The sequence below is a fragment of the Ochlerotatus camptorhynchus genome, unplaced genomic scaffold, assembly GCF_037179485.1.
Source record: "Ochlerotatus camptorhynchus isolate MF236.1 unplaced genomic scaffold, CSIRO-AGI_Acam_v1.1 ptg000491l, whole genome shotgun sequence".
Taxonomy (NCBI): Eukaryota; Metazoa; Arthropoda; class Insecta; order Diptera; family Culicidae; genus Ochlerotatus; species Ochlerotatus camptorhynchus.
Window position 1 is genome coordinate 168,758 of NW_027040976.1, and position 58,226 is coordinate 226,983.

General features: G+C 40.9%; 2 protein-coding genes and 1 long non-coding RNA gene across 4 annotated transcripts; 1 reads left to right on the forward strand and 2 right to left on the reverse strand.

Moving 5' to 3' along the window:
* Nucleotides 1–333: 333 nt before the first annotated feature.
* On the reverse strand, nt 334–27,027 carry LOC135712532 (uncharacterized). The gene is made up of 4 exons (XR_010518655.1): nt 26,973–27,027; nt 20,166–20,266; nt 19,895–20,100; nt 334–4,120 (listed from the first exon to the last, which is right to left on the reverse strand). It is a non-coding gene; the product is annotated as an uncharacterized LOC135712532 (long non-coding RNA).
* A 3,753-nt stretch (nt 27,028–30,780) lies between these two features.
* Nucleotides 30,781–31,593, reverse strand: LOC135712543 (uncharacterized). Its single transcript, XM_065235503.1, has one exon. It carries the CDS (start codon nt 31,591–31,593, stop codon nt 30,781–30,783), a length of 813 nt encoding a protein of 270 aa, XP_065091575.1.
* Nucleotides 31,594–43,735: 12,142 nt separating this feature from the next.
* Nucleotides 43,736–47,476, forward strand: Naglu (N-acetyl-alpha-glucosaminidase). 2 transcript variants are annotated; one of them, XM_065235468.1, is made up of 5 exons: nt 43,736–43,992; nt 44,053–44,234; nt 44,294–45,482; nt 45,541–46,311; nt 46,428–47,476. In XM_065235468.1, the coding sequence occupies exons 1-4, from the start codon at nt 43,765–43,767 to the stop codon at nt 46,264–46,266; spliced, it is 2,325 nt and encodes a 774-aa protein (XP_065091540.1). In that variant the 5' UTR covers nt 43,736–43,764; the 3' UTR covers nt 46,267–46,311; nt 46,428–47,476. The 2 variants fall into 2 exon arrangements, with proteins under 2 accessions (XP_065091540.1, XP_065091539.1); XM_065235467.1 differs by having other exon boundaries at nt 45,541–47,476.
* Nucleotides 47,477–58,226: the final 10,750 nt, after the last annotated feature.

Here is a 58,226-nt window from a genome sequence, read left to right on the forward strand (position 1 = left end):
ATCCCTAAAAAAAAGTCTTAGCTTCTGAGAATTTTTCCTACGGATCCGTATTTCTGCAGAATTCAATCAATTCTATAGATCTTCGGAAAATTTCATAGAACCGACATCACTGACTTCCATCTGTTTTGTTTTTATTCAACACAGCTGACAGCAACTAGTGAAAAAATTGCATGCACGATTGTTCTCCGGTTGTCAAACATTGCTTGGGAATGTGGATGATAGATGGTGCTAGTGCGCATGCAAAATACGCTTGACGATATTTTTTGAAGAATGTTCATCTAAGAGTTATGTCTGTTTGTCTGTGGTTTAACTTTGAACAATTAAAAGAACTTAGCGCAAAAACAAATGTAATGGCCAAGCATGGTCCTACTTCAAGCTTCCGTTCGTGCCCCTAGGCACGGGCTCTTCTACTTTTTTACACGGTACATATCCACCGTGTACAAAAAGAACTGAGTGTATATTTCATCAATAATTGGACGACATCAACATGTTTGTTTAGAACTGCTACACGAAGTGGCGTCCATTCATTTTTATCCTTGATATCTAATGAAGCACCGCTCTTGATCAACGATTCTGCGACTTGTAAATGCCCTCCAGCAGCTGCAATATGAAGTGGTGTTCGAGCATGTTTGTTTTGAATATGGATCGATACTGGTGACCATTTGATCAACATTAAGGCTATATCAGTGTGTCCGTTTACTGTTGCTACGTGGAGAGGTATGTCTCCACTGTTGTTCTTGATATCAACTCTGGCATTAGATTCGATCAGTAGCTTAACGATATCGATATTACCATTTCGAGCTGCCATATGAAGTGACGTCCATTTATCTGCTACCTGTGCGTTAACAGAAGCATTTTTGCCGATCAACAACCATACAATATCAGTTTTATAATTTAGAACAGCCATATGAAGTGGCGTAATTCCGTACTTGGCCTTACCATTAACCTTGGCATTATGGTCGATCAACAGTTGGGTAATGTCAGTGTGGCCGAATTGAGCTGCATAGTGGATTGGTGTTGATTCATTTGGATCCTGGATGTCGACTGAGGCACCTGCATCGATCAAAAACTTGACAATGTCAGCATTACCTATTGTAACTGCCATGTGAAGTGGCGATATTCCTGTTTCCCCTATGATGTTCACCGATGCACCACTTTCGATGAGTAATTTGGCAACATCATCATGACCGTTTTGAGCTGCGCAGCATAGTGGAGTCAATCCTTCTGATTGCTGAATGTCTATAGAAGCACCACTTTCTAACAATAATTTGCAAACATTTACATGACCATTGTAAGCTGCAACGTGAAGTGGTGCCCATTTGTCTTCTTTCTCAACAATGTCGGAACCATCAGCACACAGAGTTGTCGAATTGTATACATTCATTTGATCTACTGCAACGCCTTTGTGGATCAGAAACTTCACCAGTTCGGCATTACCATGCTCGGAGGCCTTATACAGTGGTGATTTACCATTTTCATCCAAAAAGTTTGGCTCAACACCACATTCGGCAATAAGAAACTGACATATTTCAGGGCAGTCATTATTTAGAGCAACATGCATCATTGTTCCCATTTTCTTGTGTGCCATACTGTCCAAGTCGTGATCTTTAAACAAATGCCTCACCAGATTTTTGCAGTTGGCCTCACAAGCGTAAAAAGCAATCGCATTTCTGTGCGTTCCGGTCACTTCATCCTCGTTGTGCAATTCGTTCAATATTTTAAAATGCTTTGATTTTTCCGATTTTTCCACCATTATGAAGAAGAATCTTTTCATTCCAGGATTTTGCTCAAAAATTGTCCTCAATTTGGATGAAAATTCCGAAACACGGTCATACAGCAGTTTGGCTAAGAAGTACTCTGCAAACGACAAATGAGTAAACCGGATCATGTCATCAACCTTTTCGATGAGGAGGGACTTGTCGGAACCTTTATCAATTCGAGTCGTAAATGTTTTGTACGTTTCTTCTAAAGTTTCCGAATATTCCAGCATTTCCGCAATAGCAAGCTGCTTTAGCGCCAACGATTGATGTTCCAACATAAATTTTTCGTAAAAGTAGTCATTTTCGTCGTCACTGAGTTCTTCATCGATTGTGGCTCCGTACTTTTTGTTCATTTTGGCATTGAAGGATTTTCTAACAAATTTCTCAAATAAATCTACAATGTCAATAGGTTTGGAAGGAAACAGCAAGTCTACGTTTTCATCGCAATTACGTTTCAGTATGTTTCGAATATGCTCGGAATATACTTCAACGAACATCCTTATCATGAGCGGTGAACCGGCAGAGTCGCGATTGATGACTGCTTGATTTTTCTTGAAAAAAGATGCTAGTAAAGGGTTGTGTTGGGTTTGTTCAATGGAAGCTAATTTTAGAAAGAGCGATATTTGATCCAATATGCTGAAAGAATCGATATGCATGGACTTGACGGCGAAGCTTTGTTCGAGCAATTGTTTGGCATGTTTCCTACTACTGATAACTATTTTAATACATTTTACTGACATCAGTTGTTGGATGACCTGAATCATCTGCTTTGTGTGATTGGGATGAACCTCGTCAAATCCATCACAAAATATCACTATTTGACTTTGCTTTGTTCCACCATTATTGCTAGCAGCTTTTTTGATAATATTACGATTGCTTTCCGAAATCGCGTCACGAAAAACACTTAGGGCCTTATCAAAATTGACTACCTCTTTGACTTCCTTCAGATGGTTGTGAAGCCTGTTAAGATATACTAGAAATACATGACGTCTATCTTCCTGTTGCACTTGGAACGAAATGTACTGTAGAAGTGTTGTCTTCCCCATGCCTGGCTCAGCGATGAAAATTAAACATGGTTGATTCACGGATTCGGCCGTCATTTGTTGCACCAATTCCCAATCGGTTATTTTCTCCTGGGCTTCTTTCTGATCGGTGTAAACCATTCGGCGGTTTACGTAGCGCTGCTCAAACTTGTCCCAACTTTGACCTGCTGGATTCGTTAATTGTTGTCTCAGTTCGTTTTCAATTGTTTTGAAAAAGCCTTCTCCATCAACGAGTTTCAGAAACTTCTTCTTATCCTGGCTGAAGATTCTGTTAAAATCACAAAACAACTTATTCATGCTCGTTACCGGAAGAGACACCTGTGTTTCAGTCAGTCTACCGAAGCCATCTGGTCGTATCCATGATTTTATCCAAATCCGAATTTCGTTTTCAATAATACTACGAAGATCATCCGGTTGTCCGACAGACAGCACCATATTATGCAAGAACTCCTCCACTTGTGTTCTTCCTACGAACAGAGGAAATTTTATGTTTTCCCTCGATTTTCCTATTAGGAGCTTCCTGTTGTCGCCGCTAATATTGTCTCGCTCTTTGCCGATAATCTGCTTCACCTGTAGTGAGTCGTACAAGCATTTGATGTTGGGATCAGGGTCATTTGATGAGAAACTTGGATGGAACTTCAGAACATGTTTTTCTACAACGATCACATTTGCTAGGTGAGTTTTGTATTTGCTCAACACAGCATCTACTTTTCCACTGTTGAAAAGTTCCACTATTGCTCCTACCAGAGATTCAAAGTCCTGATTGATATATTTGAGCAGTTTATTCACTACGTCGTCAGTTGGTTTGACCTGTACGTGTTGGAATGCTTCATCATTTTTTGCAACACGTAACAGTTTATGAGCCTCGCATGTTTGAAAATTGTGTAGGATTGTTTTGACCAATGGTTTATTGGTGAAAATATAAAACTTTTTACAACCATCAATCTGGTTTTGAACTTCCACATACGATTTACAATACTTGATTAGCGAAAAATCTGACCGGTCTTGCTCCTTTTTGTTCTCCGGAAGTAACGAATTCCAGTCGATGGGTTTTGGTGGCCCTTTTACCGTATCAGCATGTTTCGTTTGAATCAGCAACCATTCTTTTTTGTTTTCGTCAAAAAATGCAACATCGTCAAACTTTCCAGCAGCAGACATTTCGTAGCCCATCTTGAAGTCACTCTTTGCTAGGGTTGCCCGCACAAGCATCAGAAGGGCAACATCCCTTTGGTATTCTTCACCGTGAGAGCCGGATCCTATTTCGCTCGTATAGTCATCCGGAATGTTTACTGTTGAGCTTTGTGGGTCTTTTTCCATCTGAAATTATATAGAAAAGCAAGTGTTTATTGTTAGGCTCAGATCAACTAACACCTAATACTATACATATCCAAGCCCACCTCACATGCTTGAGGCACATACTTTATTATCTCTTCTTGTAATTTGCAACACGCAGATAAATGGACCCTGTTTAAAATAACAAAATATTAATTTGATGATCGTACTATCACTTATGCGGAAGGAAGCCGACGTGAGGAAGCAGCTTCATCAACAGAAGCAACTTGTGGAAGCAATCCACTCTCAAACGGATGCTAACCACCGCATTGCTGCTTAATGACGTTTATATAAGGTCCGCGCCAACAGTATTAGAAGCAAAAATATTGTAAACATTGCTGAGCACTCAAGAGACGACGTCACTCTACCACAACATTCCATACTGCGAACAGTAAGATTGACGTCACTGCCAACAGCTGTTTCGTGTAAAACGATAAACATTGCAATGAAATACGAACACCACTAAATATTTGCACATTTCACTAACACCATTAAGCAAGGGTAATTTGCTCAGAACAGTGTGTCGAATATGTTTTACAAACAACGGAACATCAATTTTTTTCCAATATCCAACCGCAGGCAAGTATGATCGCTTTCTGAATAATTCCGTCCCTGAAACGATTATCACTTCTAGTCAAACTTCAACAATGAACTCCTTCGTGATTGACCCAAGTTGGACACCGGGACGCACGCCTGCCCCTAATTCATCCATCATAGTCGAGTTATTCCTGCCAGCGACCTCCAGCCATCCCTGTTCTGTGTTTGGATTTGAAGAAGGCGTCTTCCAAAACCCTATCTCAGGCAAGTACGACATTATTTCGAACAATCCACTTCCTGAAATGTATTATGCCTACAGCCGAACACAACCTGCTTTATTTATTCAACTCGACACTCGGACGCACACTTGCAACTAACCTTAAGGAGGCCCCTGATCCTATCATCGCAATCGAGCCTTCAACAGTCGTCCCAGGCCTGCGTTTGAGTTAGGAGAGGGGGTCTTCCAAACCCCAACAGTACAATCAGCAAGCAACAACTGCTCTGTCTTAAAAAAAAATCTCCTCGACAATTGTGGTCTAAAGATGACATTAACAGTATACCAGAAGCCGAGACGCTCCACAGAAAATTCACTGGAAGAAGTCCTGCCGAAGATTGACGACGTACTCCATTATGATGAATCAACTTCTGTTTGTTTACTGGGACGCACTGCCGTTGGCCTCATGGAAGCCCCCGAGCCCCCCGCCACAATCGAGCCATTCCCGCCAGTGACCTGCAGCCTTCCCGGCCCTGTGTGCGGGCCTGATGAAGGGGTCTTCCAACCACTTGTTTACGGTAAGTATGAACTCGTCCATGTGAATTCAACTGTTGATCCGCTGCTTAGTTTTAGTTCATCTTCGCTTAGAACACCAGGGGGCTCATGACTAAATTGGACAATGTTTATCTGGCTGCGCTTGACGGGGAATATGACGTTTATGTATTCACAGAAACTTGGCTCGATGGGAGGATCAATTCAGTGCAACTGTTTGGTGACTCTTTTACTGTCTACAGACTAGACCGTAATTCATCCAACAGCATTCGTACTCGCGGTGGTGGTGTCCTCATCGCTGTTTCCAACGCATTCGCCTCCTGCGTAATCGGCAAGTGCACAAAGTCACGTGGGTTTCCCTTGATGGACATACCGAAAATCAGATCGACCACATCTGCATCCGCCGAAAATGGAGACGGAGCCTTCTTGATGTCCGGAATAAACGCAACGCCGACATCGCGTCTGACCATCACCTTCTAATCGGTGAAATCCGCCTAAGCATGGCGCGGATCCAGCGACGGGAGGAGAGACTCGGGCGGCGGTTCAACACACGCCGACTTGAAGATCCAGCGGTAAAAAGGTCTTTTGTAGAAGAACAATGGACGGCCATCAAGAATGCCTTTATAGAAACAAGCAAGAACAACTTGGGTGAGCTGCGCACCCAGAGGAAAAAGTAGATCACAGATTAAACCTGGCGGAAGATTGAGGAGCGTAGAGAAGCAAAAGCCGCGATAGAGCGGGTGAGAACCAGAGGAGCCAAGAACGAAGCCCGTCAACGGTACTCGGCTCTAGAGAAGGAAGTCAAGCGCTCTTGCAGACGGGACAAGCGAGCGTGGGTGAACTCCCTGGCCGACGAAGGGGAGAAAGCCGCAAACACCGGCGATATACGCCTCCTCTACGCTGGTTTGAGCACTTCGAACAACTTCTTCAAGTTTCGACGGCCAACCAGCCATCAACATCTCGGCATGATCCGCCTAGGGTGCGGCGCATCACTAGCGTCAATTCCGAGACCCCATCACTGCAGGAGATTGAAGCAGCTATCCGAAGCATGAAATCCAACAAGGCTCCAGGGGACGATCGCATATCAGCAGAGATGCTCAAAGCTGACCCCATGCTATCCGCAGAAATGTTGCATCAACTATTCTGTAATATCTGGGACACCGCGACTTTTCCAGCTGACTGGATGCAGGGCATCTTAGTGAAGGTCCCAAAGAAGGGGGATCTGACTGTGTGCGACAATTGGCGAGGCATCATTATCAAAGTTCTGTGCAAAGTTATCCTGAATCGGATACAGGAGAAGATCGACGCGACTCTCCGACGGCAGCATGTAGGATTCCGTGCCGGAAGATCTTGTGTGGACTATATTGTCACGCTCCGCATCATCCTGGAGCAGGTCAATGAATTCTAAGAGTCCCTTTATTTGGTATTAATTGACTACGAAAAAGCTTTCGACCGTCTCAATCACGAGAATCTGTGGGGCGCCCTGAGACGCAAGGAAGTCCCGGATAAAATCGTCAACCTCATCGAAGTGCAGTATGAGGCTTTCACGTGCAGAGTTCTGCATAACGGAGCCTTGTCCGACCCTATCCGGGTAGTCGCTGGTGTGAGACAAGGATGTATACTATCACCGCTACTGTTTCTCATCGTAATTGGCGAGATCATGGTAGGTGCAATTGCCCGTGTACCGAACCGTGGGCTGCTTTGGCAGCCTATCACCATGGAGCATCTCAAAGACTTCGATTTGGCTGATGATGTTGCTCTACTAGCACAACGGCGCTCTGATATGCAGAGTAAGCTCAATGACCTAGCCGAACGCTCATCTGCGGTGGGTCTCAGCATCAACGTTAACAAGACCAAATCGTTGGATATCAACACAGGAAACGCTCCCAACTTTACGGTAGCGGGGCAAGCAGTGGAGAAGGTCGAAGGTTTCCAATATCTTGGCAGCCAAATAGCGTCGGACGGCGGGACCAAGAGCGACATAGGTGCACGAATCAAGAAGGCTAGGGCTGCCTTTGCGAGTTTACGAAACGTATGGAGATCCAACCAGATAAGTCAACGCACCAAAATCCGAATTTTCAACTCGAACGTGAAATCTGTGTTGTTATACGCCAGCGAGACGTGGTGTGTATCAGCGGAGAACACTCAAAAGCTGCAGGTCTTCATCAACCGATGCCTGCGGTATATAATTCGTGCCTGGTGGCCTCACAACTGGATCTCGAATGCCGAGCTCCATCGTCGATGTCATCAGAAGCCGATAGCAACAGAAATTCGAGAGCGAAAGTGGAGGTGGGTCGACCACACACTTCGACGGGGCGGAAACGAAATTTGCAAGCTAGCGCTGGATAGGAATCCGGCAGGAAATCGCAGCAGAGGCAGACCCAGGGGCTCATGGCGGCGGAGCCTCAATAAGGAAATTAAGCAAGTCGATAGGAATCTGACCTGGGCCCAGGTCAAGGCAAAAGTGAGCAGCCGCCCAGGATGGAAGTCTTTCACGTTGGCACTTTGCACCGCTGGTGGTGCACAGGACCCTTAAGTAAGTAATCGCCGACGAACTATTTACTACAATTGAAGCGGTTTGGGTTAAGGACAGCCTCACTTCGCGGAACATCCTCATTGGAGCGGTGTTTATCCCCCCTGAACGTCGACATGACTGCAGCACAATGCAGCTTCATCTGGATGCTACAGAATTTGCATCGTCCATGGCTAATATAACGGATGTGCTTCTTCTGCTTGGTGATTTTAATCAGCCTGGGCTTATCTGGTCGCCCTCAGGCCAGGGTTATGCGTTTCCAGATCCGATTGCATCTTCAACTACTCCTGCCAGCCGCATGCTTGTTGACGGCACGGCTTTTCATGGACTGAGCCAGATAAACCTTGTTCCCAATTTCCAGTCTCGTTTTCTTGACTTGGTTTTTGTTAGCGGAAGTGCACTTCTGGACTGTGTCGACGCTGAAGCGCCTGACGTCATCATTCCTCTTGACAATTTCCACCCTGCTTTGGATATATCTATCGCGAGCGGATCTCAAATTCGTTTTGATGAAGCCATGACTGCCACTCGGCTCAATTTCCGGAAGATCGATTTCCGTTTGTTGAGGCGTTCCTTGTCCCGGATCAACTGGAACGTGTTGAATGACCTTGATATCGATACAGCAGCCGCTCGCTATAATAGCCTTTTGCGCGACTGTGTTTGTGCTTCACAGTACCATAGGACCAAAACCATTCTGTTGAGTTTCTGCTTGTTCTCTTAAAATAGAGATCAAGAAATGGAAAAAAAAAATGAAAGTGGAGACCAATTGGAACACCACCTCTATTGCTAGGCAATCGAAACGGTTCATAATTCCGAACATTTCAAATTCTTGAATTATTAAAGAAAGATCTCAGTGTCTATACTGGTTTGATAACAGGACATTTTCCATGTAAATATCACTTGAAGTTAATAGGAAAACTTCAAGAGGATATGTGTCGATTTTGACTATGGCATGACCAAACACTCCCGGGTAACTAGCTCAGTAGCATGAGACCCCTGAACTATGTCGCAGGGCCGGCATGTTACTGGGTATTCGGAGGGGCTACGCACGCAAAGTATGAAAACAGGAATATTCACATTTTCTGTAACATTTATTGCCCTATTCTGTGGCGTGTGGGTGTGGGTTTTCACAAATATGCGGCGTGTATGCAAGGGTTTAGAAAATTTAGTACTGTACTCACTGCTGCAGCGGGATCTCCTACGGCGTCGCGACTCTGGCGTTAAACCACACGGCTGTTCCTGCACTACCGTGTGGCCGGAAACTTGCGACGCGGGCTGCAGACAGTGTTGTTGCAGCTTTGGGAGCAGGTGTTGCTGGCTCATTTGGCTGTCAGGCGTCTTCCGTCGTTGATGGCATCGGCTGACCGTGGCATGACCACCTTGGTCGAGTCGAGACGTTAGCCTCCTTGGCAATTAAGGGCACTGGCCTGAGGGAATCGTCCCTGACAAACGATCGGGGATCAATTGCGATTAGGCTCGGAAGCCATCTTGACTTCCGAGCCTAGCTGTGTGAGACCGTTTTATTTACAGTACGAGGTCCTGAACGGAGGCAGTCCAACATCCCAGAAACCCCCCTGATTACTTCTGATCATTAGAAGGTTTTTGTTTTAGAAGATGGCCACTCGCATTCCTTTTGCCGGTGATTATCCATTTTTAGCTTAAGGCTACACTGAGATTATTAATCAAACGAATTTCATAGAAATATCGTATGATTTTTTGCGACAAGATTTTATGTTGAATTTCATACGACCGAACTATGAAGAACTGGCAGTTTTTTTTCAATCAGCCATCGTATGATTTTTCATGCATATAACTATGAATCTCAATACAAACGAACGATAGCTATCATTGGATATTACGAACAATTTCATTTGTCATTTCGTATGAAACTCATAACGTATATGAATGAATAATATAGTTTGAGTTGATAAATTACTATATTAGTGATGGTGACGATTAGTACTTGAGTGATTTGCTTAGTTTAACGGCTTTCTAAGTCTTAATCTCTCTCTAACGACAACGATTTAAACTGCCCGACGTTTCGGCCATGGACCATGAACCAAAACCTAATCGCAGATTAAATCGTAGCCTTTAGAGTGAGATTAAGACTGAGAAAGCCGTTAAACCAAGCAATTATTTATTATATTTATTATATTGAGTGAATATAAGTGAGTGAAGTGACAATAGTTATCGCGTGGTGGCGTGATACTCCACGAGGTGACTAGGATCACTTCACTAGTTACCTCACCTTACTAGTGAGTAGAATAGGCTGCTGTACAAAAAAATGTGATTTTGGATTTTTAAGTATAGTGTTTATTCACCTAATTACATAGGGTAAACGACGGTTTTGACAATACCTTTACCTATTATCGTCCCCTCTGTAAATGAAGTCCTTGAGCACCCATTTTTTGCATAATGATACATCATATCTCACAGCATCGACTGGTCAAATTTGAGCACTCAACGACTTTGTTTACCCCCCTCACGATAGTATGTAAAGGTAGTGCCGAAGCTGTCATTTACCCTAATTATTACATTTATTTTATTTTATCTCCTTGACAAATATTTTTAACTCTACTTGACAAACGTATACTTATTCCTAAATACAAATTGGTTATTGACATCATGTAAACTGAATGGTGGACCATCTAAGTCTTCTATGCTAACTAATAACATTGTCTTCTCTCTTTCTATTGCTTCGTATACCACATAGTGTTCTACGTAACCTTTTATTTTCCATTTTCGGCAAACTATATAAACAGTATTCTCATCATTCACACACTCTTCTATCTCAAATAGTTTTAAACTGTGCCCATCTGTTTGCGTCACAAATTGACTTCCACAAAATAGCGTTCCCTTGAATTTACAAGAATAACTGGAGCTGCGGCTGGTGTCAAAATTGATTCCGTAATTGAAGGTGATTCCGATTTCTGTAAACGAAAATAGTAAAAATAACGAATCAGCTGGGATCTTTATACTTACGATTTTTCGGGTCCTCTTGTTTGCTGATACAATCATAGAGACCGCTTCCTATTTAAATATTTTTACTGATGCATTAAATTATTAAAACAAAAATTGAATCTGACACTTACCCGATCAGGTTGTAACTTTCGGCGTGTTGATGAAGCGGATATTGGTAACGCAGAAGCAGCAGCAGCTAGTTTAGGTGTCTGCAAATGTAAATAAAAGAGTAGACTTCAATTGAACAATAAGATTTAAATGTTACTTACGGGTTTGCGCATTCTTGCGCCACGTCGTGAAACTGGATCCGCCATCTTGTGTTTTGTTGATGTTTTGATTTGCACTGTCATAATAGTGTTCATAAGATGATCGTATGATTTTTTGCCATAAGCTGCGCCAAAATAATTCATACGATGGGTTTATGAAATTTGAATGTTTTCCGTACGCTTTTTATTGTATCGAATTATGAATACCATAAATGGAGTATGAAAACATAAGATACTTATGAAATTGGTTCAGGCTTATATTTCCATGCGTTCATACGATGGGGTTTATGAAATTTGTAGAGATAATTTCCTCAGTGTATGATTTTCCTCCTTTTAGAATCGTTCGAGTGTTTTTACAGCGGTACTAACCCTCTCGCTGCTCTTTGTTGCCTTCTGTATTTGATATTAAAATACGTGAATTTTCCAAACAACAACAACTCATACAGACGAAAATCCACGGATTGTAACCCACTGGTTACACGATTGTGTGGTATAGAAAAGAAAGACTTTGAACACCTGCCATGCTCTTGTGCAGCAATCTTCTATAAAAGGTGTATTTTTCTGGACCCTTTGATATTTGGAATGCAGGTCCCAGTCAAGTAGTACATTTCATTCGAAATGTAATACCTGGCTGCATTGGCGTAACTAATGGGGGTGCCAGGGGGGCCAGGCCCCCTCCAGAATTTTTGGTGTTTGTTTTTGATTCACCGGTATTTTGTGAATCGGAGACGAACCAGCCCAGGGCTGAAAGTCTCCTTAATAAAGATATAAAAAAAAATTGTGAAGCTTGTTAAGTTCAATGCTACTATTTGACAGTGATAAAATTGGACCACCAACAAAGATTTTTTAAAGTCCTTTATGTTGATTACTTTTGTTATGTTCTGGACTAGAAGAAACAATTTTGATATATTATATTTTATCAAATCGATGGCAATAAGACGTCTATCCATGAGCCCAGGATTTTTTCTTTAAGTTGTGGAAACTTCGTAAAACTTCAAATAGAAGTTCAGGGAAGATCGTAGAAATTAAGTAAACTTGGTAGAAATTTTGGGAAATTCATAGACCTTCAGAAAAATTCGTAAAAAAAAGGAACTTGGAAAAGTACTGAAAACTGCGTAGAAGTAGAGAATTCATTTAAATTTGAGGAGCTTCGTAGAAGTTAAAGAAACATTATTTTATTTTAGGGAAGCTCATTATTGTTCGGGAACCTCTACATAATATCATTTTTTCCAGCCTCATGGACTTGGAATAGTTGTGGAGATTCAACAACAAACTTTGTAGAAGATTTTCGAATTTCGTAGCATTTTGAGGAGCTGCGTAAAACTTCATATAAGTGTAAGGAATTTTGAAAAAGTTCAGGTAATTTTTTAAAAGATCTAAAAATAGTTCAATAAACTTCTAAGAACTTCAGGAATCTTCGCTTCAGTTTAGGGAACTTCGTTGCAGTTCTTCAGAGATCTTACTCCAAAAAAGCTCCATGAACTTCTTGGAGGTTTTGGGAACTTCGCTAAATTCAAGGAACTTTCTAGGTGTTCAAGAATATTTGTAGATGTCGTAGGTGGCTTTCCAGAAGTGCAAAAATGTTCAGAGATCTTTATAGAATTTAAAGAAATGGAAAAAAATATGGAAATTGCAATAAATTCAGGGAACTTTATAGAAGTTGAGGAAATTTTGTAAAACCTAAGTTTTGTAGATGTTCAGTAAACGTTGCATAAGTTACAGGATATTCTTTCAAACATGCTTCCTTGACATCAGGAAATATTCGAAAGATTTCCATATAGTCCAAGATATTAGTAAAGTTCACTGGATATTTGGTAGGTTGTAGGTTGATCAGAAAGTATTCAAAAGTTTTCCAGCTAATAGAATCAGATGGAATCTTGAATGATGAATCTTGATTTTATGGCCATATTTGTACATTCTCTATAGGGAAGACCCGTGCCTTGGTGTTTTAACTATATTGTCACAAATTTGCACTCCAGCAGCTTAATTCCGGGCAGAAATTTCAAATTCTGCATATAGGGGAAATGACGGCTTCGGCATGACAGACTATTTTCGGCAACCCAAATTGAAACACTATTTTCACTGGATTTTCTTACGAAAACACTTCGCTGAATGCATGCAAACGATTCTTTTTGCTTTCAGCTTCAATTTGACTATATTTTTACCACTGAGAAAAAGCAATCTAGAAGGGTTTTCTTGAAATGAAACACACGCACTACAAATTGTAGCTGATTTCGAGTTGCCGATAATAGAACAGCAGATTTACATGCAGTTCAAATGGAACGGTTGCCGAAGAAAAACTGGTTGCCGACAATACTCGCTCTTACTAGAGAAGATTGGAGCTTTGTAAAAGCGTTTCAAAACAGTTTTTGACAATTCTTTCGACTGAAATTGTTAGAGCAGCTGGCAGCAAAAGATTGTAAACAAACCAATACTGCATATGTGTGCGTTCCTTAGAGAAAAAGGCTATAGAAAGAAGGTTGCTGCTTAGGTTGCCGAGAATACGTAAATTTGAAACTAATGTTCTGCCCGACAACAACTCAGCAGCACGAGACTCCTTGAACTGTGTCTCAGAGTCGGCGCACTACTGGGCAAACTGGAGGGGCTACGCGGATGAAAAGGCACTCAAGCTTTCAATTAAACTAAAACACAACGCGGATCAATTTAAACACTGTATTTCTGCAACTACCGATAGTGTGGATTGTGTGGTGTTGTGTTCGATTTTCTTGGCACATACCCTTGATGACGATGGTGACTACGACGACTGCAGACCAGCGAGCGCTCGCTGTGGTTCCGGAAAGATCCTTAAAGGCCGATCTTGTCGGCAAGATGGCGGTACCACCGCTCGGTGAAATTGCGGTACAATTCCGGCAATGGCGGACGAAGCGAGGCTGACCGAACGTCGGCCGTAGTGTGATGGCGGGTTGGTTTTACCGGGCTGGTATAGTGGTTTGTGGAGATGGTTCCGATGCACAGGCGCTTCCTTCTGACGAAGCCGGTCGACGACGGCAAGGCCGCCCTCTGTCGAACCGGGAAGGGAAATTCTCCTTGGCGTTTAGGGCGTTCAGCCCGAGAACAATGTCCTTTACGGTTGGGTCAAGGTAACTCAATGTCACCTAGACCGTAGCGTGCAATGGCGGTCGTTGACTCGCCAACCAGAAAACCATTTGATTGGTTGAAAAGAAAGGTCCTGAATCAGCTGAATTGGTGATTTCCACTGCACCTTGATTCACTACTCGCACTGTTTTCTGTTAACATGTATTCCACAGACACTTCTGGTCTACACGCTCGCCTGAGATAAAGTGAACGATGGCCGTTCTCTAAGCATCGCAGAACCCTTCAGCTCATCACCCGTGACTCCGTGTCACCATTTTGCCGCGGCCATGCGCGCCTTATTCAGCAGTCGGCCGTTAAGCATGGCCGTGTCGTCTGCCCAGTGGGTTTCACCGCAAGTGTTACACAAGTTTATTTGAATGCTCGATCACATGGTGCATATTTAAAATATTGTATTGAACCTTTGTAACAGAACGGTTACAAATTCCCCTACCTAATATGTATAAATTTCTTTCGTTTCGGTGAATTGTATGCCTGTTCAGCTGCAGGATAGTTTGCGTGGATCAGTACATAAAAAAATACTTGAAAAAGCTCTTTATAATAAATTGATACCAAATGGGTTTAACCACAACTAGGGGAATTTACGTATTCTCGGCAACCTAAGCAGTGACCATCTTTCTATAGCCTTTTTCTCTAAGGAACGCACACATATGCAGTATTGGTTTATTTACAATCTTTTGCTGCCAGCTGCTCTAACAATTTTAGTCGAAAGAATTATCAAAAACTGTTTTGAAACGCTTTTACAATGCTCCAATCTTCTCTAGTGAGAGCGACTATTGTGGGCAACCTCTTTTTATTCGGCAATCTTTCTATTTGAGCTGCGTGTTAAACAACTGTGTTTTCATCGGCAACTCTTAATCAGCAGTATTTTGTAGTGCGTGTATTTAATTTCAAGAAACCCCTGCTAGATTGCTTTTTCTCAGTGGTAAACATATAATCAAATTGAAGCTGAAAGCCTAATGAATAGTTTTAATGCATTCAGCGAAGTGTTTTCGTAAGAAAATCCAGTGAAATTACCGTTTCAATTTGGGTTGCCGAAAATAGTCTGTCATGTCGAAGCCGTCATTTCCCCTAACTAAATTTAAAATATTAAAAAAATCCCAACTTTTGTAAAAAAACAAAGTTAAATTACTATCTAGTTATTAGCAGGAACACAATCATGCAAGTTTCGAGTGTATTCCTTTCGATTAGAAATATAGTTAAATCTTGATTTTGTTAGTTAGTTCTAAAATTTAAAAAAATTGTTCTGGATAAATGCTTTATTACTTTTTTTTTCGCTTCAAATATCAGAATCATGACATTCAAAATCCCGTATCTTAAAAACCTGTCACAATTTTTGCCACATGTCAAGATTTTTCGAAATTTTTTCTTAATTTCTTATCTCGAACAATTTTTCTCTCGAGAAATGCTGTGAGTCTCAGATTCTAGGTAAGTTTCCTAAGATCTTGAATTACGAATTTTGAAGACCAGGAGATTCAAAACTTGTCTAAGCCTATAATATCGAAAAAAATTTAAGTCCATTAAATTTATTTTGAACAAAATTTCGTCCATATTTTTTTAGCAGGCTTATTTATTTATGGATTTTTTTTTAACTCTTGATTAGGGGCTGTTAATAAACTACGTAGACAGTTTTTTTGGGATTCTTGAACCCCTCCCCCTCCCCCTGCGTAGACAATTGTCCATACAAATTTTTTAAAATTTGTATGGTTTGTGGATAATTGTCAACTTCTCCCCCCCTAAACTGTACACGTAGTTTATGAACAGCCCCTTAGGTCAAACATACTATTTGTTTTAAAATTCTTATTTGTTTTTTATATTAATGTACTAGAATTTTGATGAAATGACTGTCCATGAAGGATATTGCAATTTTATCTTAGTCTTATAATTGATCTAAATTCGGTAACTTTTTTAACATTTGTATTCGAAGAATTTATGCTTACAATCTGTATCAGAGATATCCTTTTTTATTAGTTAAAAATCTTGAAAACATATGGGTTTGGGATCACAAAACTATTTCTATTTTAACATTAACAATGTTAAGAATCGTGCATTTGCAGCATATGCATGTACGTAATTAGTGGATTTGTTAGTTATTTCGACGCTTTTTAACAATGCTTGACCTTTCCCATTTTTTAAATAATTTCTTGTTGAAAATCAGCAGCATTGCTATCGATGCGAAGAAATATTTCTGATCGATTGGTGATAAAATTATTGAAATTGGTCTAGGAGCAGCTGAGTTATTAACGTTCAAAATCTTTCATAATTTCGTTACATGTTCCATTTTCAGTTTTCACAAAGTGTACCCCCATAAAGAAATCACTGACGTAGTCCTACGTCCAAAAATTGTACATCATGAACATTTTCCTACGTCCTAAACGTATTAAATTTATTCTGTGTGCACTTTACCTTGAAACCGCCAGAATTTTATAAAATTATAAAATTCAAACTCCTAGAGTTTAATTTTGGTTCCTATAACTGAGATTTGACTGATAGTGATATATTCAAAATCAAAAAAAAAATCTAGGTACAAAATTCAAGAAATTATCTATCCCTGAGAATTTTCTTAAGTTTGAGATGCTTACATTTACAAAAACCGGACTGTGATTTTATTACAAAAAACATGAACAAACGATCATTGCTTGTTCAAAATCAGTAAGCGTTTAAGGCTCTCCCAATCGAGGTCCCAATCGTTGTTATGGAATAAATATAATCAAATTTATTGTTTCACCATTAAAATAATAGTAAGCCATATTATTGGTCACAGAAAAAAAATGTACCAAATATAAGTTGTCTGGGACGCGATTTGAGTGAGTTTTTAATAAACCGTTTTGCAAAATTTAAAAAGTGCAGCAGCCCCCCCTTCGGCACCCTCCAGATAAATTTTCTAGCTACGCCAATGCCTGGCTGGGAAAATGCTTTTGGTCAGTTTGTGTCGGTCGCTTCACAAAATAGTGATACGACATACTGATAAAGCAATATAAAAACCGGGAATATATCACAATAGATCAAAGTAATGGTCGCAGTGATCAAAATACCCAACACGAAAAAAAAAAGAAGTCCAGGGAACATCGTAGAAACTAACGAAACTTAGTAGAAGTTCTGGGAACTTCATAGAGCTTAAGAAAAAGACATAAAAACTCAAAAAGCTTTGGAAAGCTTCAGAAAACTGCGTAGAAGTGGGAACTCTATTTAAGTTTTGGGATCTTCGTAGAAGTAATTTCAGGGAACCCCTTTATTGTTCATATAATTTCAGGATAGCAAGGAATTACGTACAAGTTCAAGAAATTTCATAGTGCAAACTTTGTAGAAGTTTTGGAAGTTTCGTAGCATTTTGAAAAGTTGCATATAACATCAAATAAGTGCAGTATTTTTTTTCATAGGAAAGGATTTAAAATCTCTCAAGCATTGTTTCCTGAACATAACTTACATGAAAAAATAATTTAATAAAAAGTAAAAAAAAATGGCTAACTGTTTATTAGACTGATGCAAAATTTGAAATTCTCGCTCCACAGTGCTTAAACGGTTCCAAATTGGGTCCTGCTTAGCCTCCTAAAATTTGAACTACTTTAGTACGAAACTGACTTGGCACAAACCATTTCAAGTTTATATGGGAATTACTATGAGAAATCATATGTTTTTGTTCGTATCTATCTAACAATTCACCACATCACTATTCTTTTAAAAATGATAACAGTGATTGTAGCAAATTTCCTCAGCTACAACTTTGTTAAAAACCACTTTTCAATCAAATGTAAGAAACTACAGTTATTAATGATTCAAGTCACTGATGTCTTATGATTATGCTCATTCAACTGTTCAGCAGGCAACATTGGTGTTTTCGGAGAGAAGCATAGAGCACAAATATCATGGCTACTATATGACATTGCAGAATACAGTGTTGCCCACAGAACATCTGCTTGATCATGCCATAAGATTATCAATCTCTTAAACAATTAATAACAATTTAATTTGAGATTTGGCTGAAAAACAATATTGCACAAAGTTGTAGCTTGGAAAATTTCCCGTAGGAATAGCTATAGAAATTTTTAAAAAAGCAATATGGAAAATGGGTAGAAGACAATGAACAAAAAGTTTGGTTTTCCCATAGAAATTTCCATACAAACATCGAATAGTTTGTGCCAAGTCAGTTTCTTACCAAATAAGTTTAAATTTTGGGAGGCTAATCAGGACCTGATTTGAAACCGTTTGAGCACTGTGGAGCGAAAATTTCAAATTTTGCATCAGTCTATTGTTTATGTTCTTCGATTTTTGTCAATTTATCAAAAACTTCATTTTGAATGTAAAAGATCCAAAATGGCTGAATTTTAGCAAAAATGAGAATCATTGTCCATAATAAACAATTATGCAAACATTCAAAGTGTTTTTATGTTACTTCATACGCGAAGTTAACGATTTTCAAAGTTGGTTGGAAATGCTAACATGAAGCTTTAGTGTGATAATTTATTAGCTAGAGAATGATCTTTAGAAGAGGATAGGTGGATAGTTCCGTTAGAGTACGGCAGTATGAAAATTGAATAGAAGTTGAAAATGAGCGAAGGGCCATTATGCGACAGTTTTTAAGGATAGACGCACATCTTTTGCCTAACCCGTACGATGTACGCGGAGACTTGAAGTATGTCTCCAAGTCTACAGGCAAAAAATGTGCGTCCCTCTTTTGCTCATAAACTGACTGCGGCTGTGGAATAGTTCTAGCGACGTTTTCATCACTACCTAAAGCCCCACGTTGCGAGAGCATTTCCAGTCGATGGTGTGTTATAATGCAATTCTTCTTTACCCAACTAAATGCTCTCGCAACGTGGGGCTTTAGGTAGTGATGAAAACGTCGCTAGAACTATTCCACAGCCGCAGTCAGTTTATGAGCAAAAGAGGGACGCACATTTTTTGCCTGTAGACTTGGAGACATACTTCAAGTCTCCGCGTACATCGTACGGGTTAGGCAAAAGATGTGCGTCTATCTTTAAAAACTGTCGCATTAATGGCCCTTCGCTCATTTTCAACTTCTATTCAATTGGGTTCTTTAATGGTATTGTGGTAAATGCATATTCGTAATCTGCATTAAAAATAGAACCCAAACCTAAAATTTCATCAATTTTGGTGCACTGGAACTATTTTAAATAAGTACGATTCCATTTGCAAAAAATCACCTTATTAGCGCCCCTCGGTGTCACTTTGTATGGGAGCGAGCTGTCAGTTTGTTAGTTTAGTGTCAAACAGTGATGTTATTATTTTGCTTTAAATCTTGATTTAAAAATCGAGATAAAAGTGTGTGGTTTCGAAAAAAAATATCACTGTGCTCCGACAACGAAGCTCTTGCAGATGATGTATAAAAAACTATACATTTTTCAAAATTAAAGAACCCAATTTGCATACTGCCGTACTCTAACGAAACTATCCACCTACCCTCTTCTAAAGATCATTCTCTAGCTAATAAATTATCACACTAAAGCTTCATGTTAGCATTTCCAACCAACTCTGAACTATGCAAAGTTTCATGCAAATCGGAGAAGGTAGAGTTTTTCCGATTCGTCATGTGGAGTGGAACTGCTTTATTACGACATAAGTACCTGATTGTAATCGGCTAATCCAGTGAAGTTCGGGGGACTGGGGGGACTGCCATCGCTTCTGTTTGACCAGCTCTCGTTGTCGTCCAACAACATAAACAAATAGTCTTTAGATGAGCGAAGAGCCTCTAGAGTGTCATCGTCAGGAATCCTGTATCCATCATCCTCCAAAACAATGCATGTAAAATTCCTTTCGAAATTCGATTCCCCTATAAAAATATATGGTTTCGTTTATTATCAATATCGTTTAATGTTATTCAGTAACCAAAATAACCTTTGCGCAATACGTTTGCGATGGTGGGTGCACAGATGACGGTTGATTTTTTTCTGGAAACATCGCAAATTCGAAATAATCGCGGTGCTGATGACGCCATGCTGTTATAAATAATCAATATAAATGATAAATGTGCTACATAAGGCGATGAACAGTGGGGATTTTGGCATCAAATTGTATGCCGTTGAAACCACACAAATGACTTGCTCTGGGAAAAATGTAAAGAATTGTATTTTGCATATTTTCAATCGGCGCACGCTGTAATAAGGCGTCTCGAACCATTATAAGAAACTTTCTCGACCCCAAAAACCCCTGCATACGAATTTTCACGCCGATCGGTTCAGTAGTTTCCGAGTCTATCCAGCATTTTACGAGTACTGATGGCCACCACAATCTGGCTGAGTTTTTGGTAGGGAACATATGATTTGACGTTTGGATTGTGTTGTTTGACTTACAAACGTTCAAACTTGATCGTTTACACGTCAAACGACACAACACAAACTTCAAATCTTATGTTCCCTACCAGAAACTAAGCCAGATTGTGGCGGCCATTAGCGATCGTAAAATACTGGATAAGGGTCAGACAGACAGAAATTCATTCACGGCGAATGAGAACGACCCAAATTTGAGTTTAGTTCACTCATAATCGCCAAAAGTGCAGGAACTCAGCGATGAGTAAAATTTGTCCCATGGTTTCCTGTGGAAAACCTAAAAAATCTGTCGGAAAATGAGAAAATTGAAGAAAATTTTATTCAGTCTCGGAGTAGTACCAATAGACTGAGTGAATCCAATCTTTACTTTTCTCAAATTCAGGATTTTTCCCCTGGAAAATCCTGGAAAAACCTGGGAAAACATGAGGCAAATTAACTCATCGCTGACTTCCTGCACTTTTGGCGATTATGAGTGAACTAAACTCAAATTTGGGTCGTTCTCATTCGCCGTGTTTATATATCTATATAAAATCTTAAAAGCGCAAAAAATGGGTCAACTTCAAATTGGTGTATTTCTGTTAAAAATGCATTAAAAAACCTGAAATGCTGCATTTGGAAGTTGAGTGTATATACAATGGTTGCTACGATGAGTTTTCACCGTTTGCTCTCCAGTTTTCAAAATGACGTCCAAGCAAGAGGAGCAGCGTGTCAAAATTTTGCTCGTGCAGCAAGAGAATCCAACGTTCTCACACGCCAAGTTGGCAAAATTGCTGTATGTGGTTAAATCGACCGTGACAAACGTTTTAACAGTGTTTTGGGAGCGTCTGTCGACCGCCAGGAAGCTTAGAAGTGGCGGCAATCGGATGTGGCAGCGACGATGAAGAAGGTGGCGGTGAAATATAAGCGGAATCCTAACCTCTCCATCCGGGACGTCGCTAACAAGCACAATGTCTCCCATACTACTGTGCAGTGGGCCAAGCAACGAGCCGGGTTGTCGACGTTTAAGAAGGTTAAGGTGGCGAACCGAGATTACAAACAAAACACGTCGGCAAAGCAGCGGTCCCGAAAGCTGTATACGAATCTGCTCACAAAGTTCGACTGTGTCGTCATGGACGACGAAACTTATATGAAGGTGGATTTCAACCAGCTTTCGGGACAGGAGTTTTATACCGCATCAGGAAAAGGGAAGGTGGCTGAAATTTTCAAAACCATCACACTATCGAAGTTCTCGAAAAAATATCTCGTCTGGCAGGCCATACGCACGTGTGGTCTAAAAAGCGGCATTTTCATTACTACGGGAACCATCAATCAAGAGACTTACGTCCCGGAGTGCCTGAAAAAGTGGCTGCTACCATTCCTAAAGCAACATAGACCTGTGGTGTTCTGGCCGGACTTGGCGAGCTGTCACTATGGGAAAAAGGCAATCGAGTGGTACGAAGCGAACAACGTGGTTGTGGTATCCAAAGACCACAACCCCAAAAAAAAAGCCCAGAACTCCACCCTATCGAACGGTATTGGGTCTTGGTCAAACGGAATCTCAAAAAACTAATAAATCCATGAAAAACGAGCAGCAGTTTAAATCTAACTGGCGTTTAGCGGTGAATAAGGTCGATGAGACCACTGTGCAAAATTTAATGGAAGGGGTTAAGCGGAAGGCATGGCAATGCAGATTTCGCAAACCAAAAGAATAAACGAACATTTTTTCCTTTAAATATATGAATTGAACTATCAAAAGAAAAATAAGAAGACTTTTGTGATATGAATTTTGACTGAAAGAAACAATTTTTTTGTCGACCAATTTTTGCGCATTCCAGTCTTTATATAAAAATGAATTTCTGTCTGTCTGTCTGACCCTTATTGACTCGGGAACTACTGAGGCTCTGAACCATTTGGTGATTTTTTTTTTAACTTTTGGTTAAAATATGGCAGATGGCAAGTTATCGATTAACCCTGCTATCTGAGCATGGTTATTTCTGACAGCCAAGAAGTTAAATTTTGACAACTGTGGCTCGAAAACCGGTCGACAGCACGGGGATTTTCGACCATAGAAAATAACTTTCGAAATGTCACTTTTAACCATGAGTAAAATATAACTCAGCAAATGGTTCACAGCCTGAACCGATCGGTGTGAAAATTTGTATGCAGGGGATGCGAATCAAGAGATTGACGGATTCCCGAATTTGAACTTTTGGACAACTTTTTGGTATTTGACTCATATGTGCACTGTGCACCCAACCGGGGGATGTAAGATTCGCTTACATTTATGTAATTATGATGAATCCATCATCAGAGGATGTTAGGGGAGACCGCATGAACCAAGGATGCGATATACCCAGCTGCGGTCCGATGCAAGAAAATTGGAGACCGAAAAATGTAGAGTGTATTAGTGAGTGAAATTAGTTATGTCGAAAAAAATAGGAATCAGATTGCCGACTGGACTCAAACCACGCTTATGAATATGGGTAGCCTGAAAGCAAACAAGAAGCGCTCATTTCCTCTCATACTCGACTTCGTATGCTTTTTCTGCTGGAGAGACTCGGGTCAAGTGTGTGCGTTATTCTACACTGTTATAAACAAAAAGCTTACTGGTATAGTCGAAAGCGTATATAGAACACGAAATAAAAGAGACAAAAAACCATTACATCGCCTGCAAGGTCAACTTCTAACATTCGCTGCGATGTTCATGAACAGAGGATAATAGGAAATGGAACTAACATTCATTGTAATAATTTTTTGGTTGCGTGTGTAATTTTTTTTTCCTAATGCGTTAGGAAGGTTAAGAACTGCTGCTGAATAGTGGACAGTAACTTGATTTTTTCCAACTGGTCAGGCAGATGACTTATACCCCGTTCACATTACAGCCTATATCACGTAATATAGGCTGTCTTGCAATGTGTACTTATACATAGGATTTCCAGTGAAAACTAGATGTATGAGTGCTCATTGCAAGACAGCGTATATTACGTGATATACGCTGTAATATGAACGGGGTATTACTCAGAATGTTTACTCCGTGCGAACCATATCTCACTCACGGTGCTCTTGAAATACAGCCCCGACCAGCATTTGTGATCAAAATTTCAACTGTCGATTTAGCACGAATCGGGACGCTCTCACGCAAATCAGCGGGTGTAAGAGAATATACGACAAATCACCGATGACGGGATGAATTTTCGTAGGCAAGCTCCAACTGGTGATAAATATACGAGTTATTTAAATTCTCATGAAGCAGTTGTTCTAAACTGTAAACAAACTTGCAACATTGTATGTCTGACGATATGTGCGGAAGGTACACGCTCGTTCAAACAGATTAAAAAATGAGCTGGGTTGACTCAATTTAGTAAAAGTGGATTTACTTAAAAGTGAGTTAATTTTTTCAGCCAAAAGCCGTAGAGAACCTGAAAAAAACTTCTCGAATATGCAAACAAATTCATGAATGTTTTACTTAGCCTAGCAGTATACTAATAGACTGAGTGAAACCACTATCGATTTCCCTCATATACGAGAAGTTTTTCCTGGAAGGGCCCGGAAAATTTACCTCACTTTTGAGTAAATCCACTTTTGCTGGAATTGAGGCGATCCTCGTAATCCTATATAAACAGGTTCGCGGAAGCACCGAATACATCAAGACAATTATAAGAAATCTCACACATTTATCATCCTTGCTTATTTGTGAAGTTTGGAGTGAAGTGTGCAATAGTTCTGTTTGTTTCCAGCAATAAATATTAATTATTTAGCAAAACACCATTGCGTATGCTTGATGTGGTACTGGAAAATGGATTAAATTTTTCGTAAACCGGAAAAATAACTCACATTGTTACACTTCGTTGTCCTTCCACGACCACGGTTAGGGCATAACTTGGTAAAAATAGTTCACCAGTTCACTGAGAATTCAAACAACGTAAACAAACAAACTCGTAGCGTAGACAACGATGTAGTCACGCACAAAGCTGGAACATTTTACTCCACGCCAATTGTTAGCAGCTTTTGTAAACAAAACAAATCACGGTGCCAAATCGTCTGATAATATTTCCGCGAAATTCTGTACGAGGATTACTAATCGATACGGCTCTATTTTGAGTCGATCTGCACGACCGTGTAAGGCATGGGAAGAAAATTAAAAAGGCAATAAAAGAAACACAACAAAGTAATCATTGTCGGTGGCGGGGGTAAACTTCTCGTTAATCTCACGGTCGAAAAAAAAGATTTTCTAAAAATAGGGTTAACTACCCCATTTCCGGCCTATTAAGCACAACCCGCACTTAGCCTAGCCTAATCTTGCGTAGTTTAGCACCAAACGGAATGTTTTTATTAATGATGGCTTCCAAATTTATTTACCTTTCCGTACGTACCGTAAGATTTGATAAAGAGAAATAAATTGTTGAGATATTGTTAAAAGTCTAACACTGCTTCTTGACGCCAAACTCGGCCTACGGATTCTAAACTCGGCCTAACGCATTGAAACACCATTGTAACGCCAATGACTTCACTTCGGCCTATCGAATGAAGATAAAACATGATTCGGTCGGAGCGCTTCTTTTGTTTTTGGGAATAATGGGTGCAAACATTCATATCACGCGTTCTCATTGACTTCGTTCGGTAGCTTATTAACTAAAGTATCGTACCAAATGCATAATTGACTTGTTAACTCTGAAATCATGGATTTATTTGAAGTTTTCTTCTCGATAGGCCCAAAATGGGCGATTAGGCCGAAGTAGTTCTCTACCCTATTTAAAAATTAAATTAAAAGAAGATTGTATCAAGATTTCTTTAAAATCTGAGGTATACAGTGATTCGTTTAGATTTTTGGCACCATTTATTCAATACAGAGCGCGCCATGCCATGAAAAAAAAAATCGTCCCCTATTGTAAACTTCTCGTGAAGCCACACGGTATGAAAAAAGTACCCAAAAGTAAGTTCTGTTCACTCATGTCGGCACTTAAGTAGGTAAAGCGGGTCAATGTAGTTTTCATTTGCTTGTGTGCAATTCGTATGGAATTTTTCACCCGAACTCTACCCAAAAGTAAGTAAGTTGTACCCAATAGAAGGTATATATGATTATACTCAACGTTGGGTTCCCACACTTTACTAGCCCTGTTGGGTGATTTTGACAACATTAAAAGGAGAAAAAGAGACAAACAAAAGTAAGGTAGGTAAAAGTGAACTAGCCGCTGGGTACTTTTTTTTTACCGTGTAGGCTCTTATCATGGTAGCTTGGACAGTAGAGAGTTGAGCTACGTGCGTCGCATACAGATTATGGCAAAGGGCCCATGCATTAATTATGTCCCGCTAAATCGAGAAAAAATTTACCCTCTCTCCCCCCTACGTTTTTCCTATACCTAATGCATTGCTTGCCACAAAATCTTAGACCCCCTCCCCCCTTAGAGCGTGACATAATATATGTATCAACCCAAAGCATATGCAAAGTATTTTGTTTTGTTTCGTTTAGGATAGCAATCCCTCGAAGACAACGGAGGGTTTCATTTTACCACCGCCATTATTCGGCTATTAACCAACGGACCTGATTTGTTGTATACGTAGCTGGGTTGAAGGTTGCTTCTTATCAGAACAATAAAATATGCTTGGTTGGTCAGAAAATAGCCCACCCACCGCCTGCGGCTTGGTTATACCGTAGTGGCATAACTGATAAGGCTATCTGAGTTTAATGATCTCATTGGTCAATACTGAAATCGAAAAATTGTGAGATCGCGAAATCAATTAGAAATAAAACATTTCGATATTTGTTCCTAAAATCAAAAGGAAAAAAAATGAGCAACATTGTAACATTCCGAAAATAGTAACATTCCATCAGTACTTACTGTTGTTTAGTGGTAGCAAAGCAAGCGGCGTTAAATGAGAATTTTCGTCTTTCACACGATAAATTGTATCACTCGAAAATCACTTGCGTCTATAAGGCTGTCCACGCGACAATTGCGATCAGCTGACTTTTTTGTTTACCAAGAAGTTTTGACAGATCACAGTAGAACTGGCAGTTTATTCTCATATGATTTTCAGCTTTGTTTATGTCTACATTCAGCACCACTAACACCAGATCACTCACTCTAGATTTCTAGCTGTCAGTTCCACTGAGAAACGTCTCTTGGATCACCATATTGGGCAGGACAGCTCCTATTAAATATAACCCCGACAGTGAGACATATAAGACAGATTCCAACTGAAAAGTTCAGCATGCTCTTGAAGTAGGAAACTGAACTTTTTGTCGATGCCAACCTCAACCTGAGCGGGGTTTTACAATCAAACGAGCAAACTGACGTTTGTCAAAAATCAAGCAGACCCAATCTTGATACCCGATCCAGATTGGAACCGAATAATAAACGAATTCGCTATAAATATGATAGGACTTATCTTGACTTACTCAATTGCCAGCGATTCCACTTTGGATCAACCTTATCGAACAACCACCGAGTAGGTATTGATGCAGACTGAGAGCCGCGTATGAATACCAGTAGCACACCACTCTAGAAACCGTATGTCCCAACCGGTATGTATATTCGGCGGTTTTAGCTTGTCTCAATGTAGGGAAAATGGGGGTTGAATGAACAATCAACTCTTTTAGCTGACCATCATTTAGGAATGTCGAAAAATAATCGGGTAGTGCGGTAAATCGATTGGAGTGTAATCGACTAACACTTTGATTACTAATCGCAAGGCAGCACAGTATTTTTTTTTGCCGTTTTCGTGCGCTTTTTGAATAGCATCACAGCAGATCACAACCGTTGATTTTAAGGTTCAATTTACATTGATCCATTTTTTAAAAATTCAAAAGCAGATTTTTTTCGACGCATTATCTTAGATTGCAACAAGCTTGCGTCATTTTGTGTAAAATATCAAAAGGAATCGAATAGTGCAACCTTTTTTACAATCTGAAATAATGCGTCGGAAAAAACTGCTTTTGAAATTTTCCAAAAAGTATCAAAGTAAATTGAACCTTAAAGGTACAGTTTGTTCGGAGAAGATTCTCATACACACTTAGTTTTTTTTCTGCTGAGTTAGGCTGTGCAAATCTCGGCAAAAATAAGTTTCAGAGGGTTTAAGGGCCACTGTATTCCTTTCTTGGCTAATTCCCTGGTGACAACTTCACGGTGTTCATTGTTCTTGAGCAACTTGAGGAAGTCCTGCAACTTATTCCGTGCACCGACAAAGTTGGTGCCATTGTCGGAGAAAATATCGGTACACCGCCCTCGCCTGGCGATAAACCGTCTGAGTGCCTGAAGAAATCTGTCGGTTGACAAATCCGAGACAAGTTCCATGTGCACGGCCTTGGTACACATACAAATGAAAATCGCTACATAGGCTTTGACTGCCGGACGCCTTGGAGCGAGCCTTACGTAGATTGGACCAAAGTAGTCCACACCCGTCTGTGAAAAAGGTCGAGATACCGTGACTCGTGACGATGGTAGATCTCCCATCTGTTGTTGGACTGACGATGGTTTCGAGCGGAAGCACGTCTGACATCTGTGGATTATGTTCCTCACCATACTCCTTCCTCCTAACGGCCAGAAGCGAAGTCTTGCAACACTCAACAGCAGTTGTGGTCCAGCGTGTAGCAGTCGCTCGTGATAGTGTCGTAGCAGCATGTGAATGAATACATGCCGTGCTGGCAGTACAACCGGATGCTTGGTTTCTTCCTTTTCCATGGAATGCTTTAAACGGCCGCCAAGCCGAATTAGTTGATCTGTCGATATGAATGGATTGAACCACCGCAACGTCGATCCTCTCGCAACTGCCTCCCCTTTGGACAACGCCTTCCATTCTGTCTTCCTTCTGTACCAAGCGGACCAGGGTGTTTTCCGCCTCTTTCAACTCTGCCGACGACAGGTACGCTGGGCAATTCCTCTCCATTCGCGGTGTTCGTAGAAACTTCATATAACGCAACCAATATGCTGTACAACGAGCAAGATCTGTGTAGGACGAGAACTTGCTGAAGTACGTTTGGTTGAATTCGGCGAATACAGAAGTTGGTGCAGCAACTATAGTCCGCCGTTTTTCATCATCTCCTTCTCCAGTTGGTGAATTATGTGGCAGGCTTGGCCATTGACATTCTTCTTCCTCTAGCCAGGTCGGTCCTTGCCACCAGAACGAATTGTTCACGATATCTTCCGGTGAAATCCCTCTGGAGATAAGATCTGCGGGATTTTGAATTCCTGGAACGTGTCGCCATTGAGATTCCTGGGTAATGGACTGTATTTTTGAAACTCTGTTTGCAACGAAGGTGGTCCAAGTCATTGGAGGAGCTTCTATCCAACGCAGAACGCAGGTGGAATCTGTCCAGAAAAACGACTTTCCCTTGAACCGAATCGCAACCTTTTCAAAGAGCTCTGACGCAAGGAGCGCCCCGCACAATTCCAGTCGGGGAATTGTTTGACATTTCAACGGCGCTACCCTTGATTTGGAGGTAAGAAGACGAATTTTCACTTCTCCGTTGACATTCTGGCTCCTCATGTACAGACATGCTCCATACGCCTTCTCCGAGGCATCCGAGAAACAGTGGATCTCCGTCGAGACAGCATTCGAAGTGATGACACAACGGTCAATGCGTATTTCATTGAACAGTGGTAGCTGTTCGTGGAATTTTCTCCAGGGCTCACAAACCGTCGATGGTAGCGACTGGTCCCAATCAAGCCTTTAACCTTGTCCGTCACGTAATGCCCATAACTGTTGCATAAATATCTTGGCCGATGTTATGGCAGCTCCCAAGAGCCCCAGAGGGTCAAACAGTGTGGCAATTACTGACAGCACGTATCGTTTAATGAGCGGTGTATCAGGGTTCAGACTAGGAACTGAAAACTGGTACTTGAGAGTATCGGAGACTGGCATCCAAGTTAGCCCCAGTGTTTTGATTGAAGGATCTGGATCCAAAACAATCCCTTCTGACGACCGAATCGCCAGGTTTTCCTTCGGAATTCCTTCCAGCACCGCTGGGCAATTCGTAGCCCATTTTCGCAGCTTGAATCCACCACTCGACATCATTGTGCTCAGCTGTACCCGCAATGTGGTTGCTGTTTCTTCGTCGTCCGCCCCTGTAATGACATCGTCCATGTAGGTGTCATCGAGAACCGCTCTCGCTGCGAGTGGATATTGTGCCTCTACATCTACACTCCGTTGGATGTCTTGCACGACGCGTCGAAAACCACCCTCACCTTGGTAGTGGTACTTGCCTCCTTGATGACTGGATGGTGTGGGAGGAAGCACCGTTTATCCAACTCCGTATCCGTTGAGGTGGTTGACTCACGTATGTGACCGAGCTTGATGTAGTCCTAAACGCATTGTATTGTTCCCGAAGCGATGAATCCTTAGCCAGTCTGCGTTCCGTTCCTTGGAGACGCCGGTATGCGATGTCCCTTGACTCGCCCAACCGTGAGACGGCGTCGTCATTCATCGGTAGTGAGACAGTGTACCGACCGTCCGAACCTCGTTGTACTGTGCTAACAAAGATGTCTTCACACCTTGTTTCCTCCGGCGAGTGAGCCTTGCTTGACTCAACCTCCTCACAGGACCAGAAACGAGAGATCAATGCCACTTCAAGTCATCCAGCGTCGATACATTGCATGTGATTTGGAGAGAGCGAGATGGAACAGAGACACCACCGCTTACTATCCATCCACATACGGACTCATGGAGAGCTGGATTACCTTCTCCCAGGGACATTCTTCGACCAGTTTCGAAGAAATCGAAAAAGTGTTCGATACTGAGAAAGAGATCCACTGCGTTCGGTTCGAAAAATGCGGGATCAGCCTGTTTAATTCCGCTTGGAAGCGACCATCCATTCGTATCCACTCTGATTGTTGGCAGGTTCACCGTCACCTTTGGGAGAACCAGAAAGTCTAGTTCACGTGAGAACTGAGACGCTAGTGAGCGCACCAATGCATGTACCCTTTGTTTGACCTTGATGGTCACTTGTCCGATCCCGAGCACCGATATATCCACTCGGTCGCGAGTTACCTTCATCAACTGACTCAATCGCTCAGTGATAAAATTGCTCTCCGACCCTGAGTCCAGAAGAGCGCGAGCGTGATGGCGACAGCTATTGTCATGCTCAATTATAACGACAGTCGTTGCCAACAGTAGGTACCAGTGATGCATGCTGGTGGACTGTACCAGACACCAATGCATTCGTAGCTGTCATGCTAGCTACTTGGGTGGAATGAGATTTCGATGGATCTTCAGGAGAAAAAGGTTTGAGCAGTGAGGATATTCAGCAGCAGAAGATCCTTATAATCGGCTGGCTGGATAATCTGATCGAGAGTCTGCACTATCCTCTCAAAGCCTTCCACGAGAGTGTGCAGTTCAGTTCCAGATTCTTTGGAGAGCGTCAGCTTAAACAACGACTGTACCTGCCGCTTTTTCAAGTGCTTGCTGTTATTGTACCGGCGCAATAATGATTCCAAGGCCACCTGGTAGTTGGCCTTCGTGATCGGTAGAGAATCGATCAGGTTCCTTGGTTCCCCTTGCAGACACCCTTCAAGGTAGTGGAACTTTTCCACATCTGGTAGATCCACCTTCCAATGGATGAGTGACGTGTATAAATCACGGAAGCTAAGCCGTTCATCGATGTCACCGTTGAAAGTTTGCAGTTTGATCTGTGGCAGACGAACGTGATCAACGGATCCGTGCACCGAAGCATCACTTGTTCTCATGGACTGTTCCAATGCATGTGCTTTCTGGAAATCCTTGGCTTTGTCCATTAAAAACGACTTCGTTTCATAGTAGCGATCGCTAAACTCCGTACGCTCCTTATCTACCGTGGCACTTTCCGGATTGTAGTCATCGTGGGCGAAGATTTCCACTAAGACCTCACTGTAACTTTCCCAAAGCTGATCCAACTTACCCAGGCGTACCTCAACCTCAGTAGCGGTGTTGGTTGCTCTAAACGCTTGGAAAAACCGCAAAATATCGTTGAAGGACAGATTGATTTCCTTCAAACGAGCCGTCAATGCCCTCATCGACGGTGGCTTCTTGGTAGCGGTAGGTAGCATGGTAATATGTCACGATAATCGGGAACCAAAAAGTGAAGCGTTGTGTAGTATGCTGCAAGTTGACCTAGCTTCGCTAGGCATATACTGCATTAATTTACCCGAGAGAACGAATAGTGGTGCTCCAGTTCAAACAAGTCGTATGACGTCACACAATTCGCCGAAATGCAGCAATAACTCAGGCGGCGAAGCAGAGATGCAAGCAAGGAGAGAGAATATGGTGTAGTAACCGAATAAGTTGACTTCGGCCGGGCATATACTGCACGGAGAAAAAATACTGACCCCAAAATTGGAGTTCTTTTTACTTAATATTGAGTTCAACCTCTCACTTGCACTCGTTATTGTTGTCAAAAAAGGAACGAGAGATTCGACCCAACGATATAGTTCAGCGCAATAAGTTACTTCTGAGTAAATTGAATATTCTCAAATTTACGTGAATTAAACTTAATTTTGGGTAGAATATATCACACAAAAAATAATCATTGATAAAATTAAAAGAACCGTTGATAGAATTAAAAGTTTGCATTGGTTGTTTTTGGTAGAAAGTAGCTAACTTTTAAAATGAAAGTCAACCAACTGTCAAAACAAAAGTTTAGCATATTATTAATTTTAAAAGTTTAAACTTTCAAATCAAATTGTAGAACTGTCAAACTAAAAACCAAATACTTTTAAATTGATGTTGGAAAAGTGTTGCTTCAAAAGAAGGCTATTTCACCGCAATTAATATAAGTTTTCACCTCAAATACGAATTATTTTTAATTTAATTGATTTTATGTAAAAGGGAAATAACCAATATTTACATTTATTTATTTAGTATTTTGTAAATATTCATATTTCTATTTTTCATTCACATCAGGATGTTGATATCAGGGATGTTGTCTTTGGCGAATGGCTTTAGTGAAGGTTTTCTCCCAGACGCGGGGCTCCAACATGCAGCGGACTTGCTCGAATGAAAGTGCATCTTTTTTTTCACAGCTGGCCGGTGATAAGCAGGAAAACCTGGTGCGACAAATCTTACCAGTGTCCTATAGAAAAGAACGGAATCTGTAATCCCTCCAGCGATACATTGTAAACGCTATTGATAGCCACCGAAAGCATCTTTGCAGTGTGCTCTAACGTCCCAATATGCTGGCGATCTGGAAAATAATCATCTTGTTTTCAAAACCACCCTCGAAATATCTAGACAGTAGTTGCAAACTTACCTTCTGCGAAAACTTTACTCTTTCTCATTGCCTCCGCTACCGGAATCGGTTCCCGGAACTGCACGATGCACGATTGATTTTCTGCGGTTTGATTCTAGTGTCTCATACTATATGCCCTATTGGATTTTTGGACCATGACAATGAGCTTTTCAAGAGGTGATTTTGACAGTTGTACAATTTTTATTTTAAAAGTATGAACTTTTAAATTTACATGTCGATAATGAAAGAAAAACTTTCAAACAAAAGAAAAACAATTCATTTTGAAAATATTCATAGTTGAAACTACCAAATTCGAGAAACTTGTAATATGAAATGTTAAAATTTTTAAAGATACAATTTTTGTTTTTTGTGTGTACTTAAGAGTAGGTAATTTTTTTGCTGATGTTAAATGGAAACTACTATATGCGATTTACTCAAATTTGGGTTATTGGGCTGAACCCCGGAATTGAGGAAAAAGTACTAAATTTTGGGAAGTTTTTCATCTCCGTTTGAGGCAACTTACTCGTATAACCAACAGCAGTACAATCCCGGTTAAATCCGAATATCCAAAACCTAAACGTAAATGATTCGCAAATAGATCGTTCAACGATCTTTCAGGGCTCAGCAAGTGGATGGAAAAGCGAAGAGGATAGGTTCCATTCAAAATTGTGTATTTATCTATTTCTAGCTTCGGTAGTACACTAAAAAAGTTCACTCACCCGAGAAAACTTAAGATGATACCACCTGTTCATTCCTAAATGCCGACACTGTTGAGTTGCCATACGAGTCCTATCGTGATGGCTTGATGAATGGATGCAACCCCACTGACAGTGACTACTGGTGAAACTTGTCGTTCCAGGTAATCGGCAGACGAAGAACCAGTACTTCGTAGGCTCCGATGTGTGGTTCGGAGGACGGCTTTCCTTGCCGTCGGTTGATGATCGCAGGTCCAGAAAACACGTCGAAAATTGTGTTAGTATGTAGTAGGGTCCGATTCGACTGGACATATATACTGCACTATCTTAGCTTACCTGAGCAAGAAGACGTTGCGCCAGTCCAGCGATCCAAAAAAACAATTTCCAATTCCAGGTATTCGTCAGCACAGACCGTCCGTGCTTTGGCTATCATGCAGTGGCCTATCAATTTCGTTGCATGCAAAACTCGTTTCCAGTAATTCAAATTCCAAATGGCTGTCCCAAGCCAAATCGAGCCTAAGAAACCGCGATGGCACTCCAGTCCATGCGACGCTAAATCCCAAGCGGTCAGGCTTTGTGCAAAGTGCGATGGCTCCCATGCAATTGTTGCAGAGTGCGGTGACCTCTGATGGTGTAGTTCGTGGTGATGCAATGGCGTTCGAAAGCGATGGCCGAAACCAGCGTCGACCCAGTGCCGAAGGAGTATTCCAGAACACGCAGATGGTCCACCATCCGGTTCGAAGGACCAAAATGTCTGGTTCCTGCCTGCTTACCGGTCCAAATTATCCTTCAATAGCGGCGTTGAGCGAGGCAGCCAAACCAACATCGAGTAGTAGAGGTGACTTCCGACGAACAAGGGGAAGTAGGTATGCAGCATGCAGCAATTGTCCACATTCAATCGTGGTAGCAGAACTTCAATGCCATCGAATTTCTTCACCGAACGGCCACTCTTTAAAATGCGAAGCAAAGGGCACTTATAAAAAAAGTCTACACTTTATTACACGCAAACAACGACATTTAATACTACGGACACAACATGGGTTTATTCTTAACGTAAATGAACTTATACTAAACACATTAAAATTCGGTTTCCTACGTGCGGGTCGAGCACCCGTTCTTCACCGTGACCTAGGCGATACTGATACGACCTACATCCAGGCAGTTCATCCGAAGGCCTTCAGCAGCCGACAATCCTGCGATGTTTTCCTCTCCCATGCGAGAATATCCCACGATCAGATTTCCTTCTTAGGGATCGTCCATTAATTATGTCACACTTTTAGGGGGGAGGGGGGTTTTTGGAAACTGTGACGAGCCTTACAAAAAACAATTAAGGCCCATATAAAAAATGTGACAAAGGGGGGAGGGGGGTTGAAAATGGGCCAAATTTGCGTGACATAATTAATGGACCTTCCCTTATCACGCCACAACGGTTGATAAGAGCGATCGTGATATCGTACCTAATGTCTTCTCTTTCGTTCCAGTCCTTGTTTCGGTGATGGTGTGATGATCATGGGTGGATGAGAGCGAGAGTGGTCCAGCTCAGGGTTGACGCTTCGGGGGGGCCGTACTCTTCAACAGGGGTCTTATTTTATTATTTTTCACATATTTTAACGTATTTACAGCTCAAAGTTACGTGAAAAATCACATAGAGTATCTCTTTTTATTTTGCCGTCAATTTTACATCATCCAAGTAGAATCTATATGACACCACTTACATATGAAGGGAAATTCCATTCGAAACCGCTACATTTTTTAATGAAGTTTACGTGATTTGCCCAAATACACATTCAATGTGCGTTTCACGTAAACCCTTAGTTATTTTCACGTCTGAAAAAAATGAGTGACACTCATAGTTGTAAACAATATGGCGCTAGTTCAGTGCACGGCGAATGAGAACGACCCAAATTTGAGTTTAGTTCACTCATAATCACCAAAAGTGCAGGAACTCAGCGATGAGTAAAATTTGTCTCATGGTTTCCTGTGGAAAACCTAAAAAATCTTCCGGAAAATGAGGAAACTGACGAAAATTTTATTCAGTCTCAGAGTAGTACCAATAGACTGAGTGAATCCAATCTTTACTTTTCTCAAATTCGGGAATTTTTCCCTGGAAAATCCTGGAAAAACCTGGGAAAACATGAGGCAAATTTACTCATCGCTGAGTTCCTGCACTTTTGGCGATGATGAGTGAACTAAACTCAAATTTCAGTCGTTCTCATTCGCCGTGTGGGTATATTATGGGTATACCACTGTTACTTCAGATTATTGGCGTTGACGGCGACTCTGTAGCTCTTTACTCCAATGTTAAAATCCATAAGCAAACGTCAGACTGTGCGTGAAACATGGCGGACTTTGTACTATCCTTTCGCTCCACGGAAAATTCTCATAAGAAACTGTTAATCTTTGCTAAAAGTGACGATTTTTCGGCGGTGCCGTCAACGCCAATTGTATATCTTCCCGAATAGAAATTGTAATGTAGGAAACATCAACAGACATCTTCAATACATTAAATTTTAACGTGTATTGCTGTAACCTTAATGTATTCAGACTTCAGTGTGACGTCCAAGTACATAAAAATACATTAGCCTCAAACGTTACATCAGAATCAAACGTCTTGACGATGTAAAATTTGACATCAGAATATATCCAATGATAACAGAACCTAACGTTACATTAGAATCAAACTTCATCACGATGTAATTTGTTGCACGCATAAAGCATCAGAATACATCCAATGACAACAGAACCAAACGTTACATTAGAATCAAAGTTCATCACGATGTAAATTGTTGTCCCTCGGTCCCTCGCCGCATGCAAAGTTTGTTTCGAGGTTTGTTTTGTCCTGAGTCAGACGGATCCCGATGGGGAAACCGAATACGGATCCCGATGGGAAAACCGAATACGGGTCCCAATGGGGAAACCGAATACGGATCCCGATGGGGATTCCGAATACGGGTCCCAATGGGGAAACCGAATACGGATCCCGATGGGGATTCCGTAGACGGATCCCAATGGGGAAACCGAATACGTATCCCGATGGGGAAACCGAATACGTATCCTGATGGGGAAACCCAATACGGATCCTGATGGGGAAATCGAATACGGATCCCGATGGAGAAACCGAATACGTATCCCGATGGGGATTCCGTAGACGGATCCCGATGGGGAAACCGAATACGGATCCCGATGGGGAAACCGAATACGGATCCCGATGGGAAAACCGAATACGGATCCCGATGGGGATTCCGTAGACGCATCCCGATGGGGATTCCGTAGACGGATCCCGATGGGGAAACCGAATACGGATCCCGATGGGGATTCCGTAGACGGATCCCGATGGGAAAACCGAATACGGATCCCGATGGGGAAACCGAATCCGGATCCCGATGGGGAAACCGAATACGTATCCTGATGGTGAAACCGAATACGGATCCCGATGGGAAAACCGAATACGGGTCCCAATGGGGAAACCGAATACGGATCCCGATGGGGATTCCGAATACGGGTCCCAATGGGGAAACCGAATACGGATCCCGATGGGGATTCCGTAGACGGATCCCAATGGGGAAACCGAATACGTATCCCGATGGGGAAACCGAATACGTATCCTGATGGGGAAACCGAATACGGATCCTGATGGGGAAATCGAATACGGATCCCCATGGAGAAACCGAATACGTATCCCGATGGGGATTCCGTAGACGGATCCCGATGGGGAAACCGAATACGGATCCCGATGGGGAAACCGAATACGGATCCCGATGGGGAAACCGAATACGTATCCTGATGGGGAAACCGAATACGGATCCCGATGGGGAAACCGAATACGGATCCTGATGGGGAAACCGAATACGGATCCCGATGGGGATTCCGTAGACGGATCCCGATAGGGAAACCAAATACGGATCCCGATGGGAAAACCGAATAGGGTCCCAATGGGGAAACCGAATACGGATCCCGATGGGGATTCCGTAGACGGATCCCGATGGGGAAACCGAATACGGATCCCGATGGGGAAACCGAATACGGATCCCGATGGGGAAACCGAATACGGATCCCGATGGGGAAACCGAATACGGATCCCGATGGGGAAACCGAATACGTATCCTGATGGGGAAACCGAATACGGATCCCGATGGGGAAACCGAATACGGATCCCGATGGGGAAACCGAATACGGATCCCGATGGGGAAACCGAATACGGATCCCGATGGGGAAACCGAATACGGATCCCGATGGGGAAACCGAATACGTATCCTGATGGGGAAACCGAATACGGATCCCGATGGGGAAACCGAATACGGATCCCGATGGGGAAACCAAATCTGGATCCCGATGGGAAAACCGAATAGGGTCCCAATGGGGAAACCGAATACGGATCCCGATGGGGATTCCGTAGACGAATCCCGATGGGGAAACCGAATACGTATCCCGATGGGGAAACCGAATACGTATCCTGATGGGGAAACCGAATACGGATCCTGATGGGGAAATCGAATACGGATCCCGATGGGGAAATCGAATACGGATCCCGATGGGGAAACCGAATACGGATCCCGATGGGAAAACCGAATACGGATCCCGATGGGGATTCCGTAGACGGATCCCGATGGGGATTCCGTAGACGGATCCCGATGGGGAAACCGAATACGGATCCCGATGGGAAATCCGAATACGGGTCCCAATGGGGAAACCGAATACGGATCCCGATGGGGATTCCTTAGACGGATCCCGATGGGGAAACCGAATACGGATCCCGATGGGAAAACCGAATACGGGTCCCCATTTAGTTTGTTTGTAGTTATAGGCAATATTGGAAGTTTTTATTTCAACTAATACAGATATAAATCAGATCTTCGATGTTTGCTTACAAGTGAATTTTAGGGAAGAAAGAAAACTCAATAAGTAATGATAGGATAAGGCTGATCAGAAACTTTTTGATTGTGTACACTGAAGTCTTTTTTTACACGGGTTTTTTAAGCGGTTTTTTTACACGGTTTTTTTTACACGGTTTTTCACGATTTACACGGTACGTTTTTAACGATTTCTCGACAACGATACAACCTATCGACTTGCTTCTAATCACATTATCCGTTTCAAGTTATAGGTAATCGAATGGCATACTTTAAAAAAATCACAAATTTTGGTGTAAATACAGAAATTTTTAAAATATGTCTATATGGACCATATCATGCTTTAATTACAAATGGCATAAAAATCCGATTTTTTAAAAACATTTAAGCATGCGAAAAATCAAAATCTCGTAGGTTTTTTTTTACACGGTTTTTTTTACACGGTACGTATCCCCTGTGTAAAAAAAGACCTGAGTGTATAGTGGGAGTTCGGATTGTTATGCAACTATCTGTATCTGGTAGGGGGATATTATAGCTTCTCACTGGTATCAGCTTGAGTTGGGTTTGATTATATCAGAATATACCCTGCATTATTATTTGTGTCGATAAGCATACATTGCATGGGGGAATTTTGTTTAATTTGGAATAGATACTGGTTGAAAACATCGAGAACAAAATTTAAAAACTTCATAAGATTAAATAAAATTTTGAAGTTTTTGGAAAGTATACATATGCTTACATAGCTTACATGCTTACATAGCTTACATAGGGCTGCAGATAGCAGTGGTGGGGGAGACTTGGTGACTAATCCGATGAAACTGTCACTTCTTGTAGCTAATCTTTTTCGTATGTATTTCCTTCATTCTCTTTTCGCACTTTGCATATGACACCATCTATGTACATTGATATCTAAATTGATTCAATGATGTGCGGAAAGCTCATTCCGAATGATCAGTGGACCACCCTCATCGCAGATGACCATGGCAATGCAAGAAAATTTGTTTTCATTGAAGGACAACACAGGTAATTGCTATTAAATATTTTTGCAGACAGTGACAGATGGTGAACATGACGATCCAGTTAAGTTGTTATATCATAGACAAATGGTAAGTTCCAAATTCGCTGTTGTCGCTGTTGCCAGTCCCTATATAAACAAATACCATAAACGAACTGTATCCCGGATGGGTAAACTATCCCACAAATGGTTTGGATGATACCCCGAATACGTCGTAAATTAATTAACCATCAATCGCAGAAACTATACGAATTATCGCGTATCTCTGTTGTTCATTACATGCCAAGTTAAAACATAATCATATATTGTCGTGGAATGTTGTGGTTTTAAGATGCTCGATGACCCTGGAGGGATCGTTTTTGCTTACCGAGCAGAAAATCATGGGTTTGAACCCAAGCCCTCCCACAACAGAATAAACCGCCATCGCTAATCTAAAGCGCCGTAATAATAAAAAAATGATATGTATGTTTAAATAATTTTTAATTTTAAATATAAATAAATATTCTGTATTAATTAACAACAAAATATTTAATGTTTGCAAATGTAATCGCACTGATTTATCATAGTTCATGTGAACCAAAATTTATGAAATTTTTGATTTAGGTTCCATTTTAAAACCATTTTTTTTCAACCTATTAATATTGGATTCAGAGAGCCGCAATAATGGCTGTAAGCTCCAACTCGGATTAACTTTTAATACCGTCCCTGTTTGGATGATCTGCGAATTGTTTACATAGCATCGTGTTGAATGACTCTGATGTCGACATCAAAGCAGCCGGATATTCTTGATCGGGATTTAATCCGAGGATAATACCGATTGGAGCTTACAGCCATAAGCGATTTAATGAATTCGCTGATTGCGACTCTCTGAAAACTAAATGCACAGGTTTCATACGTCAAACTCATCCTTTGCAACGTCCTCTTGTAACTTAAAAATACAAAATGTCATCATAACGTATAATGACTTCATAATTTCGAAAAAAAAAACATGTTTCCGGGCGGAATAAGTTTCATCAAGCCTTATGATGGTACACAAGATGGGTCACAAGTTTATATAAAATTTAAAGTGTGGTTCGCAATCAGGGAAAGATTGAGATTTAAGAATTCTAACGTAAATTTTTCATAAATAATGCCAATTTAGAATTCTGTACTATCTAATAACTATTTCTTCGAACTTTTAGGCAGTTTGGATAACCATTTAGCCAACGTATAAGATACTTACTTTACTTTTGCTGGTCCGACGTCCCTCGGAACCTAACCTGTATAACAAAGTTGCACCAACTAACTCGGTCCCTGGCTGCTTGTCTCCAATTTCTCGAGCATTCCACACTTCCTACATCTTGCTCCACTTGGTCTAACCACTTAGCACGCTGTGCTTCTCTGCGTCTTGTACCGGCCGGATTTGAGGAAAACACAATTTTTGCGGAATTTTTGTCCGGCATTCTTACAACGTGTCCCGCCCATTGTACCCTTCCACTTTTAGCGACTTTCTGGATGTTGGGTTCGCCATAAAGTTACGCCAGTTCGTGGTTCATTCTTCTCCTCCATACACCATTTTCATATACCCTGCCAAGGATGGTCCTTATCACGCGTCGTTCGAAAACTCCCAGTGCTCCTCGAGCATTGTCCATTGTCATATTTTTCATGCACAATAATTTTGTTTATTATATATTTGCAGTTCGTCAATAAGGTAGAAGACTGGTAGCCCAAAACTTTCCGCATTTGTGGATCATCTGTGGAACAGGCAGCAATTTTTGGAGCGATCCGTGAAGGGAAAGGCTTGCCACTTGTATATCCGAACAGTGGACCAAACAAGCCAGCAACCCCGTCCAAAGTGTCATGCATTATTGACAAATTGGCACAGCGGGTCGATTTAAAGGGAGATCTGGAGGCGCAGCGATCTTATTGTCATGATTGTCTGGTAGTTCACTCAAAAATGCTATAACAATCGCCAAGCTCGCTGTAATGTCACCAAGTGCCTCGTCACCCACGAATAGGCGCCTATGTCTGTGGTCTAATAACTCTTAACGCGCTAATGGCATAGTTCCCCCACAGACAAACAGACGTAACTCTTTGAAAAAGTTTTTCTTGAAAACATAGTATCTCAAAACATAGGACCTCAGTAGTGACATCTTTCAGGCTTCTCGCGGAAAACAAGCTTACTCGCTAACTCGCAAACAATATTGCATAAAAGTTCTATAGAATGTATAGAAACGTCAAAGTGATCCGATGCCAGCGCTGCGGCGAGTAGTTCGCGGAACTGATAATATTCAAATCAACCGGTAAATGCGTGAACGAAGATACACAATGAAGAGTTACGTCTGTTTGTCTGTGGTTCCCCTGTCGCATAGAGAGTTGCCGCAATGACATTAGGTTAGCTAAGGTCAGTTAACTGACTGGTGGGAGACGGGAGCTTAAGCAATGGCTATTCTGTATGCATTTAAGAGATAGTCTACCAGAATGGATGATTTTTTTTGAACAATTTTATTTTTTCTGATGGTTTTGGTTGTGCAAAACATGAGAATTAACTTTTCCAATGTTTTCAATTGTACAAAGCATTAGAGCTAGAAACATGATCTTGTAAACACTACACACCTTAACTGGTAGTTTGTTAAAAAATAATGCTGCAACAATCGTCAAGCTCGCTGTAATGTCACCAAGTGCCTCGTCACCTACAAATTGGCGCCTATGTCAGTGGTCTAACAACTCGTAGCGCGCTAATGGCATAGTTCCCCTGCCGCATAGAGAGTTGCCGCAATGATATTAGGTTAGCTAAGGTCAGTTAACTGCCTGGTGGGAAACGGGAGCTTCAGCATTGACTGTTATGTACGCATTTTTATGATGTAATCTAACAACAAGCGTGTGTAGTGTTTACACGATCATGTTTCTAATTCTAATGTGTTGTAAATATAATTGAAAGCATTTGAAAAGTAAGATTCTAGTGTTTGTACTTCTTAAAACATAAGTAAACATCTACATTTGAAAACATTCAAACAACGTTAACTTTAAACGCTTTGTACATCTGAAAACATCAGAGAACAACAAACAGGAAGTACAATTGAAAACATCCGAACAACGTTTAGCTCTAACGTTGTGTACATCCGAAAACATCCAAATAACGTTTGGTTCTAGCATCGGAAAACATCTACATAAGAAAACATTAGAATACATTTGATTTCGATGCTGATGTAGACATCAAAATCAAACGTTGGGCTAATGTAAATTTCTATTCGGGTTACTTTTGTGAGAAAATTTAATGTGGTAAGTTTAATGAATGAAACATTTAAATAGAGAATAATTTAGTCTGTTTTAGTGTAAATACAGCAGCCTCATGGAGTAAGATCAAGTGCAGGATATTTGGCATATGTATGTATGTATGTATGTATGTATGTATGTATGTATCGACTTTATTTCAATCTGGTGTTTATGTCGATGTAGGGGAAATGTATGTAATGTCGGCCTAAGTGTCCCTAATTTGGGTCCATACATAAATTCAGCAATCGATTAAATTTTCAATAGCAACCGAAAATATCCAATAGTACCGTCCCAATGACGCGTTAATCTATATACAATTGATAAATAGCAGATTGTTAGCGACAGGCTTGCAATTGCTCATTACAGCTAAAATGCTATTTTTCGTAATTATGAAACAATGAGATACTATAATGATAATTTTTGTATGTAAGATGCAAGAAAAGGTGGTAAAGTTTGTGTATGACACATTAAATTTGTCAATTTTGCTTTCATAAGATCACAACTAGCGATTTTATGATCGCTGATTGCTCGCTCATCGCGTTGCTTATCGTTACAGCTAATCGCTATTTGTGACCTTCTGAAAGCAAAATTGACAAATTTGGAAATGGAGCCGACATATATTTGAAAAACAATTGTTGTAAAAATAATTAAAATATACTTCAAACAACTGTCAACGTTACCCCCGTATGCCATTTTGCATTTTTTTTTTGGCCGAATTTTAGCTCAAATGTGAATGATTGACCAAAACAAACAATTGTGCAATGGTTCACACAAACCGGAGAAGGTCCATTCAAAAACTAATAAGCAAGATTCAAAAGATTCCGCTCAATATGGAAGATTCCAAAATCTATTGATGACGATACAAAGCTCTGCTTTGATCAATAATATTTTTTTTTTTAAATGTGTTGATGCCCAGAATTCTATAGTATTTATTTTACTGTTACAATGTAAATGCAACAATGAGAGTTTCCGCCAGTAATTCAAGCCCAAAGCAGATCTGAAACAAAAATAATCACTCAGTTTCTCCAGACAATCACAGAACGCTACATGCATAATTGGGAAGAACTGGCTCTTGAGTCGTCTTTAAACGAACCAACAATTTACCGAATACAATCAGTCTATTACTGATAATTGAAGGGAATACAACACTCGCGATCGTCTTGGCCGCACGCTAGGCTATGGTGCTTGTTCAGCAGATTGCACTGTTTGTGTTTGCTTTTTCGGCCATCGTCATCGAGGCCGATCCAAATGCTCATAGCGCTCACATTTTCAAGCATGTACAAACGAAAACTCCTCCGGAGGTTCAACAGCAGGCTGCCACGGAACTAATCGGACGTGTCCTGCCGGAGCGAGCGCACGAGTTCAAGGTCTTCGTTGATAACGGATTGAAGCTGAATACGTTTAAGGTAGATGCGAGAGTAAAAATCTCAAGAAGGTGGTAAAAAGGAGTTTTTTTTTTTTTGTAGATCCTAAAAACGAACGACTCAGCAGTGGTAGTTGTTACAGGATCGAGTGGAGTTGCTGTGGCAAAAGGATTCTATCACTATTTAAAGTATTACTGTGGATGTCATGTTTCATGGGATGGGGATCAATTGAATGTACCGGACGATTTACCACAGGTTGACGTGGAAGTACAAGCTCCTAGCAGGTAACTGATACTAGATTTGGGATATGATCGCTTGACCAAGCTCGATTGATCGATTGCAGCATCGTGTACTACCAGAACGTTTGTACTTGGTCGTATTCATTCAGTTGGTGGACCTGGACCGAATGGCGCCATCACATCGACTGGATGGCCATGCAGGGTATCACCCTGAGCTTGGCACCGTTTCAGGAAGATCTGTGGGGTGAGGTGTATCAGGAATTCAATCTTACTAAGCACGATATCGACAATCATCTTTCCGGACCCGGATTCTTTGCTTGGCAGCGGATGGGAAACATCCGCGGTTGGGGTGGACCATTAACAGTGAATTTCATCAATTTCTCACGGAAGCTTCAAACGCAAATGGTTCAGGAGATGCGAAATCTAGGAATGGCCTTAGCTCTGCCGGCTTTTGCGGGACATCTACCAGTTCAGTTTGCTCAGTTGTACCCGCAAGCTAAGCTAACTTCGGTGGAGGTTTGGAATGATTTCCCCTCACAGTACGCCAGTCCTTTGTTTTTGGATCCAACTGATCCGCTTTTCCTCGAAATAGGACGCAGATTCCTCAGCAAAGTAATCGATCGTTACGGTACTGATCACATCTACTTCAGTGATCCGTTCAATGAGATACAACCTCAAAGTTTCAGTTCCAAGTACCTTTATAGTGCATCGGCTGGGATATACAAGGCGATGTCCAGTGCCGACCCGTTGGCAGTTTGGCTGCTGCAAGGATGGATGTTTGTGAAGAACCCATTGTGGAGTGGTTCAGCAATTCGAGCTTTCCTGACGGCCGCTCCTATTGGTAGAATATTAGTGCTAGACTTACAGTCAGAGCAGTTTCCACAGTATGATCGAACGGAGTCCTACCATGGGCAACCGTTCATTTGGTGCATGTTGAGTAACTTCGGTGGAACGCTGGGGATGTTAGGATCGGTGGATTTAGTCTTTCAAAGAATTCGTGAAACGAGAGGAAATGACAGTATGACTATGATTGGAACCGGTATAACTCCGGAGGGGATCAATCAGAACTATGGATTGTATGAGTTTGCACTGGAGATGGGATGGAATCCAGATATTGATAACGTCGAGCGGTGGTTCCGGACGTATGCTTCCGTTAGATATGGAAGCAAGGACAAACTATTGCTCCGAGCGTGGAGCATTTTTCGATACACGGTTTACTCTTTCAATGAATTGGAAATGATGCGTGGAAAGTATACATTCAACCGGAGACCAAGCACGAGGCTCCATCCATGGGTGAGTACCGTTAGCCAGGAAACTTGAAATGACTCAACAAAATGGCCTTCTTTTGCAGGTCTGGTACAATGAGAGCCTCTTTAACCAAGGAGTACTGATGTTACTGGATGCAAACTTAAACAGTACCTTGTTTCACAACGATGTCGTTGATCTGACTCGTCAATTCCTACAAAACACTGCCGATCGGCTTTACCTTAACATCATGAATGCCTACACATCTAGGAACCTAGGCTCCCTAAAATACTTGACCATTCTTTTCCAGGCGCTTCTGGAAGACATCGATCGGTTGCTTCGTACTGACAAACACTTCCTACTTGGACGATGGCTCGAATCGGCCAAAGTTCTGGCGGAGACAAGCCTCGAACGACACAAGTACGAGTACAACGCTCGCAATCAGATAACCCTTTGGGGACCGCAGGGACAAATAGTCGATTATGCCAACAAGCAGTGGGCCGGTGTGGTACAGGACTTTTTCCTTCCCCGGTGGAAATTGTTCTTGACGGAGATGGTGAAGGCGTTAGAGGGAAATGGCACTTTGAATGAGGGCAAAGTGAGGGATAAGATTTTTAAGACGGTGGAGTTACCATTCTGTACGGACAACAAACGATATCCGACGGAAGCGAAAGGAGATACGATGCAGGTGGCCCGGGAACTGTTTGAGGTTTGGAGTAATCGAGCCAAACTGCTGTTGGAGTTACCAAGGAAACCGAAAAACAAGTTTGGAAAACGGAAGAGGAAGCTCGGTGGTAGGATGAGTTTCATGCAAGCATCGCCAGTTCAATGAACTACAATCCTAGCATAGCATAAGCCAAGTTGCACAAATTCGTAGGTTGTACGAGCTCCAAACGGCTGTTAAGAAGAAGACCCACCTCCATCCAGAACTGTTAGACAGTCCTGATGAACGTGGGCGTCTGAGTGGAATACCTGTATAAAAAGAGAGATAAGGATTAGTAATTTCTATTTAATTCCACTACCTTATTTGCTTATCCTTGACAGATAAGCGTATTTCGTCTACATACTGTGCAGACTTCTTCAGTGTCTTGTATATATCCGAATATATATTAACCCAGGTACATTTTCACTTAGAAGCTAGGTAATCTTAAATTTAATTTCCTGTAGCAGCAGATACTCCGCTGCTTACTCGTTGATGCGTCCTAGGTAGTAACTTGAAAAGCCATGTGTTTCCGTTTCCTTGATTCCTGTTGAGTAAAGTTGAACTCCGTTGTTTGTTGATCTCGAGGCCAGTGATGCAAAATATCATAATACTCACGTGACACTCGTCTTCGCATCAACCGACTATCGCTGACAGATCGTTTTGTCACGCAGTGAGAGTTAGAGCCATGGCAAACAACAATCACCAGTAATGGTCGCTGCTCACAAGCAAATCTTTACACTCGCTGCTGATAATGAAAAGCACAACGAAAACAGTGAAGATTTCTGCAGTACAATCATGAGAAAAAGCGAAACGACAGAAGAAAATGAAAACAATGCCTACGCATTCCAAGTTCGACTTGGCAGGCGCGAGTGTGTGAGTTACAAACAAAGCAGGCAACATTAAACGGAAGCTGTTGGGCTCACTCACGACACACTCACATAAGCAAGCAGAGCACAGATGAGTGTCGTGATTGTCAGGAATGACCAGATCGGTGATGGATCACAACAGAAGACGACATTCACCAGTTGCTTTTTACTTCTTTCGTCAACTTGAAGAAATGGTCATGGAGAGAGCTTCGACGAGCACATTGATAGGAATGTACAAAGCGTTACTACCATCAGCTGTTTGGCGATCGTGATTGTGATAGGTCGCAACTCTGCTCGAGGCTCTCTGCAACATCCAGTTTCCATGGTGTAGATACGGTTCGTAAAATCGTGTTGTCCTCCGTCGATAGTTGGTGGTCCTCTGTGAAGATGTGTTCTGCAACCTTTGATTTGAAATCATATGCTAGGCCTTTTTTCTCTTGCTTTTTGGCCTTATTAACCTACGCTATATGTTCTTTAAATCTAGTTGCTAAAGTTATTTTGGTTTGTCCTACGTATACTTTGTTAGGGAGCATCCAAAAATGACGTAGCATATTTTTGATCAATTTTATAGTCCTCCCCCCCCCCTCGTAGCGTATTTGGCTATATCCAATACATGGCCGGTCACAAATTCTGAAACCCTCACCTCCCCCCTCAAATGCTACGTCATTTATGCATGGTCCCTTACAATGATTACAGCTTATTTATATACACCTGATTTACCTAAAACATTAACTGGGTCTTTAGTGGATCCTAACAATGATATCAACTGGTTATGTCTAATCTAATCCGAATTGTTTTAACTGTGGTCTTAGCTTACAAGTAATATCTTGATCAAATGGAACGGACACTCATTTCAAGGGTTCAGGTGCTGCGGTGAGGGTTGTAAATTATCTCCTTTGTAGAATTCTCGCTTTTTTTTTATCGATGATTGCCTGGATTGTGGTTTCCTTGTATCCGTTGAGTCTCGCTGTTTCGAAGATGTACTGTAATTACTTAACCTTTCCTGTATCGCTAAGTGGAAGAGTCTGCATCCGATGAATCATGTGGTGGAAGGTGGCCATTTTATGCTGGAACGAATGGTTGTAAGTATAGGGGATAACTCTTTTGGTGCTACTGTTGATTTCCTGTAAATTTCGTATTCAAGCGAGGAAGATGATGACGATTCCCTGATCACTAGAAGATCGAGAAATGCGAGTTTCTCGTCTTTTTCTACCTCGTGAGTGAATTTGATATCCTTGTGAATTCTGTTGATCTAATCTAAAATTTGTGGAAGGGCTTCCCGTTTAACTACGCTGAAGGTATCGTCAACAAACCTCCACCAACGGTTTGGTAATAGTCCTTTCTCCTTCAGGATTGTCTCCAAGTTGGCCATTAAAAGTTCACACAGAAAGGGGGATAGGGAGGTCCTTTCGTCTGCTTGTAGAAGTTACCTCGGAAAGAGAAGTAGTTCTCTTCCACACCTGGACCCTGCCTATCGACCCATCAACTCATGAACCGGGGACCAACGGCTTTACTTCCCTTCCAAAGGAAGGCGTGATCAGAGATGTTATGTCTTAGAACATCCCGGCGGCGCTGACTGGGATTGAACCCAGGCCTGCTGGGGTGAGATGTACTCGCGCTTACCACTACACTACCGGCGCCACTTTGTACTAATACTCGAATGAGGGATGCAGAGAACTCTATAGAACTCTATATACGACCAAATGTCACAGGGATTAATGATTTTGTGGTAGAAAGGTAGGTAGGATACGACCAGGTGGCGTTGCTGGCAATCATTAATCTTTCAAATAAGTCAGTAATAAAGCTGGAGAACAGGTTCTTCCTTTGCTGCTTCCCACTACCTAAACAACAATATTGTCCCGCTTATGTTAAATTCTAGTTTTATGACGGTCGCTGCAACCATAGAGGTAACTCTAAGACTAGAAGGTCCCGAAATAATGTGCTCAACTTTTTGGCTCAGCTCTGGTACTCTCTTCGGTCCCAAGCTAATCGATTCACCCCTCGAAACATAGGAAAAACCAATAACATGAACATGAACGAGGGATGCTCCGGTTGCAAAACAATGCTTGGGAATGTGGATGATAAATGGTGCTAGTGCGCATGCAAAATACGCTTGACGATATTTTTCGAAGAATTTTCTTCTAAGAGTTATATCTGTTTGTCTGTGTTAATACCATGTAGCCAAAAATATTCCCATGTAGCCAGCCCAGTGACAGGTGCGTAGGCAACATATTGTACCGTGATAGCGGGCCCAGCACAGCAAAATAAATAATTTGAGCCCGGGACATGCATTGCCTACTGTCAAACGCTGCTGTTGGTATAGGCCTTGTCACTGGCCTGCATTAAGCGGTCAACGTGAACAGTAAGGTAAATATAACGTGATTTCCACTTAACTTGGAACCGGTTATCACGTAATGTATACGTGATTTTGAAATGATAGGGGAATTTACGTATTCTCGGCAACCTAAGCAGCGACCTTCTTTCTATAGCCTTTTTCTCTATGGAACGCACACATATGCAGTATTGGTTTGTTTACAATCTTTTGCTGCCAGCTGCTCTAACAATTTCAGTCGAAAGAATTGTCAAAAACTGTTTTGAAACGCTTTTACAAAGCTCCAATCTTCTCTACTGAGAGCGAGTATTGTCGGCAACCAGTTTTTCTTCGGCAACCGTTCCATTTGAACTGCATGTAAATCTGCTGTTCTATTATCGGCAACTCGAAATCAGCTACAATTTGTAGTGCGTGTGTTTCATTTCAAGAAAACTCTGCTAGATTGCTTTTTCTCAGTGGTAAAAATATAGTCAAATTGAAGCTGAAAGCATAAAGAATCATTTGCATGCATTCAGCGAAGTATTTTCGTAAGAAAATCCAGTGAAAACAGTGTTTCAATTTGGGTTGCCGAAAATAGTCTGTCATGCCGAAGCCATCATTTCCCCTATTTACTGGAAAATACTGTTCATCTTACGTTTACGTTCCGTGGTTTCCACTATAATTGGAATGGATTTGCACGTAATGTTGACGTGATTTTGAAGTGATGTTTACCGGATCTAAGAAATACTGTTTTCCATTTTGTCCAAGAAAAGAATTTTTAAACATTGTTAGCATTTTTTATTAATACGTCAAGTATGTCATTGAAACGTCAATACCACAGACAAACAGATATAACACACTGAATATTTCTCATTGTAAAACATCGTCGCTAAAACATAACCGCCATCTGTTGAGTACACTGTGGTGGGTAGTACGCTGAACAGATGGCAGTAGTGTGTAAACGTCAAACGCAAGGGAATTGACTATGTGCGCCACAGGTGGCGGTACTACCAACTACGATACTTTTAAATTGACCGTTAAATGCTTGTTCGATGAACAACTTGCGAGTGTTATGTTCTGTTTGTCAGCGTTAATACTAACCATTTCGCTTTTCCAACACTTATAGCGAATTTGTTTATTATAGGGGTTGGAACCGAACTTTTTGTCAGTGCGAACCTCAACCTGAGCTAGGTTTTAAAAACAAATGATCAAGCTGACGTTTGCAAGAAAACAAGTAGACCCGATCTTGATACCCGATCCAGGTTGGAACTGAATAATAAACAAATGTGTGTGTGTGTGTGTGTGTGTGTGTGTGTGTGTGTGTGTGTGTGTGTGTGTGTGTGTGTGTGTGTGTGTGTGTGTGTGTGTGTGTGTGTGTGTGTGTGTGTATGTGTGTGTGTGTTTGTGTGTGTTTGTGTGTGTGTGTGTGTGTGTGTGTGTGTGTGTGTGTGTGTGTGTGTGTGTGTGTGTGTGTGTGTGTGTGTGTATGTGTGTGTGTGTGTGTGTGTGTGTGTGTGTGTGTGTGTGTGTGTGTGTGTGTGTGTGTGTGTGTGTGTGTGTGTGTGTGTGTGTGTGTGTGGGTGTGTGTGTGTGTGTGTGTGTGTGTGTGTGTGTGTGTGTCTATGTGTCTGTGTGTGTGTGTGTGTGTATTCCCTCCCCAAGCAACACCATTAGTTTCTAAGCGAATAACAACAACCTTAGTGTGACTAATAGACGGTCTAAATTATGGACAACGCACCGCATATAAAACTTCATTGTACCTTTAAAAGCACAGAAGGTGGAGTTTCTTTGCAACTTTTGTTTGTGGCATAAGGTGTTGCAAATAAGATGCATGTAACATGATATTTGAATGACACAAGTTGTAAATGAGGTTTCAACTGACTTAACTGCAATGTTCCACTGAAATATTTAAAACAGTACTGTGATGTTTTCGAATACATGTAAATGTCATTCAAGTTAACCACATAAATGTATTGGATATTTTTGTGAGGTGATGCGGAAAAAGCATACTGATGTTTTTATTTAGACTGCAAAATCAAAAATGACAATCGTAGAAAAAGTCATTTGAATAAAAGTATGAAATTTATTTCCTTAAAATATAGATAACTAGTCCGTTTTTTTCAAACGCATCTAGTTTTATGGTGAAATTACACATTTTGCAAGAAGAGATGAACTAGCCTTAGGCTAAAAATCTCTCTAATAAAGGAGAAAAAAAAACACACACACATTTTGCTTCGATTAAATATATACGCCTTCAAAAACTTACAAATTGATGCCACAAATACGCAGCTTAAAAATATTTCGAAATGAAAAATCGATCTCTAAAAAAAATATTTATATTCAAACTATTGGAAAACATTACAGCTGTAATAAGTATTTCACGTTTTTATGTTAATAGGGTGTGAAACATGAATAAATTGAAAAATTAGTTTATTATGTTTATTTCTGGTGGATAACATATGGCTGCCAGTCTTACCATCAGTATTCTAATTGTGCACATTGCGGGTCACCATGTTTAGTACAACCATATTTATTTGTATGTGCGGTTGTGTTTGCGAATGTGATTAATTTTTGGTTTCATTCTAACCGAATGAAATTAGCATGATGATGAGTTATTAAAACTCAAAATTATGTTTAAAAAAGTAATAATTAATGGGATGGTCAGTGGTCACTCTAAATAATGTACCCATGCACTTTTTCGGCTCTCTAAGGCAAGGTAGCTCGCTGTTGTGAACCAATCACCCACAAAATATTCTGACAAGCTGGTAGATGCCACACCCCATCACATCAGTGGGCAACTAAAACAGACTCCTATTTCATGAAGTGTCCGTCCGAGTGTAGCCGCAACCCTAAATTCTAATCAGCATAGTTAATTTAAAATAAATACTTTACAAGTAACAATCAATCAAGGCCTAATAAGTGATAAGCGTTTTTTTTATGCAGTACCGATAAATCCTTTTAATTTTAATTGTTTTAGCTGACAGAAAGTTTATTGAACGCAAAAATGCTTAAAAACTAGTTTGAAGAAGTATTTTATGCATCTATTTAAACTTAAACATATATTTTTTAATAATATAAATGTTATAAATTTTTATCGATTTAAAAAATCAATCAATCAATAAGTTAATAAATAAATAAAATAAAAACAAATTAAAAAAGCCTGTAAACCAATTGGAATTAATGACTTTAACTCGCAAACCCCCACTGTCTATTACTGAAAAATGCTAAAACTTTCATAATTTCGTTGTTTTTGAACAGAATATTTTCATATATCCATTGCAATAGAACCGCAAACTTCTCAAGTTTTGATGAGCATTGCAGTATTTAAAAAATCTTTTGATTCTGAAAATATTATGAGCTAAAATAGTGTAAATTTTTGACATTGGGGGTTTGAAAATCAAACAAAAATTTACCGGTTCGATTTTTTTTCAGGTGCGTTTTGATTTTTCTAATAGGAAGACATCCACAAATTATGTAAGGGTTTTTGAATGATTATTGAATCACCCTCCCGTCCTTGTAAGACTCTGTAAAATTTGCAGTTCGCAACCCTTCCCCCGAAAGTCTTTCTAAGATTTAAAAATTTTCAGCCGATCGGTAGATATCAATTTGGGTAAACTTTTACATGCATTTGCGCATTTAATGTATTTGGAGGTGTTTTGACATTAAATCGCTTAAGATAAAATTATGTTTTTCACCTACTAAATTTAATGTATGAAAATGTCAACCCTCCTCTCCCCCCATTCCGGTACTAAATTTGTGGATGATCCAAAATGTTGAAAAAGAAATAAATAATCCAAGAAAATCATTTTTTTCCAAAGATTTCATAGAAAATTAGCATGTAACAATAAGCTTTAAATCTCATCGAAGAAAGTTGGACTCCCAACAAAACCGAAAGGTTGATTTTCTGCGGCTTTTGAGTCCATCTTTGTGCGATGATGTCTGAAAAAAATGTATTTAACCGTCAATATTCTCTAAAAAAATGAGAAAACTTGAGCGGTTACGAATTCCGAATAAATATACCAGCTAGCTGCTGCTTATTATCAATTTCTGGTTAATACATAAATCCTTGCTTTTTGACCCCTTGGTCGATTATAATATTACTATCCAATAATTAGTGAATGGGATCAATATTTCAACGCTTAGAGTTCATACTTCAAACCCTAAGGATTCAAACTCAAAGTTTATTGCGCGAGAATCAAAGCGATTTCATTACGTCGATTACACAAACCGTAAGACTTCTTTTCATAATCATCTAGTCATCATTCACTGATCTTTAAAAAAATAATTTATAATTATAAAGCAAAGATTTCTATCGAAATTTTGACAAAATACAAATCAAAGCCTTCACCTGAACAACATTACACCATAAGAAAATAGAGTCAACCAAAATAGAGAACTCAATATAGTTCTTTAATGTCCTGCACCGATAACACATCAACACGCCCTCTCATAACCATTAACAAGTGTAACAACTAAATGTTTGAAATATTTGTAAACATTCTCCATTATAGCAAAATAATTTCGGCCGGTAGTGTACGGTTCATCCAGATATAATCCAGCTCACTGAACTGTTGCAAACATGTTAAATAGTACGTTACAATAATGTAGCTATTTTTCAAGACATTATGAAAAGTTTACAACAAGTATTTTTTACGTTGCAGATGAGTGGATATCAAAATTAATGATTTATATTGAACTGCAAAACAACACCTCAACGATTTGTCAACATAACTGCACCATTACGTATTATCGATGGTATCCATGTTCCAGTTATGTTGAAAATAACAGAGTTATGGAATGGCCACAGGAGAAAATAACACGAGAAACGGTTTAGAAAAACTCACAGAAAAAGAAACGTGTTTATTGCTTTTAGGTTTACAGGTTGGATTGAATGAAATTGGTTTGACAGCTCAGATGGAGCTCACTGCACAGTGGTGCCAATAAAAGGGGGGGACAGTAGGTAGCAGTGTTGTACACTTAACACCCTCCTTCAACCATTGCTACCGATCAAGCCGATGCCGAAACGATGACGCCGGAAAGCACCAACTGGCAGACCCTTCGTCATAATTTCCGCTGTTTGGTCCTCAGAGCGGAGATATTCAAGACGAATCCGCCCTTCTCGCACAAGGTCCTTCAGGAACTGAAGCTTCACGTCCACGTGCTTTAAGCGCCCGAAATCCTTCGAACTCTCCGAAATTCTTATAGTAGACTGATTGTCCTCGAAAAAGGTAGTTGGTTCATCCGAGTCCAAACCGAGATCCTTCAAAAGACGAATCAGCCACATCTGATGACATGCCGCGTTACACAGAGCATTCAGCTCCGCTTCGGTGGACGAAAGCGACATCGTCTTCTGCTTCCGAGTGATCCATCCAATAGTGCACCCTAGCACCTTGAAGAGACAGCCGCTGATTGATCTGCGATCCGATGTATCATTCGCCCAATCCGCATCTGAATACACTTCGAGAACCGCTGCCGCTTCATCTGCTTTGTACACTAGACACAAGTCAAGAGTGCCCTTGATGTACCGAAGAATCCGCTTCAGGTGTACCCAATGGGCATCATTTGGGCAGCTCTGGTACTGGCTAAAGTAGTTGATAGCTGCCGCCAGATCAGGTCTAGTTGTCAACGACGCGTAGGTAAGGCAACCCACTAGCTCCCTGTACGGTTGCGTCGTTCGCTTTTCTTCGGTCCCCTTCTCCAACTTGAGTCGCACTTCTAGTGGAGTGGAGACAGGCTTGCATTCGTCCATGCCAAACCTACGGAGCAGATCTTCCAGAAAACGCCTCTGACTGATCTTCAGAACTTTTCCTTCAACGTCGCGATCGATGCACATTCCGAGGAAACAGCGGATTTCACCGCCGTCGGTCATCTGGAACTCCGATGCTAGACAGCGCTTCACGGCTTCAACAGCTCGCAGAGTCGGTCCAGCAAGGACCACATCGTCAACGTAAATCACAAGAATCACCGTCTCCTTGCCGATCTGCTTCAAGTACAAACACTGCACACTGGGGACAAAATCGAAACAATGTGTTAAAATTCAATAACTTCGATGCTCGCTGGAACAAGAGACTAAAAACTAGTAATTCTTATAGAAAAAAGTTTCAGGAATCGATTGGAGTGGGTTTCATCTTGGGCACGATAGGGTAAGTTGGGGTTTTTCACAGTTTTGCCCTAAAATCTCCTATTTTGCATGATTTGAATGCTGTATCTCAAGATACCGATTATATAGACAGATGATTTCTTCGGCAAAGTTGATCAGAAGGTCAAGGACTGTTGGATGATGGACATAAATTTTTTGAATTCTTCCGCTAGGCGGCGCTAGTGAGCATTCGAAGAGTATATGTTTGTGCTGCTGTATCTCAAGATCCTGACTATTTAGACGGATGATTTCTTCGGCAAAGTTGATCAGAAGGTCAAGGACTGTTGGATGATGGACAGAACAATTCAGAATTCCTCCGCTAGATGGCGCTAGTGAGCATTCGAAGTGAATATGTTTGCGCTGCTGTATCTCAAGATCCTGACTATTTAGACGAATGATTTCTTCGGCAAAGTTGATCAGGGGGTCAAGGATTGTTGGATGATGGACAGAAAAAATCGGAATTCTTCCGCTAGGTGGCGCTAGTGAGCATTCGAAGTGAATATATTTGTGCTGCTGTATCTCAAGATCCTGACTATTTAGACGGATGATTTCTTCGGCAATGTTGATCTGGAGGTCAAGGACTGTTGGATGATGGACAGAACAATTCAGAATTCTTCCGCTAGGCGGCGCTAGTGAGCATTCGAAGAGTATATGTTTGTGCTGCTGTATCTTAAGATCCTGACTATTTAGACGGATGATTTCTTCGGCAAAGTTGATCAGGAGGTCAAGGACTGTTGGATGATGAACAGAACAATTCGGAATTCTTCCGCTAGGCGGCGCTAGTGAGCATTCGAAGTGAATATGTTTGCGCTGCTGTTGGTAGTTTTTGTTTCGGATTTTTATAAAATATTCATACAAATATCAAAGACAAATCTTCTTCTAATCGCGGTTGATGCTATTGATTATTTAGTAACATGAACAAAAACAGATTTCATCAGTAGTATGTCTTGCTTTACATTAACGCATTTCCACGCTTTTACTAATTTTCATTCAAGTGCAATTTAAATTGGTTTGGAATCCGTTGATTTTTGAAAATTTAGCACTTCGCTCAACAGGTACAATTTTTCCGAAGTGTTAATTTTTTTAATGTTCGACGGTATCGTATTAAAAACGTTTCTTCGTTAATTTATGCTGCTTTCTAAAATTAAGCACGCCCAGGGATTCTTACCTCGAATATGCTTTCAATCCACTCTTCATTCTTCTTAAAGAACCGATCTTCACTGTGGGTTTTTGACCATCGCCAATTAAATTGACCAATCCAGTTTTTAACACCTCGCGCAACAGCCGCAGGTGCTTTCGACAGTGTCCTAGACACAAAGTCAAGTAAACGGTTTTTATCTCGACCAGACGCAAAATATACCTCAACGATATTTTTATTTGACAGCATTTTGCTTAATGAAATTCAGTGGAACATACTTAACACCACGTAAGAACTGCACTACACTGAGCTACTGTCACGCAAGAAACAAGAGTAAACAAATAATTCTTTTGGATTGGGTTTCGATGACGACATTACACATTTTCGCGTCAAAGTGGTATTCGTGGTCGAGTGGTTAGTGGCGTCACCCGTCTAACAGCTATTTTGCGTGTGCCATAGAGTGAGGGTTCGATTCCCGCTCTAGCCGGTTTTTTAAAGATATAATATATACAATAATGATCCAATTTTATCAGCCCCCTTTTTGAAAATATTTTCTAGTATTCTACGAAATCCATGCGCTATTTCAATGGTTTTATTGCACCAAAGTTTAACCTAAACATCGATCAAGAAGATTAATGGAAAGGATTTCGAATTATGGATATAGGAAATTACTGAACATTAAAAGAATAACGCGTGAAGGGACTGATAAAATCAGGTCATTACTGTAGTTTATATTTTAATGGATATTAAGAGACAAAACTTGCTTATATGTATAGGAAAAATCCCAATTTATTCACCTATGATCTGGCCCATATTTACACTTAATATGACTACCAAAGATCTTATTTAAAATTTCTCACGTCATTTGATGTGGCACATGATTGATTTAAAAAAGTCAAATCTGGCCACTAGATATCATTGTTATTGAACTTGTTTTCGAATTCTGATGTAATTTATTGTGTCGCATGATGGGTTTTGAACTTACTCATAAGCTGGTTATTTTCCCTGAGACACTAAGAACTTGTTCCGGCCGTATCTCCGGAATTGTATGACCAATTTTGAAACTATTCCGTAGCGATCTATGTAATCATAATCCCGAGCAAAGTAAAATATCAAATTGATAACAAGTTCTATGGCCCTGTCATCACTTTTTAATAATGTCCTGCAAAATACCTCAGCGGCGAAACCTGCCCAAACATGTTCAAGGAGTTACTGCGCATCGTTCTTGATCTATTTGGATGTATATAAGAAGCTCAAGTGACGTTCTAGGTCATCCAAAGCATTCTGTAGTTTAGAACATTTGACAACCAAAGCCTCCACAATGTCCTCAGCGTCGAAACTTGCTCAAACATGTTCAAAGAGGTTCTGTACATCGCTCATGATCAGTTTGATGTATATATGATGCTCAAGGTTCACCAAATTGTCCTTGAGCTCAGATCAAATAATGCACCAGGTCAGTCATAACCGGTACAAGGCCCTTACTACCGTGAGATGACAAAGTGACGTGAACGCCATGGTCAATTTTCACTTTTCTTCATATTCATAATCTATACCCTAAGATACACCAGAAACCACTCTCTTCGTGATAAAAATGTGTTTTGGAAGTCTGGAGACAAAGTGACGTAACCATACATT

Coding starts and splice junctions, on each gene's coding strand:
- LOC135712543 (XM_065235503.1), bottom strand. CDS start 31,593: ATGCTACCTACCGCTACCAAGAAGCCACCGTCGATGAGGGCATTGACG.
- Naglu (XM_065235467.1), top strand. CDS start 43,765: ATGGTGCTTGTTCAGCAGATTGCACTGTTTGTGTTTGCTTTTTCGGCC. Junction 43,993..44,052: donor TGAAGCTGAATACGTTTAAG/GTAGATGCGAGA, acceptor TTTTTTTTGTAG/ATCCTAAAAACGAACGACTC. Junction 44,235..44,293: donor GAAGTACAAGCTCCTAGCAG/GTAACTGATACT, acceptor GATCGATTGCAG/CATCGTGTACTACCAGAACG.